The following is a 72,089-nucleotide window of genomic DNA, read 5'->3' as shown; positions in this document are numbered from 1 at the left end:
ATGGAGTAGAATCCTTCAACACATCAATACTGAAAGATTTGTCACTATAATACCTAGCTGATGTGGAGCACACAACTTTATTTTACTTCATGAAGGCGCAAAACCCCTAATTCACCTCTCAAATAGGTAAATGTAGTCTTCGGTAAGGGCTTAGTGAAGATGTCTGCTAGCTGCTCCTGACTAGAAACATGTTGTAATACAACCTCTCTATTTTGAACCTTCTCTCTCAAGAATGATACTTGAGCTCAATGTCCTTAGTTCTAGCATGCAATACCAAATTCTTGGAAATATTGATTGCACTAGTATTGTCACAAAATATACTCACCGGTTCAGATATAGGTACTTTGAAACCATCCAATACATGTTTTATCCAGATTGCCTGAGTGCGGTTCATAAATGCTGCTACATATTTTGCTTCAGCTGTAGACTGAGAAATACAGCTCTGCTTTTTACTTGTCGAGGAGACTAGTCTTCCACCAAGAAAGAACGCTCCACTGGTTGTGCTCTTCCGGTCATCCACATTACCTCCCCAATTGCATCGGTAAATACCTTGAGATTAAAAATCACCATTGTATGTATACCACAAACCATAGTCAATAGTCCCTTTCAGGTATCTAAGAATCCTCTTTACTACTACCAAGTGGGATTCTCTTGGACTCTTTTGAAAACGAGCTACCATGCCCACTGCATGAGCAATATCTAGTTTGTTGTGCACCACATAGTGCTTCTTACCGATCATTGACCAGTACTCCTTCTCATTCACCAATGTTGAATCATCTTCCTTAGTCAGTTTACAGCCGGTCACCATTGGTGTACCAACCAGTTTTCTCTCCTCCATGCCAAAGGTCTTCAATACCTCTTCGACATACTTAGACTGGGTAATCAAGATACCCTCTTTCATTTGTTGAATCTGTAAACCAATGAAGAACTTTATCTCTCCAATTAGATACATCTCAAACTCTTTCTTCATTTCAACTGCAAATGCATGGCTTATTTCATCATCTCCTCCAAAGATTATGTCATCTACAAATACTTCACAGATCAAAATCTGATCATCTTCAAATTTCAGGTAGATGTTACTATCCTCACTTGTTCTCTGAAATCCTATCTTCACAAGATGAGAGTGTAACCATTCATATCATTCCCTTGGTGCTTGTTTCAATCCATATAGGGCCTTGTGTAATCTACACACCATGTTACTATCTTCTGATAAGGCAAACCCATCTAGTTGCTCAATATACACTTCCTCTTCTAGAATTCCATTCAAGAACACAGACTTCACATCCATCTGGTATACCTTAAATCCCTTAAATGCTGCAAATGCAAGTACCATTTGGACACCTTCCAGTCTAGTCACAGGGGCAAAGATTTATCCATAGTCTTCTCCCTCTTCCTGAGCATATCCCTTGCTTACAAGTCTTGCCTTGTCCCTCACAATTGTGCCTTCTTAATTTAGCTTATTCCTGAAGACCCATTTGGTACCTATGACATTCTTGTGTTCTGGTCTGGGTACCAAGGATCATGTTGCATTCTTTTCTATCTGGTCTAGCTCCTCTTCCATTGCCTCAATCTAGTCTTGGGCTCCAATTCAGAAATCATGCAAGAGTTTTCTTTCACCTTTCTTCTTGTGAGTATCCCTGCATCTTTATCTCCTATGATCTATTTGGATCATGATGTAGTTTCACATATCTAGGAATGACTCTAGTTGGTTCTACTTGCTTCTCCTCTTCTTTTTCACTTACTTCTTCTGCAGCTTCTACCAATACAAGAACACTGAGGTCTTTACTTTTTTCTTTCTTAACCGATTCCCAGAATGCTATACCCGGTTCATCTTCCTCTTTCTTGTTGTAGGTTTCCTCGAGATCCTTAGGGGATTCATCAACCCTGACATTGATACTCTCAACAATTTTCTGAGTCCTATTATTGTAACATTTGAGAGCTTTTCTCTTAGTGGAATATCCCAGAAATATTCCTTCATCACATTTAGCATCAAACTTGCTTAGATGCTCAGCTCTCTTGATGTAACACTTACTACCAAATACTTTACAATAAATCATAGTGGGAGTCTTCCCGGTCCAATACTCATAAGGAGTTTTATCTTTACCTTTCTTGATGAGTACCCGATTCATAGTATAGATTGCAGTGCTCACCGCTTCTCTCCAAAAAGTGTGAGCAACCTTTCCTTGGATCAGCATTGTTCTGGCTACTTCAACTACAGTCCTGTTATTCCTTTATGCTATGCCATTCTGTTGTGGTGTCCTTGGGGCAGACAACTGCCTCTTGATACCACTATCTTCATAGTACTTGTTGAATTCATCAGAAGTGAATTCACCTCCTTGAACAGTTCTTAGGCATTTTATCTTTTGCAACTTTCCTTCTCTACTAATGCTCTAAAGGCTTTGAACTTTCTAAACACCTCAAACTTGTCTTTCAAGAATGTGACCCACATCATTCTTGAGAAGTCATCAGTAAGAATCATGAAATACCTATCTCCTTGAATACTTCTAGTTTTCATAGGACCACACAAATTGGTATGCACAAGATCAAGTAATTTTTCTACTAAAAAAGACTTACCTTTGAAAGTTGAGGAAGACATCTTCCCAAGTTGACATTCTCTACACAAAGAATTCTTCGGTTTGTTCAGCAAAGGAAATCCTCTTACTGCCTTGATCTTACTTGCCTTTACAATATTATCAAAATTAATATGACAAAGTCTCTTATGCCATATCCAACTATCATCAAACTTTTCCATCAGACACCAACTTATCTTGGCATTCATCTGAAACAAGTTACCTCTGGTTTTCTTACCGGTGGCAATAAGTTCACCACTCTTTCCAATTATACTGCAGACTCCACCTTTGAACTCTAGAACGAGTCCTTTATCATTTAGCTCAGCAACACTCAAAAGGTTATTCTTAAGACCTTCTACCCAGTAGACATCATCTGCACTGCTCTTTCCATTCAGTGAGATGGATCCTTTACCTTTTACCAAGCAAGGTGCATCATTGCCAAACCTGACAACACCTCCATCATATTCTTCTACAGAGAAACTTTCCTCAATCACCAGTCATGTGGTGAGAACAACCACTATCAATAATCCACTCATTAGAGTTGTCAATGTGAGAGACAAGTTCTTTCTTGTCAGACACTTCTTCCTTTACAGCTACAAACACTATGTCCTCATTCTCTTCATCCTCAGATTCTTCATCAGTAACACCTTCATCCACTGCAACAAGATAGTTTCTTCTATTTCTTCATTTATACTTTCTAAACCTCTTCGATTTATCCTTATTATCATTGTTAGGACAGTTAACAGCTATATGTCCTATCTTATTACAGGAAAAACATTTTAAAGGAAGCTTACCTCTGTATTTTCCAGTGCCTTTTGGAAGTTTCTTGGCAAGAAGAGCTTCAAACTCTATCAGAATCTCTTCATCATCCATACCTTTTCTTTGCATGGATTTATAACTGGTACTTACTTCTTTTCCTTTTTTGGTTGGTGCAATGGATGCTCTAAAAGTTGACTCGGTCTTCTAAACACTGCCATCATAGCTATTCAACTCATATGCAGTCAACTTTGCAATGATAGAGTCTAAGGATACCTTGGTTTTGTCAATAGACCTTAGTTCCTGAATAGCAGCAACTTTGATTGCATAGACCAGTAACAATGATCTCAAAACTTTACTGACAATGATGGCATCTTCAATTGTTCCACCAGTGCTCTTGATATCTCCAACAACAATCTTGATCCTTATGCCATATTGCTGAATGGTTTCCCCTTCAACCATCCTCATGTCTTCAAATTTTTCTCTAAGGCTCTCTTCCTTGGCTTGCTTGACATATTCATCACCGCCATAAATAGTTTCCAATGTGTCCCATACATCCTTAGGAGTGTCCTTATCTTGTACATCAATGAACTCAATATCAGACAAACTGCTAATAAGGGCTTCCATGACTTGCCCATTTTCTTGAATCTCTCTTTTCTAATCATCGGTTAGAGTGCCAATGGGGATTACATAGGCATTCTCAACATATCTCCAATGTTGAGCACCCAAACTCTTGATATAGATCTTTATTTTGTCCTTCCATATTTTGAAGTTATCTCTATTGAACTTAGGACCTTCCCTCTTCATCATTAAGGCAGGATCTTTTACCTCAAGCGGTTAAGCTTATATCACCGAGGACCTGGAGTTTCTCTGATACCAATTGATGAATAATGATGAACAACAAATACCCTAACTGGTACTAAGAGGGGGGTTGAATTAGTACATACAAAAACTTCTCAACAACTTATCAGGTTAAAACAATACTAACCGGTTGTCTTCATTACTGAACTTAACCATGGTAATACTGGTTAAACACAGTAAGACTTCAGACAACTTAAACCACTAAAACTGAATACTTCAAATATCACTCACAACTTGATAACTACTTCACACATATACATATGAAAGTGTTGTATCAGTTTTACCATAACCATTAGCTCTGTATGCATAATCACCTAAACAAAGAATGCTTAATCATCACATGAAAAATGCACAACTCATGACACACAGATTTTTCATGTGGAAACCCAAATGGGAAAAACCACGGTGGGGATGAATACCCACAAGCTTGTTTTGAACTCTTTTGAAGCTCGCTCTGTTAGGAGCCTAGTCTGATTAAAGACTTTACAATAAGGTTATGCTAGGAACTGATCCTATTAAAGATCACCTGGTTAAGGGATGGCTATATACCCTGTTAAAGGTTGAAACCCTGTTAAAGGTTACCTTGCTAGAGGATTTGAAGAACTCAATGAACTTGAGTCACTTGGTTAGAGGATTTACAATAAGCCTGTTAAAGCTACCCGGTCAAGGGATTTTCCTTGTGTTGAAATTGTTAGAAGACAACAGGTAAAACTCTGATATGATAACAGCACTATATGCTAAGGCAGATCCTTTCCAGTTCCTCTACTTTGCAATCATACTCTACAGTTTTCCACTTACTGGTCTAGCAATTATCTCATCACTTGGATATACACACAACTTTTGCCAATGACAAAAATATCAAAACTCATCGACCTTATAGACAGGAATTAGGTCGATAACACAAACCCTAAACCCTAATCAATTTAGGTTTACAATTACAAGCAGTCCAATCCTGACCATCCAAACATATTACATATAATGAAACAATCTCAAATAGATCACAAGTCATTCTGCATCGTCCATTCTTCACCGCACATAGAAATCAGTAACCCATCACGCTTTCTTCTCATACTGCTAAGAAGAATGTTCATTCCCAAGGAAGACATTTAATGCAGTCGATCTTCACATGCAAGATCCTCAAGGAAATCCTTCACGTGCACAAAACTGACATGGCATCTCGATCTCATCCTTATCTCTTAGCTAACTCATCATAGAATATCATCGGTTGCATCACACAAGCTAGATTGCCAAACCGAAAACCCTAAAGTTGAGACTACCAATTGGTAGTCACAAGTAGTGAAACCCTGACACCAGTTCACTACATCTCTTCATACTGGTTGACCTGTACCACTTCCAAGATTCATACTGGTGCATACCAATGTACCTTCTTGAACACATATTGACATCAATGACAACATACTTTGTCACCACTTCATCATATGCCAACAACATCCTAATTTATGATTATAAGAATTTTATTAGAAACACAAAGAAAAATGTCATGACCAATGCATTTTCATACAAATATGAAGAAGAAGTTTTTATTATTTTCTCTATCAAGTTGATACCCCCTTAAATGAAAGAGATTAGTTAAGTATGGGTAGCTCATCCAAAAAATTTAGCTATTATTTTCTAGATAGAATAAGATCCTTAGTTTGTGTTAGGATTTGCATGCCAAAGACAAGTACTTAAACATAATTACTACTTTTATGTATATCACAACTCACAACTCAAGCCTCAATCATTCATAAAACTTCATTCTTTCCTACCAAAAGTCAATCATGTTTTTAAAGAGATACAAGTGTGTCAAGAAAATTATCTTTTGGGATCAACTTAAGCATGATGTCAAAAATTTTGTGGTAAGTTGTGGTGTATGTTATCACAACAAAGGGGAGACAATCAAGCCACTAATATTTTATATCTCCTTCCTACTTAAACTTGGTGGTAACTGTATAGTATGGAAATAAGGTTTCACAAGTCTATCTATGTAAACAAGGAAAATGACCTATTTCACACACATCACATTAAAAGGGGGATGAAATAAATTGATCCAACATAAATTTTATTAGGAATATGGTTGGATTTTGATTGGAGTCCTATTTCCTTTTGTTTGAGTTGAAGATGCAATTAAAAGGATGCAAATTGAGTGCAAAGAATTAGGTTAGGAAGTGTATGCATGAACTAGCAAATTAGACTAAATACTCTAACTAATAATGGAACAAAAACTTCACAACATGTACAAAAATGGGAAAGGAATCTAATTGTACATGTGTGACTAAAATCTATTGTTGATCTTGTAGGACCAGGGCGCCCAGAACGCCTTGGTCTTATGAGGTTGAGTTTTTGTCGGAAGATCCAGATCTTGAGACTGTCTGAGTGCCACCACTCAAAACTGATGCAGAACGCCTTGGTCTTCTGAGGTTGAGTTTTTGTTAGAAGATATTGATCTTGAGACTATCTAAGTGCCACCAATAAAAACTAATGCAGAATGCCTTGGTCTTTTGTATTAACCTTTTGATGCCTTTTGAGGTCTCCTAGCTCTATCGAGTACCTGTATTTGTACACAACAAGAAATAAAAGGGGTTGCGGATAGGGATTTACATTAGGTCAAACCTTAGGTTTGGAATTGACCATATAATTAAATTGAAATTGAATTTCAATTAAATTGGAAATTTTTCCTTTTGAGGGCAGGGCTAGATTTGACATGCTTGAATGTAGATGAATATACCTCCAAATAGGTAATGCAATGTTCTTAGGATAAGTCCTCCATGTGTTGATGAAATAACGTGATAAATCATATAAAATGCATCATGAAATCATAGATAAAACATAAATGGAAGATGTCTTGATATAGTTTGTTGCTCCTTGAGTCAAATCTTCTCTTGAGGGAGAATAATTTCTCTTGAATTGTATAATAATGTTAATATAAGATAAGATCATCAAAATGAATTGAGAGGAACACCTTATATAGGGATTTCATAATTAAAATCACCTTTAGGCCAACTTAGATTTGATATATTTTCATACAAAGCAGGATTTGACTTAGATAATACAACCAAATTATCCTTCTAAAATTTGGCGAAAAAAGTGTGGGACCAGGGTGGTAGGTCACCCTAGTCTTGGCAACAATTTTTTGACTTTCGAGGATGCAAGATAACGAGGTTCTAATGTTGATTCTATCATGATGACTCAAACCATAATGTATAGATATGTAGAATGTATCTTGGAAGTTGAAATTGGGGTAGGATTAAGGATAAATTAGGATACAATGATAAAGGGCACACCTAAAATCAAGGGCCTAAATAAGAGTGTGATGATGTAATAAAGTGGAATAAGACCCATAGTATTAATTAATTTAAATCAATAAATGGAGGAAAGGGAAATACTAACATAGGCACTAGGAGAGTGTAAAATTGGACACACTAATAAAGGTGTTCAATTTACGACTCTACAATAACTATGTTATTTTGGTAATTGTTGATTATTTAAATAAGCATGTTCACTTTTGTACCATGTCCCAACATTACATAACACTACACTTTTTTTCCATAATCTTCAAACTTCTTGGTATGCCCCTCTTTATTATTAGTAATTATAATTCTACCTTCATAAGCAACTCATATGAATTATTTTAAGATTTAGTGCACTTAATGGAATTCAACCTATCATCCTTAGATTGATGGTCAAACTAAGGTAACAAATGCATAAAAAAATATCTTAGATGTTTTATATCAAATAAATATGGGTAATATACCAAGTGGTTTTCACTCAAAGAATGGTCATACAATACCACTTACCATAATGCATCCAAGATAATATTCTATGAGGATCTTTAAGATCAACCGACCTTCTTTAACCATTTATGTTCTATGTTATTCTAGGGTACAAGTGCTTGAAAACTCCACTAATGAGAGAAAGTTCCCAAGGTTCTTAGGGATAATTTGATACAAGAAAAAATAAAATTAACATAGTTCTAATAATATATTATTCAAATAAGTGTCTCAAATCCATCTTTCGAATATTTGTATGTGAATTTTTTTTTGGCCTCATATTAGAAAAATTGGCCTCTCGATTTGTCTGGGAATTATTTTCCATTTCTCAAATACTTTGGGAATTATATAAGAGGTTGTAAGGTTATACAATTGCATTATGATGTGTAAGTATCTTATGACATTGTAAGAAGGAATGTGTAAGAGCACTTAAGAAGGGAATTATATTATAATATCAGCTAGCATTATAATAGGTCAAGATGTGTCTTTGAATGAATTAAATAAGTTGAAATTGAGTACCCAAATCAAGGAATTACATATGAAAAGCTATGATAGTTGTGAGAGCATATTTTTAAAATACCTTAGAGGACCATTACCAACTTAGGTATTAAAATTTGGGACAAATATGACAATAATTTTGTCATTGTTTATCCCATGGCTTTTGAAATCTTCTCTAGGTTTATAGTTTGATTTTTTCCTATTTATTGGTGCTTGAAGGTGGAGTATTGTATGGGTTATTTACTTGATTTCTAGGTACTGTTATGTTACAAAAAATTCTCTAGTTATGCATGTTGGTGATACTCTTATCTAGAGGAATGGCCTAGATATTATATGTTAACCATTGTTACCAAATAATACAACTAGTCTTTCTTTTGTAACTTGTGGAAATATTTTTCTCCATGTAAAAATGTGTTATGGTACAACTATTATGGCATACTCTTTCAATAACTATAAAGGTTTTCTATTTTATTTTATTTTCTTTCCTTCAAGATTATTTTAAGAAGCATTTCCTGCACCTTTTTCTTCCCACAAATATTTGAAGTTGATGAACTCTCTTATTTGTGTCTTCGTCTTATAAGTAGTCATTCTTGTGCAACAAGGCTAATCATAAGTTGGGTTTAATTTTTCTTAGCTCATATTAGGTGGTGCAACACATAGGAAAGGTGACATCTAAGCTCACACTTCCCTCCTCTTCAAAGATCCACCTAGTTTTTTTTGTCTCTTGTCTTAAGTTATTCATTGAGGAAAGTACACAAGTACTATCAAAGCTTCCCACATTAGATGAGGAAGAATCCCTCTTCTAAAATTGAATGTAGTATTTGACAAGTGCACCTAGCAACTTCACACTCTTGCTATTGTAGAGGTATTAGTCCAATAGGAAGCCATGTAGTTTAAAGATGCCACATGAGAGCCAACCAACATTGTATCCAAGTTTCCTCATATCAATATTTAAGGATGATGCTTTCTTAAAGGATGTGATGTTAAGAACCCCCATTTTCATAAATGTAGTAGGTTTTAATTAGTATTAGAATGAGAAGATATGCTTTATAGTTTGGTCCTATGGTAAAATAGAATCAAAGTATTTATCCCACATACATGGGATAGTAGTAGTTGTCTTTAGAAAGATTATGTACATAGTAATGAGTTACCAAGTGTAAAGCATCCAAATTATTATAATTAAATGTTATATTGTATTGGCAGGATTGGCCCTTTGAAGCGGACCATTAAATATAAGATATAAGCATTTTATTGATCTTTTTTTTTGTGTGTATGTGTATTATCTTCATTTTATTTGCATGTTTATTGGATTGATTTTTGTCTCTTGATGTCTTGGCTCTAGGTCCATTGACAATAGAGCAATAATTGAATATGGTGGGGATGGTGGGGATGTGAAGCATCTAGATTATTATAATTAGATTTTATATTGTATTAGGAGAATTCATCCTTTGAAGAGGCATATTAAATATAAGATACACGCATCTTATTGTAATTTTTTTGTGTGTATGTGTATTATCTTTGTTTTATTTGCAAGTTTCTTGCATTGTTTTTTGTCTCTTGATGTCTTTGCTCCTCCAAATCCATTGACAATAGGGCAATGATTGAATATGGTGGGGGTGGAAGATCTAGCCAATTGATATGTTGTAGAGAATGAAAGCCTGGACCTCAAGAGTTTTAGTTAGCATCTTTTTTTTATTATTATTATGACTTGGTTGACACTAGATGATGTTTTTTTTTGTTTTTAGCATCATTATAATTTTTTGTATAACACTGAAATTACTATTCCCACTACTATTTTTTACAAATTTACCAATATTAACCAATACATACACACACACATATATGTATATCTATGTACGTATGTATATGTATATGTATATGTATATGTATATGTATATGTATATGTATATACATATACATATATGTATATGTATATGTATATGTATATCTATTCTAAAAACATGTAAATACCATAATTCAAGGCTATAGTTTACTAGAACACCAACTTCTAACATCATAATTTCATTTTACATTTAGATTTTCAATATTTTTTTTATTCTTTTCGAACTTTCCCTATGTGACTTTGATTTAATTCTTTGAGCCCAATCCATATGATTCTGAGAAATGACTTTGTATCCCTCTAACATTTTTTAAGAATATATATAATATATTTTAAATTAATAGAAACTAACACCTATTTTCATTAAAAAAATATATTGGTATCCCTTTAGAGTGAAATGTAGAACATAAAACTTAGTTGAAGCTAAATATTAAGTGAATGGTTCACCTTGTCTAAAAGGTGGAATAAAATTTATAGTATAGAAATGAGAGAAAAGGCACTACTTTTTGTCCATAAAATTTGTTAAAGTGGCCTCCCGAATATTGCATTGTGTTCATGGGTCCCACCTCTATCATTGTTCAAACGAATGCTTTAAATTGTTTTTCAATTTATTGACAAATTCCTTCCAACTTTGTCGCATGTATTGTTTTCTCTCTAAAAGTGCAGAGATATTTGGAAGACTTTACCTTTTACAATCTTTTTAATTAACCCCTCAAAGAATACATATTCCAATGCATTGAAAGATTTCTACATCTAAGTACACAAATTTTTATCTCAAATTTTATCCTCTATATGATTGGATTTTGTACTTCATTAACATAATAACATTTTTAAAAAATTTATTTGTATATCATTAGTTTATATATTTCTATATTTTATTCATTGAACTAAACATTTATAATACTCGTGAAATATGTGTTTTTTTCATAGGATATTCCAATTTAGAAAGTTGTTTGTATTGTCAAAGAAAGTTGCTTGCATTGGCCACATTATATATTTTCTTTTGCCAGAATAGAGTTAGTCAAACTTACAATTAGTTTTTGTTTTTTTCCTTGTAACATTCATTTTCTATGGCCATTTTATTCAATTAAAATGTAAATTTTTGATATTAAATTAAAGGATATACATAAAAATTAAATTATTCTAGTTTAATTTAATGATAATTATAAGAGTAAGGTTCATCTCATAGTGTGTTGGTTAAGTGGTGGTTTGTGTTGTGATCATCAAGATTCAAACTCATGTTGGGTCATTGTGATTACAAGCTTGCGCCTTCGCTGATCTAATGTGCTTGTGAGTTTGAGCCTCAACATTGTTAATTGTGGATGAGGTCCCCCATTTGTGACATCATTGGTTCATAGCTCTAGGTAGTCAAAAGTGTTTCACGTGGTGCAGGAGGGCATGTCATGTTAGCGTCACCAATCACATTAAAAGTTTACCTGATATTTTTTTTTAAATGACAATTATAAGAATAACAATTAAATAATTAAGAGTTAATTTTAAAAAAATAAAAAATAAATTGAAGGGAAATATATTTAGTTTTAGAATAATAGAGAAGAAATAATTTTGATGTCGAATAAAATTCATTTTATCTTGCCCTGAAAATTGTTTCTCTATATTATATCTCAAAATTGAAATAGTAATCAACTTTGTGAAGGATCAACTCCATAGACCGTATAGATCAATTATGTGAGGATGAATGTCTTGTAGCCTATGGATATGATATAATTGAACATGTGTGCCTACTTTTTAATTCGCTTCATTATTTCCTTTTCACTAGATGTTGGTGGCTAATGATGTTTAAAAATATCTAAGGGGAATCATTGAATCAAAAAATTTATGTTCTCCTTAATAATATCAATTTTCTAGCTATCAAAAGATCTAGGAAAATAATCTTGAGACATATAGATGTAGAATAATCGTGTGTATTTAAATTTATTTTCATTATCCAATTCAATAAGATTTAAAAATGAAAAAAAAAAAGATTTGTAAATGAATATATATAATGCATATGATTTCTCAATAAGTTTCATATAAATTTCATCTATAAGACAATGAATGAATGCACATTATATGACTTTAAATATAAGTTCATGTATTAGTGACGATTTTAAGAAATTCTCTTTAAAAAAAGATATAAAATCTTGGCAAGTCTTTCATCTTATTCAAAAAAAATATTAATTTATATTAGACAATCTTTCCTTTTCTTTTCAAAAAATATTTTAATTTTATTGGCATTTTTTTCTAATTCACTGCAAATTAGTAGAATTTTTTTATGAATACTGACAAAAAATAGAAACAAGCATTAATTACCATGATGAATCCTTCATTAAAATAATAAATTATTGGGGAAAAGTAAGAGCATAAAGGTGGTAGTGATTTACTAGTTTAAGTCTTAAGGTGTAATGCTCCTATATATAATTCCTTGATTCCTTAATATTTTAAATCATACCTTGAATATTTTAAATTGACCTTAAATTATTTTTTATCGCCATTGATTTTGTTTACACTCTAACAATTTCGGCTATATCGTAGGTCTCATGGGAATTGGAGTTCTATGGGTACATTTTGGCCCACAAAATTTAACACTAGACATTAGATTATAAATCTTCAATGGCTCAAACACAATTTTGAGCTCAAAGGGCATTAAAATTCCAAGGCTACCTTTTAACCCATGGAATATAACCCCAGCATTTACATCATTTCTAAAATCAATGGAAATGATTAAAAATTAGTGATATGACCCTAAAGTAACCAATAAATATATAATATTATTGGTGAATTAATTATATTTTCTACCATAACTTTTAAAACTAAGGTAAATCTTATTTGATTAGTTATCTAATATTGTGGAATTTTTTTAGTTTACAAGTTAAATAAAATAAATATTTTGGCAATTTAACTAGGGCTAACATAAAATTTTGTAAAAATATGGGGATTCAAGTCATCTTATAGATTGTACCATTAGCCAAATTTTGAATCCCCAATTTCAACTATTAGCCAATTGGGAAATATTCACTGCTAAAAAAATTACTGATAGTAATAAATCATGAACAAAATATACCAAGATGGATCAAGGCAAAAAATAATGAGCTAGAGTCAATCAAAATTTAAATCTAAAGTTTAAAAACTTGGGAGTCAAAAATTATAAATGTGGGATTGATCTAAGAGGAAATTGTAATATCTAGGGAATGAGTGAATGTTTGGATATGAAACATAATAATGGTCCTAATAAATATCTATTATGTGGAGATGGATAATGTGGAATCAAGTGTGGGAGAATGTATAAATGGAGATGTTTTACAACATGGAAGAAAGAGTCCAACTTTGTAAAGAGTGTCATTTATTAATATATAATTATACTAAATAATTTCATCAAAATGGGCCCAAATCTAAATGGGAATTGATACCTATATACAAATTTTACTATTATAAGTTGACCTCACTTTGTGGTGCATCTAAAGCATAGAATAGTCATGTATCTCTAAGTATTTAATCACTTACAAATATGCATGTAAATTAAATATGCATACATAAAAGGATATCAAGGTTAATACAAAGTAATGTATCTCTCTAACAAATATGCATGTAAATTAAATATGCATACATAAAAGGATATCAAGGTTAATACAAAGTAATGTATCTCTCTAGATCTCATCATGTAGGTTCATCCTTCAATGTTTATGCTTCACGAGAAAATATAGAATATATACAATGAATAGCTTATATAATATACATAAATATAAAAAAGAACTTAAATTTTACCATTTAGGGTAATGATAAGAGAGAACTTCTAAAAGATAGAATGGTAGAGATATATTTTCTACACATAAAATGGTAATGTTTCATGTGGTATGAAGGTCATAGGATGACATGGCATACAAAATATTACCATGTTGTCTGATCATGATCATTCTAGTCATGGTAATGAGCCTTTATAAGCAACCATAAATATCTACAACCTCAACATGGTAGTGGTTGTGTCAAAATGCACCCTCTCAAGTAGTTGCATCCATCAATTGCAAGGAATTGAAGGAAACAAAAAATATTATGTGAAATATAAGTGTAATCTAAGCATGTATCTCGTTTAATGTAATCAGACTAGAGGTAATATCTTTCATTTGAATAACAGTGAAAAGGCATGCTTAATTGCACATATAGATGAAAGTTGGCTATGGCATAAAAGACTATGTCATGTAAATTTTGATTGCATGGTAAAAATCAGTACTTCTAAGGCAGTTAGAGATCTACCTAAAATTGTGAAACCTCATAATACAATTTGCAAGGAATGTCAATTTGGAAAACAAGTTAGAGCTAGTTTCAAAAGTATTCCAGAAAAATCCAATAATGCTCTTGATTTAATTCACACTGATTTATGTGGTCCAGCTAGAACTAAAAGCTTACAAGGTGATAGATATTTGATGCTAATTATTGATGATTATTCTAGAATGTGTTGGGTTACTTTTCTCAGAGAAAAGTCAGAAGCACTTGGGAAGTTCAAACTATTCAAAGCAATGGTTGAAAATGAAACTGGTAAGAAAATTACATGTTTAAGATCAGATCAAGGAGGAGAATTCACATCCAGAGATTTTAATACATTCTGTGAAGTAAATGGAATCAAAAGACAATTATCAGTACCTCGGACACCACAACAGAATGGAGTTGTTGAAAGAAAAAACAGAACTATTTTGGATGCAGCAAGAAGTATGTTATCAGAAGCAAATCTACCACATGTGTACTGGAGAGAGGCAGTAAGCACTGTTGTCTATACATTCAACAAAGTTCACATCAAAGGTGAAACCAGTAAGACCCCTCATGAACTATGGTTTGGTAATACTCCTACTCTTAAGTATTTCAGAATTTTTGGAAGTAAATGTTATATTAGAAGAGATGAGTATATTGGCAAGTTTGATCCTATAAGTGATGAAGGAATATTTCTTGGTTATTCATCTAAGAGTAAAGCTTATAGATGTTTTAATAAAAGATTATAGAAAATTGTTGAGAGTACAAATGTAAAGATTGATGAACAATTCAGAGGAACTTCAAGGTATATAGACTCTGAACCGGTAACAGAAATTATGACAAATGAACCAACAGTAAATCCACCGGTATAGAATGATGATCCAGTTACTCTGGTATCATCAGAGGATTCCACAGTAATTGAAGAACAACAACAGACTAAGACACCTCGGTATGTAAGACTGAATCATTCTGAAGATCAGATAATTGGAAGCAAATTTAAAGGAGTCATGACAAGAGGAAGATTGGCAAAAGAAGAGGTATGTCTTATTTCTCAAATTGAACCATTATCTATCAATGAGGCATGTGAAGATAAATTTTGGATTAAAGCTATGGAAGAAGAATTAAGACAAATTGAGAAAAATAATACTTGGACATTAGTTCCCCGGCCTAAAAATAAAAATGTAATTGGAACCAAATGGGTATTTAGAAACAAACTCAATGAAGATGGTAAGGTTGTCAGAAATAAAGTAAGACTAGTGTGTAAGGGATATTCTCAGAAAGAAGGAGTTGATTACAATGAAACCTTTGCACCGGTAGCCAGAATTGAGGCAGTTAGATTATTCTTGGCCTTTGCAGCTCACAAGGATTACAAAGTTTATCAAATGGATATTAAATGTGCATTTTTGAATGGAAATCTTGAAGAGGAAGTCTATATTGAACAACCTGATGGATTTTCCTTGACAGATGACAATGATATGGTTTGCAGATTAAGAAAAGCTCTATATGGATTAAAACAAGCTCCAAGAGCTTGGCATGCAAGATTGGATAAGTATCTTTTAAAGATTGGTTTTACTAAAGGAAATACAGATAGCAATTTATATTACAAAGTAACTAATGATGACATCTTGATTATGGAAGTATTTGTTGATGATATAATCTTTGGAGGAGAAGATGGATTATGCAAAGAATTTTCTCTTGAAATGCAGCATGAATTTGAAATGTCTATGATTGGAGAAATAAAATTCTTTTTAGGATTGCAGATTTTACAGACTGATAAAGGCATATTTTTTAGTCTTTACAGACTGATAAAGGCATATTTTTTAGTTAATCTAAGTACTTGAAAGAACTACTTAAAAAATTTGGGATGGAGAACTCTAAACTGGTAAGCACACCTATGACTACAAATGACAAATTATCTCAAAGGGATGAATCTACAACTATTAATCCAACTAGATACAAATCTATGATAGGAGGTTTACTGTATTTGACACAAACCAGACCTGATATTATGAATGCAATATGTATAGTTTCTAGATTTCAGAGTAATCCTAGGGAAAATCATGAATCAGCAGTAAAAAGGATTTTTCGGTACTTACAAGGCACAACCAATCTTGGATTATGGTATCCTAAAGATGAAAATTTTGATTTATATGCATACACAAATGCAAATTGGGCAGGAGATGTGGATGATAGAAAAAGCACCACTGGAGGAGCATTCTTTCTTGGAAAAAGATTAGTTTCTTGGTTAAGTAAGAAATAGAGTTGTACATATTTATCAACAGCAGAATCAAAATATGTTGTAGCAGCAACAAACTGTACACAGGTACTTTGGCTTAAGCAAATGTTGAAAGACATAAAGGTAAAATGCAAGGAACCTATTACTATGTATTGTGATAACACTGCAGCAATTGATATATCTAAGAATCCAGTATTACATTCTAAAACAAAACATGTTTCTATCAAACTAAATTTTTTAAGGGAAAAAGTTGAAGAAAAGGAGATAAAATTGGTTTATGTGAATACTAAAGAACAGCTTGCAGATATTTTCACAAAACCTTTGCCTAAGGAAACTTTTGAGTATCTCATAGATGAGCTCGGAGTCTTACCTCCACCAGTAGAGACTTAGACAATTTATGATTGTCATCAACCAGCAGAATTAAATGGACAAATCTTTTATTCCGGTATTTGATGAGGAAGCTACCTCCCAAGGGGAGTAGTTGGTATATTGACTTGGTTGGTATTTTGTATGAACTTGACTTTTTGTGACTTTGGAATTAGATGTCAAAGGGGGAGAGATATATGGAAAAACATTAGGGAGAGATGTATGAAAAATGCATTATCTTTTTGAGGAGTTTGGTATAAACACATATTACTCTCAGGGGGAGAAATGGAGATTGTTGATTTTTGTACTTGGCATTTCTGTTTTGGCACTTTGATGGTTTTTCCATCTTGTGTTGCCATCAATGTCAAAGGGGGAGATTGTTGGTATTTTGGTATGGTTTTGTCATTGATGTCAACACCTGCTAAATACACCAACTTTGGAGATCCAGGAACATTCACCGCCAAACAGTTACCGGTATATGGTAACCGGCAGGATATAATGTTCACGGGTACCTGCAATGACATGGAAGACACTTGGTAATGTCGAAGACATCATGTGGACACTTTATTTTGAAGTAATAATCATTGGTATATTCTTATTTGCATATTTGCTTTTACCGGCAAATAGGTCCAGGTTATCTAGGGTTACCTGCAATGACATGGAAGACACTTGGTAATGTCGAAGACATCATGTGGAAACTTTATTTTGAAGTAATAATCATTGGTATATTCTTATTTGCATATTTGCTTTTACCGGCAAATAGGTCCAGGTTATCTAGGGTTACATCGGCAGGTTTATCTTTTCCAGATCAGCATGGCACGCTATGGAGATGATTTATTATTGTTGTAAATGCATTAAGCCGACATGTTCAATCAGTTATTGCATCGGATATTGTATTATTTGTAAAATATTTTTATTATAATATCTTGTAGAGCCGACCTACTAAAATTGGTCTTAGGGTATGGTATAAATGTAAGATCTTATTTGTAAGATCAAGTGTGGAATGCGAAAAAGATTTAAGGAAGGGTATATGCGAGATCAAGCAGGGATATACATGAAGACATCATTTGAAGATGAATCCAGCATATGAAGATGCTATTTTGTGCAGTACATTCTTATTGGATTTAACCATCCAACTGTAGTTAGTGTGACTCCCATTTGTGATTGAGCAGTGAGCTCTAGGCTGTTGGCCTTTCTGCATGTGCAGACCCCTCTTGTACACTTACTATCTGCAGTAGTATCATCTGATTGTGGGTAAGGTTTCCCACCGTGGTTTTTCCCCTTACAGGGTTTCCACGTACAAATATTGGTGTCATGTGTTGTGGATGACTTTGTGCTTATGTTTTATGTATTAATTCTTACCGATATAGCAATTATCTGTTAACATTGTTTACCGACATACTTAACTATCTTACTGGTATTAAGCATTAAGTTGGTTAATAAGATTTTGGTTTGAATTTATTTGACAACTGATTCACCCCCCCCCTCTCAGTTGTCTCTGAGACCTACACATTGATATATACAAATTTTCCCTAGTATAGGCAAATGGAGAATAGTGATCTAATCCTTAATATAAAAAAGTACTCATTTAAGTATATAAGACTCTAGGCTAAGCATATTCCCCCAATGTTGAAATCCAAGAACATGATCACACATTATTTATGTAAGGTGACAAGACCCTAGTGGTAATAGAGATCTAGATTTAGGCACATTAGGAATTGACATGTAGTCAATAAAACAAGGAATTTATAGTGTCCTAAATGTGATGATCTTAGAACATGGTTAGGTCATGTAAGCACATAATGTGACAGAGAAGGGATATTTCATGATGACTCTCAATATGATAAGATAGATCTTAGAACATGGTTAGATCATTTGAGTGCAAGAATATTAAATATGGCTATGAGGGTGTACCTCTAGTGATTAGTTGTGTTCATCATAGTATAATGAGGCACAAATAGGTAATATATGATCATGTGGAAGTGTATGTAAAGTTGACTTCTCCTAATATGGAAAATATGGAACAATAAAACTAAAAAATTATATCCAGGTTGGGTAAGATAAAAAAATTAGTGGATAATTTTCTCACACATATAGAGATCAACGATAATATCATTAAATATGCATGATGTTAACTAGATATTTTACTATTTGTCTATCGAGTGTGCATAGGCCTAAGACAATTATACCAAATCAAGAAGTAATAATGAATGGTCATATCCAGTTAGGTCAAAAGAAATTATAAAATAATCCTTATCATTAGGATTGTTAAGGTTTATGTGAGAAGCTAGGTATCACAGTTGAAAAATCTTAGTGCATGAGTTCCTTATTATATGTATTTTTTAGTAATCTTTATATACTTTTTATGCCTTGCATACACACCCCATCATAGTATTTTTGAAAAAAAAAGAGGACCACCTTTTTGTTTGTGCTCTTTTATCTTCTATTCATCTTATATTTCATATACTTATTACTATAAATGTCATTTATTTCCTCCATTAGAATTTTTTCCTACTTTTTTGGTAAAAGGTCCTTTAGTACCTTAGAACCTTGGAACCGTTAAGATCCCAAATCTCCTTATACCCCTAAAATATATTAATCTTGGGACCTTTACGATTCCAAAAATATTATTTCCCCCACATATCTTGTTCAAAAACATGTTTCCATTTAGACTATAAACCCTAAAAGGAGCTTGGAACCAAGATTCCAACTTCCAACTTCCTCCCAAAATCTGAGTCTCACCCTTTTATTAAATTTATACCTACATATTTTTAGGTATATCAAGCAACAACTTATTACTTTTTCCCTATTCCCTTTCCCACTTCTACCTTTGGAGCTCTTAGTGTTCCCTTATTATGGTTGATTAAAGTTGAGTTAAATATTTGTGGATTCTATTACATGTGTGGGGTGCTTTTACTTGATAGTCACAGTACCAAATATTTCCCTTGACATCCTCAATGACCTAATACGTCGATCCTTATTTCCTCCTTGTGTAGTTTTGGTTTATTGTTTTGTTGTCTTGGTTCCTCTAGTTTGTTTATATTTTTATTTCTATGTGTTGCAATAGATTTGATATTCTAAGAGTATATTTTATGTTTTTTTAGAGTATTTTTATTTGGTTAAGATAGGGTTTGTATTATAGTACAATATGATATATAAGAGTAAGGTGTTAGTGATTTAGAGAGGGTAATTTATTGATTTACCTAGTTTTATATTATTCAAGTTCATACTTGTGACCTCTAGGTTCATATTATATTTTTCTCTATACCCTTATGAATCTCCCTCAATTCTATATTGAACCTTGGGTTCTAGTGGGAATAAGTTTAGATGTGAGTTATAATTTCTTACTTCCCATTTTATTTGGCATCCTGATCCACACATAATCATTTCATTTGTCTCCTCACAAAAATGGACTTGAAACCTTAGGTTCTAAACCCCATCCCATCTTGATACTTGATACCCATTAGTATATTATAAAGGTTCCAATTTTCATTTCTAAACTGGCTCCCAAGCTGATCAAGGTCTTGAAATTACCCATTTTTATAATAAAAATATTTACTTCCTTAAATCATCTAGGACTTGCCTAAGAGATTTTTTGAGCTTAATTTTGATTACTTAAATACCTATCAATATTAGAAACCAATAATAGAAAAATATGCTAATATATGAAATTTAATAGGGTTCTCTATCAATATATAGGATGATAAACAAAATAAATAATCTTGATAAGATTCTTGTCACCTTGAAGTACACATTTCATGGAGTTACTATGGCCTCTAATATTTCTTTCGTTGTCCAAGACATCACAAAAAATTATCTAGGACACATTGACCTAAATAATTTTCATGAGAAAATTTTGGAGACGTTGTCACTCTTGGGTCAAGAATAATAGCCAACTCAAGTTTGGCTCATATAACTACATTTCTTTCTATGATAAAAAACCTATATTTGATTCTTTCATGCACCCGAATTTATGATAATAACATTGGGATATCAAGAGAACCGAGTGGGAACATCATTTTGAATATCTCCCTTGCACTTATTGTACATGTATTTTTCGTTCCATTTAAGGAAACTCTAACAACCATCATAGAAGGTGTTCTTTAGTAGCATATAAAAAGGATGAGGATAGTCATGTTAGGAACCTAGATAGGGTTATCTCATGAAAAAGAGAAAAAATAATAACCAAGATTCCCAAGAATCCCACAAAGTTATATTTCTAGGCAGAGATTGGTAGCATGATTACCTTATTTGATAGATAATGAGAAATCTACATTCTAAGCTATTTCACATATGAATGTAGTAGTTTGTGGATATGATCCTAAACAATAGAGAACATACTAACTAGGCAAAACTATTGATCAATAAATTTCATTAGCAAGTCACCATTGTCATAAGTACAAATAATTTCACCATGACATCTCATGTCATCTATCTTTTAGTAGACGTGGTTCATTACCTAGATTGACTATAGAGGGAACTTTGGGAGAAGGATATGAGCATAAAAGAGTGTGGGAACACTATCCCCATTAAAGTAAAAATAATCTCATAAACACTTCAAGATGGTCAATGAGGCTTTCATCTTCCTTATTTTACATAAGTTGACTAGGAATGACATAGTAAGAATCACACTTACAACAAAAACAAATTGATAGCTGGCTAGGGGCATTGGTTCATCTGATTTCCCAAACCTACATACATCAAAAAAACTGGTTTCATTAGAGCCCCTTTCTTGCTCCCTACATTTTGTAATGATAAGATTTTTTTACTTGAGTTCTCCGGGAAAATCATTGAGATACACAATAAATTCATTGAAAAGAACAAGCTAGGGGTATAATTCCTTTTTTTTACTTATTATACTTGCTGGGAAAGGTTTCAAAACCTTTCTCATATTGTTAATATTACAAAATTAAATTTTTAGTATAAAATGAAAAACATAATTTATGGGTTATAAGCTTAGTTTCTTGCCAAAAGATTTTGTGTGGTTTTTTGGCATTGTCCACAATGGTCCATGTCACATATATCTCTTTGAATACTTTAGTTTAAATAAATAAAAAGGCCTAAAATTTTCAGTAGATAAAAAGTTATAGCCCTTGAAATTTTGTGTAAGAAATGTAAAAAGGTGTTAAATGCATAAAAGAGCTATAATGGGGAGGTACAATTGTTGATCAGCCTATGATGCATATTATGACACATAATAAGGCATATTTGATCAAAAGATAATTTGGGCACCACTTTTGGATGGTTTTATCTCATAGTTTTGTAATTAACATTTGATGGTTTTAAGTTTTTTATCTCTTATATAGTAGGCAATTGAGATGGAGGTTGTGTGTAGAATTTTGTAGATATTATTTTAAACTAATAATAATTCCTCAAAATTGGTGGTACTTAGATGAAGGATTTCTCTACAAGTGCATTATAATCAATATTTAATGAATCACCGAGTTGCCTTGGAATGTAGATTTTTTCTCCCAAAATGGTTTTCTTCATGTACACTTAAGTTATGGTATTTTCTTATTTAATGTGTTTTTTCTTTCTATAATTATTAAATGATTAAAATTTTCACATTATTTATCTTAGAATAATGGTCTAGGAAGTGGTTTTTACATACCCTGCTTCTTTTTATTGGGTACTAGAGCTTGACCACTTAAATTCTAGGTTTTAGGCAGAGGGTTTTATGAGCTAATATTAATTTGAATGGGAGCTTGCACAAATAGGGTTTTAATATTATTGCAAGGACAAATAGAAAGAATATCAAGGATGGGGATGGAGAAGTTATTAGGCACAAAATTTCAGTGATCAACAATGGGTCTTACTTTTGCGGGGTCCATAGCTACTTGCAAGACTTACCTCAATCTTTCAAACTTCAAACTCTCTCAATATTTCTCAAAATGACACAATGGCAAGAGACAAATAAAGACAATGTTGGAATAGACACTGCAAAATATTTCTATTATGCTCAAAGATGATACAATGATGATAAAGGTTTTACAATATTACAACAGGCTCTAATACCGACAACAATATAACAATAGGCTCTGATACAATACAATAGTATGCTCTGATACCAACAACAATACAATAGTATGCTCTGATACCAACAACAATACAATAGTATGCTCTGATACCAATTTACTCTGGAATAACAATTTACTACGAAAATACAAGCTAGAGCTAATATTACATGAAAGCTTTATTACAACAAACAGACTTCATAACCTATGCAAGTCAGTTTCTCATAATCCCTAGATCGCATGGAAGTGCAAGGGTAGAGGATACTTCCAACTTGCTCATATTTGACTCTTCACACTTGATACCCAAAGACTAGACTCCACACCTGATATTGTAGACGTATAAAAATGACCATATTCCTAAATGAATATTTTATGTTCATTTCTCTATTTAATTAAATCCAATTTAATTAAATTACCCACATTCCTCTATTTAATTAAATAAATTACTCAATTTATTTAAATTAAATTCACTAGACTTCTTTTTACCATTTAATGAATAAATCATTTTATTCAATTAAATCCCCCTATCCACTTTTAATTAAATTCAAATTTAATTAAATAGTTATCCTAAATTAAATTTATTTAATTACAACCAAATTGAATGAAATTTATTAAATTTAATAAAAATCCTATTATCCCTCCATCCACTTGCAAAATCCTACATCTCCCACTTGCATTCTAAAAACTATTTCTAATCCCTTCTAGACTCTTCTAATCGCTTCTAATTAGCCTAACCCATCTTCTAAAATTTGTCACATCCCTAAGCAAAGGGAAGTCACTTCTCAAACCCTTAAAGTATTTGACAACCATTAAAGGCTTCAAGTCTTCAACCACTTAATTCCCCAAAGTCTTCATAACCATTAATGGTTAACTCAAACCCTCTTACATGGTTAAAGAATTTCTTTTAACTCAACCTTCATCCTACCCAAGGGTCTCATCAAGCCTTTAATGCTTTGACCATGATTATCTCTTAATCATTTGCACAAGAATTTATCCTTGGATTAACTCTTAATCCAATGGGTAAGCCTAACTTAAGCTTAACCCTTATCTCTAGATAACCATAAGGTCTTCTCAGGCATTTAATGCCTCCAACCCCTTCTCTCAACCCAACCCTATGTTGACACTTGTCACCATTTCATTGGTGCAAATTGCAAACATGGATCCCCAACTTTCAAACTCAACCCTTAATCAACTCTTTCAATCCTAACCATCCATTGCCCTGTTTTTGCTATAAATAGAGCTCTCATTCCTCCATTTTGAGAGATCAATCCAAGTTTGTAGTATCACACTTGTGCTCAAATACATTCAAGCTTTCATATATCATTTTTATGCTCATCATTTAGCCTCTCTTTTAGATAGAAATTAATCTAAATATGCATATTTAGAATACTTTCTTTATCATTTAGCTTAAATCATGAACTAATATAGTATGCTAGGATAGTTTGTTTACTAATCTTGTCATCTTATAGTTAGTTTATTGCATTTCTAGAATCATGCATAGCTTAGGATGCATTTCATTCTAATATCTATCAAAGCATCTCTCGTTCTTACATTTGTCATCCCTAATCCATTTTGCTCAGTAATCTGAGAGCAAAAACATTGGTTTGAGGGACATTGTAAGATAGAGAACCATGGGACCAACCTTGGGAAGCTGAGTGACACTTCATTACTCCATAGCTTGCACCAAGAAGTCCTGTGTGTGTGTGTGGACAAGTCTTTTGGAATATTTTCACATATTGAGTTCTATCAACCCACTTTTCCCGCATACAGATATTATTCCCAATACCACTTGATTCTAACTTCATACAACACTCGATGCCTCAAATGAGCTCACAAGGCCTCTATTTATAACATTTGGAGGCCAAGGGGTAGATGTTATTTACTGATAAAATAAAACAAAAAAGAACAAAAACAAAATTCAAGTTATGCATTAGAAAGAATATAGTATAACAAAGAGAAAATATACTATGAAATATCATTATTTAATTATTTAAAAATAAATTTAAATTATATAAAATATCAAAGTTTACAAAAACACAATATTATGTTTGATTTAATATTATAATATAATTCACATTTTTTAAAGGGTAAATATTTTTGCCTTGGAGCTATAAACCAGTGAGGTCACAAACGAGAGACCTCATCCCAATTTAAATATTCAACAATAACACCCCAATGGAGTTTGATCCTTGATGACAAGAACAAAAATACCACAAATTTAACCATCACACTATTCCAAAACTGATAAAATTCACATTCTAATTTAATATTATTAAAAATGTTTTGTATTTGTATTAGTTATATTCTTGATTATTCCTTTGATTTATAATTACCATTTATAATGGGCTTCAGCACAGAGCTCAAACAGATGGTAAGGTTATGCCAATGCTTTGGGTTCTTTCTATGTAGGTCCAAGGTTCAACTCTTGTCGGTTGGGTTTACTTAGTGGTTGGGTTGTTTGAGCCTGCTCAATGGTCCATCGAGGTATTCTTGCCTCATCTCGCCCCCTCTATATCCCAAAACTCGACAATAAGTAAGACCGAAACAAGGTGTAATTGAGTCGCTAGATTATCTCATGAAATCAAAAATAGAAAATAAAAAAATATCATTTATAACTATCCAAATATAAATTTACTATGACTCATAATCTAATAATTACTATTTTCATTTTCAATTATATTATATAAACTTATATTTTTAATCCAATTAAAAGGAATGATAAACTATGCAAAAAAATTTATATATATTTATATTCCTAATAGACTATGTATCCCTTCTCCCTTCGAGAAAGATCCTAACATATATAAACCTTTCGCCGTCATACCCACCTAGTATACCATAAGCACTATCTTTTCATAGTGATCCACCATCACTTTAACATAGATCATGTAATCCAGTGTTAAATCATGAACAAAATAGGCCATGCCTCTACAAGATAGAGTCTCTAGTGAGGTCTTATCTTCTACCCAATTAGGTTTAGGGATCCAATGAAATGTAATCCAGTGTTAAATCATGAACAAAATAGGTCATGCCTCTACAAGATAGAGCCTCTAGTGAGGTCTTATCTTCTACCCAATTAGGTTTAGGGATCCAATGTAAGATTGTTTTCAAATTTGATTGTACAACACACCATAGGGAACAAATAGGTGTTTCTATAGCCATCCTAGCTTTTTATTTTTGCACTTTAGTTGGGCTTGAATTTGTCTTCTATTGCATGTGGTCATATGTAAAACCACCGCCACACCACCCAAATTTATCACTTTATTCTTGCTTTGTTGACTATACAATCACTTTGTTGAAATTATGGGAATGAATAAAGTCATGTGAAAGAGAATGGTGAATTAAATTTGTTTTTTTCAAGCTCATCAGAATAAAAACTCTTTTAAAAATTAAATATAAATACAAGTATTTATGTCGCATGTACTATAGACAATTAGTCCTTGGAATGAAAATGAAATGTACAAATATAATGATGAGGTGTCCATTATAACAAACGGGAAATACATATGGTCCCCCACGTGACATGGCTGGCCCACCTCTCTTCTTTTGACCACGTCATGATATTGTCGGTGACAGGTGGCATTTCCCCATACCGTTTACCGTGGTCCAACATCAATAATACAATCGCCTAAAGTACTAAGGTTTTTTCCCCTAGAAGAATTTTTGGTTAATGAATTTTTTTTTTACTTTGGGGGGTCCATTAAACCATGGGGACTATACCTAACCTAGTGTGGGAGTTTTTAATTTATTTATATTTGGTCATTTAACTACTTGGGTTTCCCCTAGGAGTAGAAAAACAAGGTTGTTTAGAGTATGTCAATCTTTTACAAGTGTTGTTTTATCAATGGGGGACAAGTCAAGATAAGGCAAGGAGTGACAAAGTGACAATTATCATCATCTGCAAATTGGAAGAGGATGGGTCAAGGTTGAGACTGTGATTGATTGGGAGTAGTCCAGAGCAATTATGGGTATAGTTTTGGGCCACCATTTGGACCTTAGTACAACTTGCATGGACTTTGGACTTGATTGCATGTGGTTACCCTAAGTGGAGGAGTGAAATAAGGCTTTACTTGTAACAAACATCACTTTAACATGGGGCATTTTTGTTGTCACTGTAATGGGCTAATGATAGTTTGAATCTTTTTAAATTTTTATTTTTGGCTTTATCTTCTTTTTTTATATATATTTTATGTGTGTGAAGACAATGTTAAAATCATACTGATTATTTTTTGTTTTTATTAGTGTATTATGTACTATCACTAAAATGACAAATTATTTATTATGCACATAATTGAAATTTGACTATCCTCTATAACCATCAAATAATTTATGTGTGTGAAAACATTGTTAAAATAATAGTGATTAGTTTTTGTTTTTATTAGTGTATTATAATCATATGTACTATTAAAAATAATTTTATAAAATGTATGTCACTTAAAAAGTATTTGATGGTTATAGAGGTTTGTCAACTTTTAATTATGTCTACAATAAATATTTTCTATTTTAATGATCTTTTTATTATGTGTATTAATGATAATCATAAGGCGAAGAAAATTAATTAGCATAGAAGCCTCATTTGATGGTCATAAATGATTGTCGAATTTGATGCATGTCGACCATGAGTGGTGATTAGACTAATGACATTTTTTCGTACATTAATGATAAGTATAAGATTATCTAATTCAATTAATATATGTTAGTAAGGAAGAAACGATGAATGTAATAATTATTTAATGCTTCTCGGCTTTAATAGATTCAATGGGTGTACACATTTTCAAATACAAATATTGTTTTCAAACATTAAGTAGTCATTATGTTTCAATTCAAATATCTCTAGATCATACATATGACATGAAAAAGTCGAACTAGACTATAGGATCCAACAATATTCTTCTTAATTTGAAATTATGTATGATTTATGTGCTCCTATATGCTGGTGATTACAAATATATTTGCAATTACTTATGTTATTATATAAAGCATTCATGTTAAATAGAATGTGTCGTGTCAATCTTTCATTTAGAAGAGGTAGTATGTGCTTAGACTAAGCTTGACAAAATTATTGAAGGATAAGTACACTTTAATATCTTGAATCTTATACTTTTTTTTAAATGTACATAATTAAATTAAAATTTACTAAGAATGTGTATAGTGCATTCAATTAATTTTAACAATACAAACATTATATTATTACAATATGTTGCATCTTGTGATACTTTCTAAAACTTCATAAATTTTGAAGAAAAAAATAGTGCATTTTCTAAACAACTCACTATGCTATTTTTCTAACCACCAATTGTAACTTGTATGTTCTTCTAAAAATATGGGAGTTATAGGTAGTCATGAAATTGTTTTTGGACTTTTTTTATTTTTAGAATATGCACATTAATAAATATATTATGGTTGAGAAAATAATTACATGAGTGATGAAATCTAAAATTATTATAAAAAGAATATACTATTATGTATCCTACATATATAGTATTTTTCCACAACAATTGCAAACACTAAGACAAAAGTGTGTCTCAAATGACATAATGAAATCAAACAAATTAAAAATATATCACTAAATTAAAATATATATATATATATACTGTCTTTCCATATTTGAGGTGAATAGCTCCTTATTAAAGCAATTGTGCATACAACCATTTACAACTAAGAAAAAGGTAACTAGTGTTGATTTAACATAGGTTTGTGCATCAAATCATTAACAAGATTGCTTTCTCTATAACTCTTGTGCAACCACATACACTCTAGTTCAATGCATAGTTGTCTTTCACATAAATACAAATCCAATGGTATTTGCTTCATACCCAATCAAGGAAGCATCAACCTTCTAATTTATCCATCTTCAAACTTTGACGTTATTTCAATACAGGTCCCAATAGCATCCTCAAAGCATATTTAGCTCTTTAAAATTGTGATTTGCATATTCTTCACGCATCCACATTATTGTAGTTTCATAAATTACACCTAGTGCATTTATGACACTTTCACATTATGCTCAATGCATTTATTACAAAGCTCACGATCTGAAGTTCATCATTCTGACATCATGAATTTCAAGGATGAAGCAATGTGAATCCCTCATAAACCCCATCTGAAATCATTTTGGGATGGACACAAGTGTGGTGCATAGACGTCCCAAAAGAATCAAATTCAAAATGGCATATTTTGCATCAGGCTTTTGTTGACGTATGTCCCCTTGCTTGGGTGCATCCAAAATGGTCACTCGTGCTCGTCCTAAGTATCAAAACTCCATTATTTGTCATTCACTCTCTCTAGATCCTCATTTCTTTGACACACTTAAGCTTTTGGCTCTCTTCTCACTATGACGAAGCTCTATTGGAATTTACATTGAAAGCACTATAACACTTTGGATATAACTCTTCTTCTTCTTCTCTCTTATCTTATTTATCTCAACTCTTGCAATATTGCATGATCATAGTCATTACATCTTTTCATGCATCTATCATCTAGTTTCATGTTTATCAATTTATCTTTACTATCTCTTGTAATAGGGATTTTCCTCCATTCAGAAAGGTATGTTTCTATTACATAATTAATTTATCTTTCATCCAATCTATCTATCTGGTTGCCCGTGGAGGTGGAAACACCGAAATGGGGGTTTGAGTGAGGAAAACCCCTATACAACCCCAACATTTTCCCCCTATCTGAGTGTATGTAGGTGACGAATAGGTTCTGAGCGTGTAGTTGAGTTCGATGACACATTTTTTTATTATTTGTACTTTGGGTGTACAAGCGACAATACGACATGCAAACTTCCCCGCGACATGTTAGCATCCCAAATCTAAGACCTTGACAAATTGGTGGTAACATTTGTATTTTGTTAATAATTGATTATATGCAATTTGAATACCTTTTATCATTTTATATGTTTATGCTATTTGATAATTTGTATAGTAACATAATATTCTTTATATTCTCTTATTGATCCCCTGGCTCACCAAAATGCCAGTAAAGTGAGGTAGCGAAGGTAGATTTGTTCCTTGAGACCTTGTTATCTTGAGGGTAGCAAATCTCCTCCTCTACATTTTGGTGAACCTGATGTGAAGTTTTCCTTATGTCAAATATTTTCCTCCAAAGATTTAATGCATTCAAAATGTATATTCTAAAGATGATTTGGACATGTTGGATGATGCCTTGGATGATTTCCTAAGAGTATCATCCAATGATCATGAAGACTCTAAGACAGATTCATCTTTAGACTCTCCTTTGTCAAAGGATGTTTTTTGTGAATGTCATTTTTGTCTCTACAATTGCATGAATACCTAAGAGACCATCCATTAATGCGACCATAGCAATCCTTCTCCTAAGAAGGTTAAGTCTATTGGTGGAAGGTCATTCAATGATGATTCCCCTGATATGTATACTAAATTTGTTCAATCCAAAAATATTCTTGTAATGTTGTTTCACATACATATAATACAAGGAAGAACAAGCAAAATCTTTATCAACCTAAGGTTTCTTTACCACCTTTTCAACAAGAATATAAGCCTATAGCCAAGTAACCTATTGATTACGATCTTATTGAGCTACAACTTCTACTCACTCCTGCTAAGATCTCACTATGAGATTTGCTTCAAACTACTCTGATATATTAAGGTATGCTATAGGAAGCTTTGCAAAATCTTTTATTGCCTTCATCTATCGTTAGATGTAAATGCCTTGATGGATCATATTCATGTGAATACATTGAATATTACGTTCTATCCACATGACATCCCACCTCTAGAAGTGAGAAATCTTGTACATTTGTTGATGATAATTGTGTATGCTAATGGTATTGGTATTAGGCGGACCCTCATTGACACAGGTTCAATTCTCAACATTTGTAGTTTAGACCTGTAGTGCCCCTCCTAGACTCACATTTTAATTTATGCTTCGATGGATTGGTTTAGACTCATGGCTAATGTTTTGATGATATTTGGTCGACACTTATGATCTTACCTAGACTCTAGATGCTTATTGATGATGAAAGATATTTGATTTTACTCATGATGTTTGATGATCCAAATTATTGATGATACTAGACATACTATATGACATGTGGTAATAGATGATTTCTATGGATGTTGGTACTCAGGATCACTGTGATGGATAGATTTATATGATTAATGGATTTTAAATGCGTTCATTATTCTTATGAGATTTGTGATGTAATGTTAGTACTAACTCCTATTTGTGATCATGGGTTAATGTGATGCTTTGATGTTATATTGTGTGATTGTCTTCGTGAAACGGATGATACGGTATCACTCATTGCGAGCATGATATGGTGTTGTGATTCTCTTTTCACTTGTATGTTTATCATGGTGTACATATATTGTATATGTATCATGTTGTGCTTTAGTGGTGGATGTAGGAATTGCAAGTATCGGAAATCAACTCCACTTGGCTTCACAGGTTTGAGCATGTCCTATCTCAATGCAAAGTTGTTGGAGATGGCATAGTTTCCCTCACATACTCTAGGCTTAGGATGTATGCCTTATCACTTGCACCACGACATAAGTTGGTGTTTGAGTCTTGAGTCGTCATTGTTCGATCCTTTTTCAATTTGCGTGAGGAGATGTGACTATGTGCTTGTATTAATATTAATATTTAGTAATGTTCTAATTATTAAAGTATTAATGTTATAATCGATTGTTTATTGATTAATTATTTTTTATTATTTACTTGGTTAAATGTTTATTTGAGATTTATTTATTTGTTTATTGTTGTTAAATTTAATTTATAGATTATTTGGTATTTATTTAATTAAGGATTGAATTATTGATTTATTGATTATTCAATTATTATTTATTGTTTCATCACGATTTATTATTTATTTAATTTTATATTTACTTAGCCTTTATTTATTTATTTTATTTAGTAATTGAGCTTTATTTATAATGGTTTTATTCATTTGATTATCATCTATTTGGTATTTAATTATTAGTTGCTTATTGAGTTTATAACAATGAGATTATTAAATATTATGTCCTTGATGTTATAAAGTTATTTGATTTAATTATATTTCCTACCTACCCTTTCACCCTACTGGATGTTTTTATAAAAGTAGGTAAATAATATTAGTAATAATATTTACCTTGTAATCTTGCATAGTAGGTATGAAATATAGTTTTATGGAATAGTTTAATTGGCCGACGATTTGCTATAGTTTTGAATGAAATTTTTATTTATTTGGTCATGTGTGCATTATGTCGAGCTAGCTTTTTTGTGGATTTTCTTCTGCACATTGTTTCCTTGGTTGGAGATTGTTGGTTTGCTGGATTTTGGCTTAGATTGGCTTCGTATATTGCTCTTCTTCAACTTCATTTTCCATTACTTTGATTTTCCAAGTTGGAGGATCTTTCCTTTGAAAGTTTTCTTAATTTCTTGTCGAAAATGATTGTCTGCACCGTGTTTGTTCTCTATTGGTGTATTGGAAAATTGTCTATTGATCATCAAGTAGGGATGATAGTATTTTAGTACATATAAGTGAATAAAGTTAATTGGATTGATTTGGGAATCTCTATTTGGTTGTTTTGAGTTCCCTGTGTGTGCATTATCAGGTAGATTTTGGAAATTCTTGTGGTGTGTGTTTTTGTGTTTAATCAGATCCTTTTTGGATATTGTCTCTATTGGGATTTAGTGGCATTTACATGTTTCATCAGGACCATTTTATGTCCTTGTATGTCAGTTGCATTGTACAAAGTAGGAGTTGTATGTATGCTTTGTATATGCATTGTATTCATTGTTTAATTTGGGAATTTTAGTATATTGGAGCTATTGAAGCTTGGTCATGATTTTACTTTAGTTTCTGATTCTTCCATGTTGTGCATGAAAGCCTATTGTTCTTTGTGATCTTTCTGTGTAATTTGTGTGTGGCTGTGAATGTGAAATGGAGACATTTCCACTAAACTTGATTGAATCTCTAATATTTGTGTGTTTATTGACTTCAATTTTTTCTTCCAACATTTTTGGAGGTTTCCTTAGTCGATTGACGAGTCCTTATGCAAATCTGGGTAGTTTTAGTGTCTAATATAACTCTTTTTCCTTCATTTTTTCCTTAATCAAATGCATTATTTCAGTCACATGTGCTATACTGTGAGGCATATACACTAGTTCATGAATCATATGCACTAATTCTTAAGTCAAATGCGCTAATCTACATTCCATATGTACTATTATGCATTTTGAATGCAGTATTCTACTTGTAAAATATAGTTTTCATGGTTTCTAGGTTATGGGTTTTGTCAATCCGGTTATGCAGGTTTCCCAAATTATTTGTGAGTTTTATTTGAGATTATTTGAGCTTCCTATGATGTCTTTCTGATGGTTTCACATGTATTTATGCTCTAGTAAATGGATTAGGTGCCTTACCATTAAGGGTTGTTACATGTGATTTTTGCTCCAACAAGAGGGAGATTACCCTTGTTGTTGAGGGATGCTTTTTGATAGCTCTAGTGGGATTTATTGCCTCATGGTAGAGGATTAAATATGATTTGATGGTCTTTTGGTTTCATTTTTTTTGCTTGAGGCATTGTTGTATTGATTCTTGTGGAGGCTCTTGCTTGTGTATGGGTGTAAGTTTAATGTTATGTATCAAATTTGTTCTTAGTATTGTTGTGGTTGTGTATATGTTTTTGTGAGCCTTTACATTGTGGTTTTGTTTTGTATGTCTGCCTTGAGGTTATGGTCCATGGATGGGAGAGTCAGATCTTGCATGTATAGGACCTAGGTTGTGAGCAATAGATCTCTAAGAGGGGGTCTAGACCTATGGTTCCACATGAAGAGTTTCTTTTGTAAATGCAAGTGATAACCTTAATAAATTGATTAGTGGGTTTTGGTAATTAGGATTCATTTAATCAAGATAAGAAATTGGTTTGTGTATATGCCCCAATGGAGAATCCAAGGGAGGTGGTTTTGGGATGAGCTTGGGAAGACCATTGGAATGATGTACCGATCTCTCTTGATTGGCTCCAAGAATGAGACGGTTTCCACATGATTCTAGTATGTGATGACGATATTTCCCTACATGAGTCCATAGTCCTTATGCCTTATTTGTTGATCTTTCCTCTAAAAGAGTTTTAAGTTTATTGAAGTTGTGGATCAGGATGCAATTGCAGCTAGTCATATGAGAGATGTTTTGAGATCTCCTCCTCCTACTTTTGATCGTTCTAGTAGTGGCATGGAGGCAGAGACTTGGCTTCTTAACTTGGGTAGGCATTTTTCTATGCATCCATATAGAAATAACACCAAGGCTAGGTGTGCGAACATGCATCTTTATGATTTTTCTTCGACGTGGTGGCATACTAAGGAGAAGAAGTTGCGATTGGATATTGTGACAATTTCTTAGGAGTTGTTCCTTCAATGATTTTGTGTCTGATTCTTATCAGATCATTAGAGGTAGAGAAAGGCAAATGAGTTTCATGATTTGAGGTAGCATGACATGATAGTTGAGGAGTACGAGCATAAGCTATTTGAACTTAAGCAGTACGTTGGGATAGCTGATGATGAGCCTATGTCGATTCAACATTTTGTCAGAGGACTTAGTGATTGCATCAATTGAGGGGTTTGAATTCTCGAGCCTAAGACTTTGGAGATAGCAGTGGAGAAAACATGGATAGTCGAGGAGAACCTAACTTTTTCTTTAGGTGGTGCACCAGGTGTGCAGATGGTTAGTGCTCAAGATACAGGAGCAATTGTGAGGGGTGCTTAGTCACAAGGTTCATAATTTTCTAGGAGTCATCCTTCAACTTTCAGGAGTAGACGGTGGTCTTGGAAGAAGTATTCTCATAGTTAGGGTTTTTCTTGTGGTGCTAGATCTCAGTAGGATAGATATCATGGTAAGTAGCGTGATAGGTGATCATCTCCCTCTAATCCAACACATATTTTTCAGAAAATGAGTTGAGGGAGTGCTTAGCAGTCCAGTGCACCTCCAGTAGCACAAGAATTTAGTAGATGGAGTTCCTTCACTTGTGGATAGTAGGGTCATTATGTTGCTTAGCATCCTTAGAGATTCCCACAAATGTCAGGCTAGAGACCAGCAACTTCTGATCCTAGATTTGGTGATGTAGGTAGATCTCATCGTGTGTTTATGATGGTTGATAACCGTCAAGCCAAGCACCAGGCTACAGTTGTTGAGACTACATGTGAGATAGGTGGAATCTCTTGCTCAATATTATTTGATTTTGGAGCTTCTTATTCTTTCATGTATCCTTTAGTAGTAGAGCGATGCAAGCTTGATGTGGCAAAGCAAGGTGCTAGGTGGCAGGTTGAGCTGGCTATGGGGTCCAAGGTAGTAGTTGATTCCTTTGTGCATGGTTGTATGTTATATTTGGGAGTTTGTACCACCTTAGTGGATCTTCGTGTTCTCTCCTTGGGTTCTTATGGTGTTTTGATAGGCATGGATTAGCTTGTGTCTCATCAGGCTAGTATTGATTTTCATGGAAAGAGGATGCAGTGTTTAGATGATAGTAGGAAGAATATGGAGATAGTGGGCATGCAATGAACTATCTCACTTCTCATGATTTCCGCTATGCAGTTGAAGCAATGTGTGTGGCAGGGTTTTTAGTTATTTGTAGTGAGGGTGAACGACTTAGATGAGACAGAGGATTGTGATGATCTCTTTTGTCATTCCCATCCTTTGAGAGTTTTTAGATGTCTTCAATAGTGAGATTCTAGGTATGTCGCCAAAGTGTGATATTGATTTTTGGATAGATTTGGTTCTAGGAGAAGGGCCTATATCTAAGGCTCCTTATTGGATGAGTACTCGAGAGTTGAGCGAGTTGATATTATAGTTGGAGGATTTATTGGCTAAGGGATTCTTTCGCCCCTTGTCTCTTTATGGAGTGTGCCAATGTTGTTTGTGAAGAAGAAATATGGATCTCATAGGTTGTGTATTGATTACAGACATCTTAATAAGGTGACGGTGAAGAACCGATATCCTTTATCGAGGATTGATGACTTATTTGATCAAATTAAGGATGTAAATATCTTCTCCAAGATAGATCTTATGTTGAGGATTCACAAGGCGGATATTCATCGTACAACATTCTGCACTATATATGGACACTATGTGTTCACAATGGTACCTTTTGGTCCCACTAATGCTCCATCCGTTTTTATGAGCTTGATGAATAGATTTTTCAGACTATATCTCAACAAGTTTGTGCTTGTATTCTTGGATGACATATTGGTTTTCTTGAGATCAGTGGAGGAGCATGAGGAGCACATGAGGCAGGTTTTGTAGTGCCTTCAGGATAATTAGTTGTATGCCAATATGGAAAAGTGCAAGTTCTTCCAGACAAAGGCGAGATATCTTGGCCATGTCATTTCAGGAGAGGGTATCATAGTAGATCCCTCTAAGATTCAAGCTATAGTGGATTGGCCAGCACCCACTAATGTGGGCGAGGTTCGCAGTTTCATGGGCCTTGCAGGATATTATCGCATATTTGTTCCAGATTTCTCGAGGATTATTCACCCTATCACTTCTCTTTAGAGGAAAGGGAAGAAGTTTGTGTGGTCACATCAGTGAGATGAATTTTCTAATCTTTAAGCAGCGTCTAACTAGTGCACCTATTCTAGCAGTGTCAGATCCTTTGCATGATTTTGTGGTGTGCACATATGCATCCTCCGAGGGTCTTGGAGCATTTTTGATGCAGAATGGGAGAGCGATAGCTTATGAGTCGCATAAGCTTAAATATCATGAGTTAAATTACCCTAAACACTATTTAGAGCTAGCGGTAGTGGTGCATGTTTTGGTTCATTGGAGACATTTCCTTCTTGGGCATTGGTTTGAGTTGCATAGTGATCACTGCAGTTTGCAGTACATTTTCATGCAACCAAACTTGAATGCTAGGTAGGAGCGTTGGATGGAGTTATTGTGTGAGTATGATTTTGAGGTGAGATACATTTAGGATAAGGAGAATTTAATAGCAGATGCCTTGAGTCGAAGGAGACATGAGGTTTTAGTGGTGACTCTCAATATAGATTTGAGGTGTAGGATACTTAGTGCCCTTCCTTCAGATAGTTGGTACTAGGAGGTTAGAGAAAATATTTCATCAAGGAGAAATTTGGATGATAGATATGCAGGTAACTCTTTGGAGTCTAATGGTCTTCGAAGTTAGGGTGTATATATGCTCCACCTTCAGATGTTCTGTGAGAATTGATTTTATCATAGGCACATCATGCACCTTATTTGGCACATCTAGGTGTCAAGAAGATACACGCTGATTTGTGACAACTGTATCATTGGGCAGGTATGAGGAGAGAAATATCAGATTATGTGTCATATGTTTCTTTAAGTGTCAATGTGTGAAGGTAAAGCACCAGTATCCAGTAGGTGTGTTGCAATCAAATCTAGTTCCAGAGTAGAAATGGGACATTATATCTATGGATTTTATCATCGATTTGCATATGTCTTCACGTTGTCATGATGCTATCATGGTCACCATTGATAGGTTGACCAAGGTGGCACATTTATTGCTGATCAAATCATCATACAGAGTAGTGATAGTGGCTCATATTTTCATGGAGATTATAATGAGGTTGCATTGTATTCCTCGACCGATTACATCGGATCGTGATCTAGTGTTCACTTCTACATTATGGGCTTTCCTTCAGCATGGTTTAGGAGCACAACTAAACTTCAGTTTGGAATATCATCCCAAGACATATGGTCATATAGAGAGGGTTAATTAGGTCTTGGAGCACATGTTGCAAATGTATGTCATGGATCAATAGTCTAGATGGGAGGATTACATTCATTTGGTGGAGTTTACATATAACAACAACTATCATAGTTTGATTGGCATGTCTCCTTTTCAGACATTGTATGGTAGACCGTGTCAGATGCCCTTGAGTTGGGATAGATTGGAGGACAGAGTACTCATTGGATCAGAGATATTGTAGGACATGGAGCAGTAGGTGAGGCTTATTAGAGAGCATTTGACAATGGTACAAGATAGACAGAAGAAATACATAGATGCCCATCATGTGGACAAACGATTTTCAATTGGAGATAAGGTGTTTTTGAGAGTGCTTTCGCAAAAGAGTCTTATCCGTTATGGAAAAGTCTCTAAGTTGGTGCCTTGTTTTGTAGGATCTTTTGAGATTTTGGAGTGGATTGGTCATGTAATGTATCACCTTGCCTTGTCACCCAGTTTGTCTCGTATCCATGATGTGTTTCATGTTTTTGTATTCAGATCTTATCATCCTAATATATCACATGTTTTGGATCAGCATTCATTGTTGGTCGCGAATGACCAGATTTCTTTGGAGCCTATGCGCATTCTTCAACGTTGAGAGCCGACCCTTGGGGGTTGAGATAGAGTAGTAAAGGATCCAATGGGACCCGAGTGATGATACTTCAGTGAAATGGGAGGATGTTGCATGGATGAGAGAGCTTTACCCCTATTTGTTCTCAGGCTTCCAGGAGTAATCCTAGGAAGAGGGGGGAGGATGTAGTGTCCCTCCTAGACTCACATTTTGATTTCTGCTTTGATGGACTGGTTTAAACTCATGGTTGATGTTTTGACAATATTTGGTTGACACTTATGATCTTCCCTTGACTATAGATTCTTATTTATGATGATGGATATTTGATTTTACTCATGATGTTTGATGATCTATATGATTAATGATACTAGACATACTATATGGCATGTGGTAATGGATGATTTTTATGGATGTTGGTACTCGGGATCACTGTGATGGGTAGATTTATATGATTCATGGATTTTAAATGTATTCATTAATCTTTTGAGATTTGTGATGTAATGTTAGTACTAACTCCTATTTGGGATCATGGATTTATGTGATGTTTTGATGTTAAATTATGTGATTGTCGTCGTCAAAGGGATGATACCTTATCACTCATTATGAACATGATATGGTGTTGTGATTCTCTTTTCACTTATTTGTTTATTATGGTGTATATATATTGTATATGTATCATGTTGTGCTTTAGTGGTGGATGTATAATTGCAGGTACTAGACATCGACTCCACTAGGTTTCATAGGTTTGAGTGTGTCCTATCAATGGAAAGTTGTCGGAGATGGCATAGTTTCCCTCATACACTCTAGTCTTAGGATGTATGCCTTGTCAGTTGCACCATCATGTAAGTTGGTGTTTGAGTCTTGAGTCATCATTTCTCGATCCTTTGTTAGTTTTCTTGATGAGATGTGACTATTTGCCTGTATTAATATTAATATTTAGTAATGTTCTAATTATTAAAATGTTAATATTATAGTTGATTGTTTATTGATTGTCAATCTAGTTATGGGGGTTTCCTAGAGACTTTGTGAGTTTTATTTGAGATTCTTTGAGCTTCATATGATGTATTTTTTATGGTTTTATGTGTATTTATGCTCTGGTAAGTGGATTGGGTATCTTACCATTGAGGGTTGTTATATGCAATATTTTTCTCCAACAAGAGGGAGATTACGCCTACTGTTGAGGGATATTTTTTTATAGCTCCAGTGTGATGTATTGCCTCACTGTAGAGGATTAAATATGATTTTATGGTCTTTCGGTTTCATGTTTTATGCTTGAGGCATTGTTGTATTGATTCTTGTGGAGGCTCTTGCTTGTTTATGGGTGTAAGTTTAATGTTATGTATCAGATTTATTCTCAATATTGTTATGGTTGTCTATATGTTTTTGTGAGTCTTCATGTTCTGGTTTTGTTTTGTACATGTTCACCTTGCGGTTATGGTCCATGTATGGGAGAGTGTGCCCTTTCATGTATAGGACCTAGGTTGTGAGCAATAGATCTCTAGGAGGGGGTCTAGACCTGTGGTTCCACATGAAGAGTTTCTTTTGTAAATACAAGTGATAACCTTAATAAATTTATTAGCGGGTTTGGGTAATTAGGATTCACTTAATCAAGATAAGAAATTGGTTTATGTATGTCCCAATGGAGAATCCCGGGGAGGTGGTTTTGGGATGATCTTGGGAAGTCTATTGGAATAGTATACCAATCTCTCTTGATTGGTTCCAAGAATGAGATGGTTTGAACATGAGTCTAGCATGTAATGATACTCTTTCCCTACATTAGTCCATATTCCTTATGCCTTATTTGTTGATATTTCCTCTAAAAGAGTTTTAAGTTTATTGCTTTATGATTTATCCATGCATCATGATTTTATCTTGATTATTGGTTTTATCTTGTGGATGTCATGTTGATTCCCTCACTGGTTAGGTGTCATCCTAGGTCTTGAGTGTGATTTGGAACCTCAAGTCATCTTCTAGCACAGGGGGTGGTTTCTAATTGGTTCCACATGGTCAGGTGGTTTGATTCCTTCTTCCATTGGGATGTTCTTCTTCGGATGATAGCATGTGTGGATGTGGATTCCATGTTTATTTTCAAGTGGATGATCTATGGAGCTGATTTATATGTATTTGAGATATCTTTGTATCTTATTGAATATGTATAAGAACGTAAAAGACTATGTATCTTTGTATCACTCTTCATGATGCATAGTTTGTATTAGGTATGATCTTGTAATGAGGAGAAGATGTAAACATTGTATGTATGAGATTCTATGATGAAATAGTGAAAGGATTGTGTTTATGTATTATTTATATAATTGAGTTCATGAGATGAATAGGTTATGTGTAATCGTAATTTGGATCATATTGTTACGATTAATTCTTGTTGTTGTAATCTCTTGTTAGGCATGTGATGTGATATCTAAATGAGATGTATCATGGTATGTATAGGAAAGGGAATATGGAATCATGTGTTCTTTTCTAATGTGAAAGGAAGGGTATAGGAACATTTGGTTTTGTGTTTTAAAAAGAACCTAGAATCTGGAGGTTGATGGGTAAAGTGGTAGTAAGTGGTTATGTTGTTAAGTAGGGACGTTGAGATACCCTAGGGAAGGTTAATGAATGAATGTGTGTAATAATTGTTATATGTTATGTTATCTTTATTTTTGCTTATGTTATATGACACTATGATCATGTTTATGACATCTTATGCATTCTTGTAGATAGTAAATGTTGCACTTGATATGAATATGGTAGTTGTTCATAGTTGCATATGTTGTTTAGTAGATGTTTAAAAAAAAATTATCTCCATTTGTAGTTAATTTATGTTTATTTCTCTAGGGTATTTTGGCAGGAATTACAAGACCTATTATCAAATATTAAAGTTGATCCAAATACCCTTGTGACATCTTCTTTATTTTTTCAAGGTTTTGATAGTGCAGGTAAGACTGCTCTTGGTAAGATTATCTTGCCCTCAAAAGTTGGACTTGTTACCATTTTAACCCTAGTGCATGTTATGTCAAGCCTTGTATCTTATAATATCCATCTAAGTAGACCCTGGCTTCATTATTTAGGATTTTTCTCATCTACCCTTCGTGGTTTTATTAATTTCATTACAAATAACTAGGTGGTTATGATCAAGGTTGATCCTGACGTTATGTATCTATGTCAAATGGTATAACTTGGTCAAACCTTGATTAAACCTTCCTTTCAAAACTATGTTCCATCATTATCTTCCACAGTGATAACTTTCATTTATGTTGTGTCCCCTAAAAAGGAGATCTAGGAGAAGGAAGAAGTCCCTAAAAAAGAATCACCTAAGAAGCAAGATCCTCCTAAAGAGGATCCTCCCAGAGTTGATATTTCAAGATCACAATGCCTTTAGTCTATTTCTATTGAATTTCCTGAAATCCACTTAGTCATCTTCTCTATCTAATGTGAATGCATGTTTGGGTGATGATTGGGGTTCCTTGGATTTTACTAATTCTTATGTGGGTTAATACAAAGTCAATCTTGTCCACCTAAAGTTTCCTAAAATCTCATTCACCTCAGCTACAAAACATGACTAAGCGTCAATAAAGTTGGGTGATACTTATCATGTTGATCACCTTTTCTACACCAACCTGTCAACCTTTATAGAGCTACATGGCATCTATGGTTTGATGTATAACCTAGTTTCTAATCTTGGTTACAATTGTAGATGTTGTTGATCTAATGAGAAAGGTATTTGAGTTCCCTTGGAGCCCAAACTCCGTCATCATAATATTGGACTCAGATACTGACCTACATCCCACAAATCAAAACCATGATTGAACATTAACATGATTTATGCAGAGCCTCTTCCTCTTAAGCTTGAACATCCCAAGTATATTGATACTGCTATGTCATCTAATTAAATTCCTTTAGACCTTTTCTCTCTAGGGGAGGCACTAAAATAGTTCTTAGGTGCTTATTATGGCTTACCTTCCTATCACCATAAGTGTCATTTTCCATATTGTTTGAATGATCTGGCATTCTTTGGATAATCTATTAAGAGTGTAACTAGGGAGGACTCCTTATCTCATGATGAGGAAAACATAATTTCATCTCATCTTGAAGATCGTAGTGCTCTTCTCAAAGGAGACACTACCAATGTTATCATGGATGCCAAGGCTCCCAATAAAGTGATTAAAATTGGGAAATGCCTTTCTCTAAGAGAATTGAAGTCACATTCATATCTCCTACACCAATTTATAAATGTGTTCACTAGGTCATATGAGGATATGTCTGGTATTGTTGAATCCTTTGTGGTTCATAATATTGTGCTATGTCATAACGGTAAGCTGATATAACAAAATATTTGAAAGATAAATCCCAAGGTTGCCTTATTAGTTAAGATTGAGATAGAAAAGATTTTAAAATCTATTTTTATCCATCCTATTGACCATTCACCTTGAATTTCAAATATTTTCCCAGCTGGTAAGCCTAATGGTAGTATTTGAATATGTATAAATTTTTGCAATCTTAACAAGGCTTCTCTTAAAGATGATTTTTTGCTTTTAAATATCAATATGATTGTAGACTGGATTGTAGGCCATTCTTTACTCTCTTTCATGGATGGTTTCTTGATTTATAATTAGATCTGTATTAATTTGGAAGATCAATATAAGACATTCTTCACAACCCTCGAGGTACTTTTTGTTATGTATTCATGTCGTTTGGGTTGAAAAATGCAAGAACAACCTATTAGCACAATATGACTTATATTCCATGATTTCATTCATAAGATCCTAAAAGATTATGTTGATGACATCTTAGTAAAGTCCATAAATTGTCAAAGATCATGTCAAGAATATTTGGCTTATCTTTGAAATACTTTGATTGTATAAAATGAGACTTAACCCTCTTAAGTGTGTTTTTGGCATTGACGCCAGCAAACTTTTAGAGTTTAATGGTTCTCATAATGGAATTGAAATTGATACAAATAAGATAAATGTCATTGTTAACAAGCCATCACCAAAGAACATATCACAACTTTGTAGTTTATAGGGAAAGATTCGAATTATTCATATATTTGTTTCTGAATTGGCCAATTGTACACCTACGTTCATACGATTGTTGAAGAAAGATGTGCATTTCAAGTGGAGTGATGAATTCCAAAAGTCCTTTGATTTTATCAAATATTACCTAGCTAATCCTCTTGTTCTCATGTCATCTATACAAGATAGACCCTTTATCTTGTATATCTTCACCTCAACTAATGGTTTGGTATCCTTGTTGGCCCATTATGATGATGATGGTAGGGAAAGAGTGGCTTATTATATCAGTTGTGTTCTTGTCGATTATGAAACCCAATACTTTGTTATGGAAAAATAGGGTTTGGCTCTTGATTTCATAATGAAAAAGCTAAGACACTACCTCCTTCATGTAGAGACTCGTGTGATAGTTAAAAATGATAATCTTAAGAATCTATTTTCTAAATCTGATCTCTTTAGGAGATTAACAAATTGGGTAATGTTTCTCTGTGAATTTGATCCTATATTTTTAATGCATGAATATATTAAAGGTCAAGTCATTGTCAATCAACTGATCAAGGATCCTTCACCTAAATAATTTCCCACCCTATATTTTTTTCTTGACGAAAACTTGTTCATGATTAGCCACAAGCCTATATGGGATATGTATTTTGACATATCAAAGTATCAAACTACTTTAGGAGTAGGTGTAGTGTTGATCTCACCTGAAGGTAAACCAATTCCCCTATCCTTTTGATTAGATTTTCATTGTAATAATAACATCATGGAATTTGAAGTCCTTATTATTGGCTTGCATGTCTTGATTGTATCAAAGATACACATGTCGACATTCATGGAGATTCTGAACTTATTGTTAATCAAATCATGGGAGCATATCGGGATAAGCAGTCTAAGTTTTCTCAGTATAGAGATCTTTCTCTAGCCCTTCTTAGACATTTCTCCTCTTATACTATAAAAAATATACTTAGGAGGGAAAATAGTCACACGGATGCAATGGCAAGCACAACCTCCCTTGTACGCTCTGATTATAGTATGGATGAGTATCACTTTGTGGTACAATTCCTTCATTCTCTTGTGGTTTTTTATCAACCTAGACCTCATAGTCTTGCATGTGCTCACATAGATTTGGGTGAATGGTTTTCTCACATTTATAATTATCTAAACTCTGGAAGTTTTCTTGAGGATTCTAACAAGAATACATTTTTTAGGATCCGAAAAAATTTGGCTTGTTATATCATTCTCTCCAACACTCTCTATCATAGGTCTTATAATAGTCTTCTACTCCAATGTTTGTCTAAAGAAGTGATCCCCATTGTTCTCCAAGAAGCCCATTCAAGTTTTGGAGGCAGTCACTTTGGTGGTAAATCCTTTTGTCCATAAACTAACTCATATAGGATACTATTGGTAAAAAATGGAGCAAGATTCCTATGCATTTGCCAAGAAGTGTTCACAATGTCAACAACATAGTAATCATATTCGGTATCTCACACAAGAACTCCAAGCTCAAGCTTCTTCTTGTTTGTTTCAAACTTGGGGGTTGGATATTATTGGCAAGATATTTCCTCCTTCTAAAGGACATGATCTATATTTTTCTCCTCAATAATAACATTTCTCATTTTGGATTGACTTTCTTCCACTATTGTTTCCAGTAATGGTACATCCTTTAAGAACAAAAAAGTGAAGCAATTTCTTAAGAAATTTCATATTCAGCATCAGTTCTCTACACCTTATTATTCTCAATCCAATGCTCAAGTTGAAGCATCAAATAAGACCATTAAGTAGATCCTACAAATGACAGTTAACAAGCATGGTAAATACTAGCATACTCAACTAGTATATGCATTATGGGCCTATTGCACAACTACTCGTATAGCTACTAGAACAACACCCTATAACCTTGTGTATGGTGTTGATGCTATCATGCCTCTAGAGTTGGAAATCCCCTCCTTGGGAATTTCCCTTAAGGGGCTTATTGATGATGACTCTTATCGTGCTCTTTGTCTCAAGTAGCTTGAATTGCTTGATGAGAACCGATTAAAGGCCCTCCAACATCTTCAATCCTATCAAAAGTCTTTATCTAAGCAATATAGCCAAAATGTCCTTTCTCGCACTTTTCAAAGTAGGTATCTCATTCTCTATGAAAATCAAACAAATGTGAATACCTCACCAAACCAAAAAGGGAAGTTCAGTCCTAATTGGTTAGGTCCTTGCACAGTTACCTTTGTCAATGGTTTTGGTGCTTACAGTCTATTTGAAATTAATGGTATACTACTTAAAGAACCTATAAATGCCCCATACTTAGTTCTATACTATGCATAGAAGTTTTATGTGACATGGGCACAATACTTAGCTTTCTAAGACCATCCTACTATAGTGTTTCTTCATCGACACATCTATTTATGTTATGTATTATGATGGGTCCATGTGTGTTTAATTTCCTTAATCGGGTGTTAGACATATGTATGAATTCTATTTCTATGCATCTATCTACATTACTGCATCATATCATATCATCATGGTATTTAATCCAACATGTGTATAGCATATGTATAATTAAATCATAATGACATATAACCTAATCATACATCATGTGAACATACATAACATACATGAAATAAAAATCATATATCCATAAAGACACAAGTGATGGCCAAATCAAAATCTCATATATATATATCAATGTACATGTGTCACATCGCTATCAAAAACACATGACGTCGATATACATGTCTATGAATACATCAATGTATATATCTCAAAATAATGTTATACATCATCTATATCTCTATCAAAAATGTATCTAGATCACAAATATCAACTCATGATCTTCTAGGGGCATGAGTCCCCCACTAGTGTTGGGAGATCCTAATCTCAGGGTGATCATCCACATACGAAGGCTGATTGAAATTTGATCATTGAGGTTCTTCTAGTCTACAACCCTCTTAGCACACCTCCCATCTCGATGATGGTCTCCCTCTAAGATGCCACCTACTCTCTATAGGCATTCAGCTCCCTCATGAGATCTTGCACTCAAGGGTGATTGAGATCACCAATAGCCCCACTACATGAAATGTCCACCTACCTTTAGAGATCATGGATCTTTCTTTCCAGTTCCTCACATTCCCTCTTGGCACTCTTAGTACACATCAGAACAAGGCCCCTCTCTTGGAGAATGGTGTAGAGCTCGGCAATAGTCTGGTCCATCTACCTCATCATAGTGTTGAGTTGACCCGCCTGTTCCATCACTTCAACCCGAGCCTCCTTATATGTTATCTAGAGTCATGTTATAGGCTTGAATAGTTGAACATGTCTCCCGACTAACTAGTGAAGCTTGTAGGCATTAAGTATTGGCCATTGTAGCTAAAAATTTGGAACAGTGTATGTGAGTGCTTGATAAATGAAAATCAACCACTATATGACTCCATTTACAATCAAAAAAGGGATCAATATCAATATCATCATAAAGAATATCTCTTCTATATCAATAAACAACTCTACAGCATGCATAAAATCACAAGTCATACTTGGATCACCCCTCTGCTAGTCGGGATCTACCAAAAGCACCTTGTTGTTGGATGCCATGGGATCCTTGGTTTCTCTTAAAGATAGCCTCTTCATGTGTTTTAGTTATGTTGGGGTCCCTATAGGTAGAAAGTGAGGCCTCGAGACTACTGGTAGGTTGGTTTTCATAAGACTAGCTATGTGTTGTTGCCACCTAGGACTCTCTCCCTCTCCTCCTATCAACTCCTATTCTCGCTTCTCCTCCTCATATCCTCCTAAAGGTCCTCCATCCCCTACTGGTGCATCCTCTTGGAAAATGAGCTTAGGACCCTCAGCACTCCATCAATTAACAAAGCCAATGACGTCTATTTCCAACTAAGGAGGGGTGTCATAACCATCACTCTTGGGGGGTCTATCCTAAGCATCTCCTACTATCAGTTGTGGAAGGTCATGTGGTCATGTAGAACTCCTCCCTAATTAGATATATGATGGAATAGGAGGGATAGTTTTCACCTACCCAAATTTATGTATGCATCGTCGCTAATAGTAGACAACGATGATGTAGGGATATTGACCAACAAAAAGTTTATCACATTGCATCCTAGGCAGCTGCATTTGATTTGCCACCCATCCCACCATCTCTCGGTATGGCTTCCAGATAACATCTTCAATCCTTAGGTGATCGATGGTGACCCTCCAGTACATCAAGTCTTTCGTCCTCCACTTGCACCATCATATTGGATATGTGTGAGCTAGAGGCATGTCTACAGGATCAGGAAGGGCAAGTCTATTGTTCTGATATAGGCAATATTCTCAAACATCTAGACCTAGACTAATATACACACTGTGATGTGGTACTCGTGATAAACATACCTGCTCTAGTCATAATATAGGTTCATGAGCATGTTGTTCCCCCATGCAAATATTGTACCATCCTCCACCATCTCTCCAATGCATGAAATGAGGCTTTCTAGAAGGTGGGAGTCATGTTTGTCTATGGCTACCCTAAGTGCCACCATTGTAATCATGATCCACTAGATCAATGAGATTCATCTCTAGCCCTGCTCAAATGCACGTAGGTATATGAGGTCAATCACATCAATGACCTGACCCATGCACCAATATTGACCACTCATAACTCTCACATCAATTGTATTGATAGAGCTACCCACCGACCTCATATGGGAAAGCATTGGGCCTTGTATACACCCAGTAATGTGGCAGTCATCTCCCCCATTGAGAGATGGAAAGACATGGTGTTCATGTCTCACCTCTCTATCAATTCTCCCAGCATGGGTGCATAAAACCTGAGTGCTAGCATTAGATATATCCATCATAATCCAACATGTCACAGATGCCTATAGTCAACCATTGTCAAATATTTTGTGTGATCATGCAACAAGCTTAGTAAATGTTTTCTCCTATGCTCATGAACCTTTGAAATCACCCGCATTAGTAATATAACCATTAGTTTTTCATTCTACAACAACCATGTAATGCCTACCAAAATACCCTAGAGAAATATACTAACTAACATGCTAATAGAGACAAAAAAAATTTAAAACATATGCTAATACATCATATTAAACTACCATCACTCAAAAACATCTTTACATCTACAAGATTACATAAACTATCATTAACATTTGCATAGCATAGCATCATAATTATGCAAGTGGAATACAATACAACATCTACCATTCCCTGAAGTACTTCAATGTCATCATGTAAATAACTCTAACACATCAACATCTACGATACCATTTAACATTCTTTACATTCATTTCCTAATCAATCCCTTTCCTTCTTAACATATGAATCGTTATTCAATAAATGCATATCCTATCATATCCCCATTATCTATTTGATTTATTTAAAACACCAAACCAAATTTTCCTAATCCCTTTCCAAACCATTTAACTGATGGTATGATGAAATAATAAGGATCTGGTCAACTACTGAGAGGGGGGGTGAATTAGTAGATAGAAAAACTGATAAACTTTTACCTAACTCAGAAACAACCTCTCAACGTAAACTTTAAAATGACAAGTTAAACCACTGTCAAAATAAATCGGTTGATTGTTACAATAGATTAACAGTAAACAACTTGAAACTCACAAATGACCAAATACATTTTTTGACATAAGTAAAACCTTATTTCTGATTTTTGCCCGTTAACATAACTTATCAAAGTGGATTAAGTAGTTAAGCAATTCAACTATAGAAAACATAACCACAAAAACATTCACCACTTGACACAATATTTTTGACATGGAAACCCAAATGGGAAAAACCACGGTGAAATGAGACTCAAAAGATAACTATCTGAACTCTCATAAAGTTCTTCCTATTAGGAGCCAAGCCTGTTAAAGCTTTTACAAAAGTCATGTTAAGAATAGATCCTATTAGGGACCACATGGTTAAAAGATTGACTATAATGCCCTATCAGAAGCAATACCCTATGAGGAGTAACCTTAGTAGAGGATTTGAAATCCAAGCTAATGGATCACCTAGTTAGAGGATTTGAATAACACTAAGCTTGTTAGTGTTGGCATTGTGTTGTCATTGATGTCAACCGGTATGGGATTACTACTGGTATGAGAGGAACATGCTATGTGCAACATTGTCAAGAAGGAGTACAAAGCAGGATGAGATATCTTTGATATCTCTGTGTGTTGCAGGACACCGGTAAGGTTATCGGTATAGTATATCACCAGTAAGGAAAGGATGTCAATTGTTACATTATGTGTTGACATGAAAAAGTCAGATCAACCAAGTGAGTGGTTGACAACCGGCAAGATGATAACTAGGGAACTAGCAGGATGGGCAAGGTGCTTGAGTGGTTGTTTTGCGATGAAGAGACAGAATACTACCAAAATAACATCAACACGAGAGGAGAAGGATGAGAAGGTCATCAGTGTGTTGTAAGGTTGCAGAATAGAAATACTCCCACCAAATGAAGATGCAGTCATCATGAGATGTCACATGAGTGCACTGCAGGATGTAGGTTACAAAGACTCACTCTCATCAGAATATGCATTGGACTATCTGAGAAGGTATGTTGAGATGCCGGTACAGATGATGGGTGATGAGTTTGTCACTTTGACAAACCAGTTGTGACATGGTTTGAACTGATCGAGGAGAAGAAAAGGCTGGGTAGATGCAGTCAGAAGAAAAGGTTGGATAGAAGATGGAGTTAGTTGAAGGTTGATGACATGGTGTCATCAAGAGGGTTTTACCAGTATGAATGAGTACTGGTAATATGGACAAGGTGCAGATGCAAATAACTCCACATCTAATGAAGTTGTTCATAATGCAAGTTAGCAAGTGTGCTAATTAATTGAGTAGTCCACCGGAAGAGAAACAGAGTGCAAGACAAATGACAGACTGGGCTAAGGGTTTGACCGGTAGGGTTAGCAAACTGGCAGATAAGAGGAACTGGTAGAGTGTTTGGTCGGGGAACCTATCTGAACCGACATGATGATCCAAGCTGGCAGTTGTTCGACATGGATGCCACATGGAGTCAAGGTGGTGAAGTTGCATGCAGCTATAGAAGGAATGTACACTGACAAGGTAGCTGTTGAGTTGGTCGGCATTAATGGTAGATCCCAAAAGTCATGGGACATGTTGCAAAACTGTTGTAGGTGTTTGCGGCTCAAGGTATGGAAGACAACTATGAGCCAGCTAAGAGTGATTGAGGAGATCAAGACAGATGAAAGAAATAGCAGGACCAATCTTAGTGTTTGGCCAAGAGACCAGCCAATGGGGCAAAAAGAATATTGCTAGAGATGGAATGCGTGATCAAGAAGGCACATCAATGGCAGAGTCATACAATTGGTTGTCTGGAAGATTAGATTGGATAAGAGGGTAAGTGCACCAAGTTGTGGTACCAAAAAGGTGTCACTTCTTACTTTTTCATAAAAATCCGTCACTGGCGTGAAAAGGTCGTCCAAACCTATGGGTTGGATGCCCAAGGCAAATCCAACCGAAAGGGTTGGTATTCTCCCAAGCAAACCATTTGGTGAGCACCAAATATGGCACTTGCCCTATTTGGCACTCGCCAAATGCAAAATTTTGAATTTTCACATTTGGCGCATGCCAAATTTAGCACTCGCCAAATGCAAAATTTGAATTTTCACATTTGGCGCACACCAAATTTGGCGCTCACCAAATGTGAAAAGTCATTTTTTTGTATTTGGTGAGCACTAAATTTGGCGCACACCAAATGTTCTGCATTGTCCAATGTGAAGGTTTTGTGAGAGTGTAGATTTTTCAATCTTGTGAGTATCACTCCACTGGCAGGAGATTCTTCATCTAACTAAAAAATAATCCTTCGGGGGTATGGCAACAAATTGAAAACATGCTAATTAACCCTTGGTTGATGGTGAGAAGTTGAATTACTTCTTTACTGGCAGATGAGTTAAGTTTTGACTTAATCGGCAGGCATTAAATGTGGTAGTTGAAGGCAATAACATTATAAAGCAAGTGTTTGGTTCTTTTTTCATTCACCGAGCATTCAAATCTCCAGAGAGCGCAAAAATCCCAAGCGAAGGCATCCATAGCAAAAAGTAAAGCAATTCATCCAAGCAAATCATCCTAAAGGAAGATTAAGGTATTTATAACTATGGCTTCTTCATCTGCACCTGAATTCATTGCAAACCCTACAGTGATTGAAGTTATTAAGCACCCTAGAACCGTGTTCAAACTTATTCCCAAAATTGTGAAGAAAGATGATACCCTAGGAGCATTCTCAAAAATACCTAAGGGAGTAGTTTATGCAGAGGATCCTAGAATGTATATACATTGTCATATTGAGGAACTAGGAGCTGAAGAAATAATGAACATGTATAGGACTATAATTTGTGATGAACAAGGAAATGTTAAACCGAAACACAAGATTGTGGAAACCCTAGGCTTTGTGGAAATTCTTAGTATTTTTGATTTCCCTAAGGATGTGATAAGAATAGTCTTGAGCAGAGTTCATGGAGAGTTAGTTCTTTTGGTTGGATTCCATCCATAAGATTACTAAAGAGGTAGTTAGGGCAGTGACAGGCTTACCTTCCACCAGTAGCAAGCTTGATAGAACTTAGAAGGTTTCAAATGACACTGTGATGACCCTAACTGGCACAACTTTTGATAAAAGATCCCTGAGAGTCAATGATGTGAAAGATATAAATGTTAGATTTGTCAGTATGATTCTTGGTTATAAGGCTACACATGCAAACAGACTAAACTCGGTCTCTAGCTTATGTATTAAAAGTGCATATGACATGGTGAATAACAATGCTAGGATTGATGTATGTAAGTGGCTAAAAGATGAACTGATAGACAATTTGAAGAAAATTAAAGGTGATAAGAAAGGAACTTTCAGATTTGGCAACCTGCTTGTATGTTTAATGTTGTACATTACCAAGCAAGTTCCTGGTATTGGTAGGTGTAGCGTCGTAAAATTGCGACACTTGCAATTTCGACTGCATTTGGGTCTTCACGATGGCAGCGCAACGTTGAACCTGAATGGAGACCCCAAAACATATTTACAACATCAAAAACTGCATATTTCTGCACCTTGGCCTGATCCTCCTTGCACCCTACTATCCCGGGAGGTGGGACCATGGCGCCCAGCGCCCTGGTCCCTGGCCCTATTTTGGGCCCGGTCTCTCGTTGGGCATCGGGTCTTTAAGTTTTCAATTCAGAAAATAATGTTCCTATGTCGGCCTAAGGTCGAAAAAATCAGTCTCCTAACCCCTAATTGACAAGTATATAAACTACATTTCCCCTCCCAGAAAAGAGGAGGAAAAACATATGTGTGCAAGAGGCGGAAGCGATAGACAAACATTCAAACATTCAAGCATTCAAGCATTCCTTCAAGCAATTGAGCATTCTAGGTCTCCATTCAAGGCTAGGTGTTGCATTCAAGGCAAGGATTCAACCATTGAAGAGGAGATCACCTACAACATACAACATACAACATCATTACACCTTCGCATGTAAGAATACAAACATTCTTACAACAAGGTATCAGTACTTGTTTACATTACAAACATTTACATTTGCAGCATTCTCATTTTTTGGTTAATTCCAAAACCGGGGTTTGACCTAAAGGCAAACCCCTAATCCCTAATCCCCCAATCATCCTCTCTTTTCTGTGTGTAGGTTGTAGGTATGCGGCTATAATTGAAGATCTGGAATCCTTGTGCAGAGACGAACAGATCCCCCTTCGTTTCGCGGATTTTTCGGAGGACCGTGTGCACTCTGGGCGCCATCGTCCCGTCAACTTTCACTCAAATTTGTAGGACAGCATCGTCTCGACATTTTACTGCTAATTTCAGGTCCATAGCTTCATCCCGTGTCCCTATCTCCATCTATAAGCGAATATTTCTTACTTTACATGCACTCCTAGTTCAATCCTTCTATCTACATCCTTTACAAAAGAGGGTATCCTTGCTGTCTCAACCCTTGAAACTCATTTAGAATTCAATCTTGCATTGTGTGGGATTGGATCTTGTGAGTTTCAACCCCTCTTTTGAATGTAAAGTCTCTCCTAAGTGAAAATCGTCAACCCTAGTAACATCCTTTTGGAGTGGGGGAACACCTGGGGTTTGATTTTCCACTTTACAGTAGGAAAGACTTTGGTTTTGATATCCCGGTAGAAAAAAAACTTATAGATATACTGAACAACATGGGAGATGATAGAGAGAAAAATATAAATGAACACTTTCAAACCTTGAAAGCAAAGATGAAGATAAGAATAAGGCTATCTCAAGCAACTGTTGATAAGTATCAAAAAGAGATATGCTTTGTGATCAAGAAAGATGAAATCTAGATGGAAGCAGTTATTCTTGGGACTATTTGGGTTACAGAGATCGGATATGAGGCAGATGACAACATAGTTGAAACTTATGCAAAATCCCTCTTAGAATCCCCTAAGGAACCGGCAGAGAAAGTATTTGGCAATGCTGAAACAATTGAAAGTGGCATTCAATCTCAGAAAAGAGTTAAGAAAACTGAGCAGATAGTTAGGAGAGGTTCAAGGCAGGAAAAATCAATAAAAGAAGATGTATTGAGAAAAACTAGTATTAAGGAGAGTGAATTGGAAGGACTACAACCGGAGACACATCTCTCACCGGTTGCTACTTCCTCGGACAATGAGATACCTATTGAGTTCAAAAGGGTAGAAAGAAAAAGAAAACCCTCACCGGTATCCTCACCTACACCCAGAAGGACAAGACAAAAGCAACAGGCAGTTAGGCCTTCAGCTAAGAAATTGACACCAAAGAAAAGAAAAGAAAGACAGGTTATTCCACCATTTGACAAACTTCTGAATGAAATAACTGAGGATGGGAATTTAAAAAACATCAGTAAGTTATATAACACACTATCAAATGATGAAAAGGAGAGCATAAAGAATAGTGTAATCTTACACTTAGACATCTATAAGAAATTTCTGATGAAAATTGTGGATGAGATACCCAATGATTTGTATAGAAGATTAGAAGCTAGAAGGGTAGCCATTGTGGAATTGGACAAAAAAGATAAAAATAGAAAAGCTACTTGCAGTTCACCCAGTGAACTCCACACAAGAAATTGATGAGCTGATCAGTGAAGCAAACCGGACAGTATTTTCAACTGGTCACTGGCATGTTGCACTAATGGCAGGCAGAGTAAATGAAATAACAAAAGAGACTGCAGATCAGTGGGATATATTTTTTGTTGAAAAAGAGAAACAAGAAGAGCTAAAAAGACCAAAGAATATCAGAGTCTACAAAAAAGAAAAGGATAAGGGGAAAGGTAAGGTAGGTGGACCTCCAAGCCTAAAGATAACCGATAACTTACCCCCACCTCTTTCTGATACTCCACCGGTACAAACTATTGACACACAACCGACAACAGAGAGTATGGATACTCCACATGAGGATACAAGTCCTGATTCTGAGGTGTTGTACACAATGAACATTGACACATAGGAAGTCAATATTGTTGTGGATAAGGAAACAATTGACAAGAGGGATGTGGCAACAGAGTCACCGACAGGAAATATTGGAATTGAAAACATTGGAATTGGGGAACAACAGCAAACTGAAGGATCAAATGAGCCCCTGGACACCACAAAGGAAGAGACTATAGGTGTGCATACTGATGCATCTACTGAGCCACCATCAACTACTGAAACTAAAAAACCTACTGAGTCACCGGCAATAGAAAGCACATAGGTAAACAAAGAAAAACTGACAGTGGACACTATAGTGAAATATTCAGAGTCACAAACAGAGACACCATCAGGAGAGAACATTGAGAAATGGGTAGAGCAACAGTCTCCTTCACAGACAGTACCACCGGCTACATCTGACAAGCCTAAGCCTTTGGTAGCTGAAATGCAAACACAAACAGATCCTCTAGAAAAAAGAGGAAAGCAAAGCTATCACAACCACCGATGGATTACAAATTGTAAAGACAGTTGGACAGTCATCTGGTACATCTATGACTGAATTCAAGCCAACCAATGTAACTGAGGTAATCTTAGATTCAATAAAGAAAATAATAGAGTGTAATGTACAGGCATATAAGGCCATAGATGACACTTTACCAATTTTGAAGATGATAGCTCCAAAGTGTATTATAGAGAATAAATATTCCTTGAGCCAATTAGACACATTGTCTAAGTACATTACCGGCAATCTAATAACACTGGATCAAATAAATGAAGACACCTTCAAAGAGAAAATGAATAAGGAGAAGGACAAATTCTTTGAGGAGACAGTAAAGAATAATAAGGAATGAATAGAAACCTTATTACCGGTATTAGGTAAAACAATTTTGGACTTCAAGAAATTGTATAGAGACGCATGTAAAACAGACATTTTGACTAAAGTCATAGATAAAGAGATCGGCATAGCCCAGAAGGAAATAAATGATATCGCTGACAACTTGATAGGTTCATCAGACTCAATATCAGCAATTGAACAGGAAATTGCAAGATTTGAAGAGAAAATAGAAAAGCTTGAGAAAGACAAGGATAGGATAAAGTTTAAGGCAAAAGAACTTAAGTGCAGACTAAGTCCTAAACTAGATATGCTCATCTCTTTGAGAAAAGAGATTTTTGAGGCTCTTGTTCCAAGACTTAAGACACTGGAAGACCAAATGCACTCTCTCATCGGTACAATTCAGAGAACTGAAGCAGCACTGAAAGACAGTGAAAGATTTTACAACAGTCTAAATGTTGCTTTAACAGAAATTTATCAAATTGTAATAAATAGATTACAAGGAAATAGGCAGGAATCACACTCCATTGAAATTGAATGACACCCTTTGTCATTGATGCCAAAGGGGGAGTAGTGGAGATGAGAAAAATGATCAGCAAAGACATCATCAGCTTAGGGGGAGCACACATTTTGGTAACACAGTTTTGACAGTTTGGCAAGATTTGCACACAATTTGGTAACATAGTTTTGATAGTTTTGGCAAATTCTTTTGAACAACATTTTTGGACACTTTTTGGATTTTTCTTATGAGTGTTGCCATCAATGCCAAAGGGGGAGATTGTTGGAAAATGCACACTCCAATGATAAATTGTAGGTGATTGAAGGTATTGTCATTGATGGCAACCTTACAATCATATGATACTGGCAGGCACCGGCACCGGCAGACTCTACACCGGCATACGTTCACCGGCACTGAAAAGATTGATTACCGACACCCTGGCCGATGGGATTTTATTTATTGCAAAATGTAATTAATTGTAATATCTTTTTGTAAGCCAACAAGGCAAGTTGTAATATGACTCATATAAGTATGAGTTCATGTAAATCATTTTTAGATGCGGATATGGTTAGATTATTGATGTGAATATTAAGGCAGAGTTTGGTATAAGGTTTTGGAAGTTGTAGAGCTTAAACCGGTACTGGATCTGGCATAGAAGATGCCCTTTTGTAGCAGTACATGACATTGTATTTTCATAATCCACTTTTGTAAGTCAATGAGACTTCTCTTTTTGTATGTAAGCAGTGAGCTTTAGGCAGTTGACCTTCATGCATGTGCAAGCCCCTATTGTAATAGTAATATTCTCTTATTGGCTAGTAAGTGAATATTGTGGGTCACAAATCCCACCGAGGTTTTTCCCACACCGGGTTTCCTCATTAAAAATATTGTGTTATGGTGTGTTTTTCATGTTGTGCTTATTGTTCTTATTTACTACATTAATTTTAGTTTATCGGCACACGGCTTTGGAATGCTTTTCATTTAATAAGTTAAGAAAATCACCTCACCGGTTAGATACTGATTCACCCCCCCTCTCGGTATCTTTGGGAATCCTAATAGTCCTAAGGGGACATAGAACACCATATGACCCCTTAGGACACCATATGGTGTTTTTAGGGGTCATATGGTGTCTTGAGAGCTCATATAGTGTCCCGAGGGGTCGTAGAACACCATATGACCCCTTAGGACACCATATGTTGTCATTAGGGGTCATAGAACATTATATGACTCCTTAGGACACCATATGTTGTTGTTAGTGAATATATGGTGTTGTATGGGGTCATATGGTCTCTTAAGGGGTCATAGAACACCATATGACCCCTTAGGAAACCATATGACCCCTTAGGACACCATATGATGATGTTAGGGGTCATAGAACACCATATGACCCTATAGGACACCATCTGACCCCTTAGGACACTATTTGGTGTTGTTAGGGGTCATATGGTGTCCTAAGGGTTATAGAACACCATATGACCTCATGGGACACCATATAACCTCTAACAACACCATATGACCCCTTAGGACACCATGTGGTGTCATTAGGGGTCATATGGTGTCATGTGAGGTCATGTGGTGTTCTAAGGGGTCATAGAACACCATATGACCCCTTAGGACATCATATGACCCTTAGGAAACCATATGACCCCTTTGGACACCATATGGTGTAGTTAGGGGTCATATGGTGTTCTAAGGGGTCATAAAACACCATATGACTCTCTCATATATATTCCTTACTCTCTTATTGTCTCTCTCCATTCTCAAGGTCATCATCTCTCTCTCTATTCTTAAGGGGTCATATGGTGTCATATGACCCCTTTGGACACAATATGACCCCTTAGGACACCATATGGTGTCATTATGGGTCTTATGGTGTCTGAAGTGGTCATTAGGTGTCTTATGACCCCTTAGGACACCATATGACCCCTTAGGTGTTGTTAGGGGTCATATTGTGTCCTAAGGGGTTATATGGTGTCCTATGAACCCCTAGGACACCATATGACCCCTTAGTTGTTTTTAGGGATCATATTGTGTCCTAAGCAGCCATAGGGTGTCCTATGACCACTTAGGACACCATATGGCATCTTTATGGGTCATATGGTGTTCTAAGGAGTCATATGGTGTCAAATGAAGGATACCATATGGTGTCCTTTATGGGTCGTATGGTGTGCTAAGGGGTCATCTGGTGTTGTATGACCCCTTAGGACACTGTATTGTGTTTTTATGGGGTATATGGTGTTTTAAGGGGTCATATGGTGTCCTATGACCCCCTAAGGGGTGATTAGAGGTCATATTGTGTCCTATGACCCTTTAGGACACCATATGACCCATTAGGATACAATATGGTGTCGTTATGAGTCGTATGGTGTCTTGAGGGGTAATATGGTGTCTGATGGCTCCTTAGGGCACCATATGACCCCTTAGCATACAATATGGTATTTTTATGGGTCATATGATTTCCTAAGGGGTCATATGTTGTAGGACACCATATGAGCCCTCATATGGTGTCCTATTACCCCTTAGGACACCATATGGTGTCATTATGGGTCTTATGGTGTGCTAAAGGGTCATATGGTGTTATATGACCCATTAGGACACTATATGACCCCTTGGAATGCCATATGGTGTCATTATAGGTTGTATAGTGTGCTAAGGGGCCATATGGTGTCATATAACCCCCTAAGGGGTTGTTAGGGGTCACATTGTATCCTATGACCCCTTAGGACACCATATGACCCCTTAGGACACCATATGACCCCTTAGGACACCATATGACCCCGTACGACACAATATGGTGTTGTTATGCATCGTATTGTGTCCTAGGGGATCATATGGTGCCCTATGACCCCTTAGGTGTCATTAGGGATCATATTGTGTAATAATGGCTCATATAGTATCCTATGACCCCTTAGGACACCATATGGTGTCGTTATGGGTTGTATGGTGTCCTAAGGGGTCATATGGTGTCCTATGACCCCTTAGGACACCATATAGTGTCATTCTGGGTTATATGGTGTCCTAAGGGGTCATATAGTGTTCTATGACCCCTTAGGACACCTTATAACCCCTTATATGTCGTTAGGGTTCATATTGTGTCCTATGACCCCTTAGGACACCATATGACCCCTTAGGTGTCGTTAGGGGTCATATTGTGTTCTAAAGGGTCATATGGTGTCCTATGACCCCTTAGGACACCATATGACCCCTTAGCACACCATACAGTGTCAATATGGTCCATATGGTGTCCTCAGGGGTCATCTAGTGTCCTATAACAACTTAGGACACCATATGGTGTTTTTATGGGTCGTATGGTGTCCTAAGGGGTCATGTGTTGTCCTATGACACCTTAAGACACCACATGGTATCGTTATGGGTTGTATGGTGTCCTAAGAGGTCATATGGTGTCCTATGGCCCCTTAGGACACCATATGACCCCTTAGATGTCGTTAAGGGTCATATTATGTCCTAAGGGGTCATATGGTCTCATATAATTCCTTAGGAAACCATATGACCCCTTAGGTGTCATTAGGGATCATATTGTATCCTAAGGGGTCATATGGTGTCCTATGAGCATTTAGGACACCATATGACCCCTGAGGACATCATATGGTGTTGTTATGGGTTGTATTGTGTCCTAAGGTGTCATATGGTGTGCCCTTAGGGCACCATATGACTCCTTAGGTGTTGTAAGGGGTCATATTATGTCCTCAGGGGTCATATGGTGTCTTGTGACCCCTTAGGACACCACTTGGTGTTGTTGTGGGTCATATGTTAAAGAGGAAGGGGAGAGAGATGGAGAGGAGAGAGAGAACTATAGAGGGGACATATAGATAGGCAAGAGACCTAGATTTCGAGAGAGGAGTGAGATAGATAGAGGGGGATAAAGAGAGGTGGGTAACGAGACCTATATGCAAAGGTAGATAGGTGGAGAGGAAGGGAGGGAGAAACCTAGAGAGGGGAGAGAGGGTGGGTTGGAGAGTTAATGAACTAGACAATGAAGAGAGAGAATAAGAGAGGAAGAGAGATAATGACAGAGTGGGGGAAGGATATATAAATGGAGAGGGGAAGAAAGGAAGGGAGAGAGAAGAGAAGAGATAGAAGAACAAAGAGATGAGTAAGACGGATGGATGAGGAGGTATAAATGGAGGGAGTGAGAGACATAGAGAATGAGGAGATGGATCTAGGTTTGGAGAGAGAGAAGAGAGGGAGAATGTTCATAAATAGATAGGGGAAAGGGAAAGGGAGAGAAAGGTGGACATAGAGGGAGATAACTAGAGGGTGGACAAATAGATAAGTGAGAAACCTAGAAGGGGAGAGAGAGGTGGGTAATAATATAGGGACGGAGAGGTAGTGAGGTGAATAGGGAGGGAAGGAGAGCCCTAGATATGGGGAGAGAGAGGATATAAGGGATCGGTAGTGAACAAGAGAAATGAGTGGGAGGGGAGAGAAATAATAAGAGAGTGAGAGAGAAGAGAGAGGAAGGGAGTCAAGGATATGAATTAGGGTACAAGGAAGGGATGAAAGGTGGAGAGGGTGGGATATACCTAGAGAGGGGAGAGAGAAGTGAGAGAGACACGAGAGGGAGAGAGATAGGTGTAGAGTTTAAGGAAGACAAAGACAATAAGATATGGATCTAAAGAGTGCTAATAGGAGAATGTTAATTACTGAAATTTGACTAAGTATGAAAGTCAATATGATCCTCTAAAAAAAAGAATCTACATTATAACTCCTATAGAGTTGAAACCACTCTCAAACATCCTACCAATATATACATGAAATATAACTTAAAGTGACTTATAATTAAATATTATATTTCATGTATATATTCTCCTCTCATGATGGGTATAACATGTGCCCAAGTTGAAAAATTTGCATCACATAACCTTCAAATTAGACAATGCAGGACATTTGGCGCGTGCTAAATTTGGCACTCACCAAATGAAAAATTTGACTTTTCTCATTGGCGCATGCCAAATTTGGCATGCGCCAAATGGGAAAAGTCAATTTTTTTTCATTTGGCGAGTGCCAAATAGGGCGAGCACCATATTTGGCACTTGCCAAATGGTCTGCATTGGGAACTACCAACCCTTTGGGTTGGATTGTACTTGGGCATCCAACCCAAAGGGTTGGACGACCATTTTAGGCCTAAGACGTGTTTTTAATAGAGGATTAAAAAAATTTCACATATTCTTGGTCGTGCTCTCCATCAGGTTTGCAAGTGTTTCAATAAAACTGAAAAAAAAAATACCATAGAGACCTTGATCTCTCTCTTAGCTATCCCAGCATGTCATTCTTTTCACATTTTGATTTCATTAAGGCTTTCATCTATAATTTCTTTTGTTAGTGTGTTCATTTTTGGTCAAAAACCAACATGCACTATTTTGGGTATAGTTTTTTACACGTTCATCAGATTTTGAAGAAACTTACATTTTTTAGAAACTAGACTCCATTATACACAATTTTAAAAAAAAATTGATTTTTTATTAGTTATCAATGATTTTAGGGGGGGGCACGCTCAAATTTCTATTTTCAAAGATGTGTCCACTTCAAAAATTAGTAAAAAATCATATACTCATTAAAAAATTAGCTAAAAAATCTGGCATAAGCTACAAGGTGTTAGCTAATTTCTCACCAAAGCGATTTTAAAAATTCAAAAAAAAAGTTAACATTTTAGGGGGGCCACAACAGACGCTATGTTATGTTTTTAGCATAAAAACAAGACCACTTTTTGTGGCCCCCCTTTTTGAAGCCCTTAATCTCCACCATTTTCAAAAAAAAATAGTAGTTTAGAAAGTAGACTCGAAGCACTCTGACTCTTGTTCTTGTTGCATCTTCAAATTTGGAGTCTAACTATCTTCAATTTGTCATTGAAGTTCAAACTTTGTTGATTTCAAAAAAAAAAAAAAAAGTGGCATCTTAAGACCCTCTTTTGGTACCACATACCCAGGATCTGATTGGATTTGGCTTGCCTCGATGGTGATGAGGAAACCCTAACTGCTTAGAATTTGAATTATCTTTTGGCGAGAAACTCAGGCTATAAAGACATTGTTAACCATTGTTGAATAGAAGAAGGAAGTGCTATTGCAAAGTGATTAAGGGTTACTTCTGCATGTTAAAGAAAATTAGCAACGTGCTCAACAAGTATATGAGAAAAGAGGGAGAGTGAAGAGTAGAATCGGTAGTGTCCATACCGGCAGAGCAGAAGTGAAGGAAGCTATAGAGAAGGCAAATATAGAACCAACAGAGTGTAGTGCCAGTGAAGAGCTGAGAGTGAGGAAGAGATTTAGCAGAGAAGAAGAAGAGGAGAGGTCTACTAGTAGAGTCTACCGACAGTGGATGAGAGTAGTACAGGAGTGAGTCGGTGTAGTAGAGAAGGTATCTCATCGACAGAGAAAGGTATATGGAATGGTTGCAAGATTCACTTGTAACAAAACAGCCACTTTTGTAATTGAAGTTATCTTTATGGTCACTGAGTTGTAGCTCGGTGTTGGGGTTGTAGCCCATAAAAAAGGTAGGGTTTGGTGTCGTAAACATTGTAATAGTTTTTCATTGTGAGATTGGATTGGAGCAGTAGACTCCAGCAGCATTGCTCACCAAGGTTTTTCCCATCTTGGGTTTTCCTCGTATATGTTGGTGTTATGTGTTGTCCTTTTGTGTGCTTGCATTTGAGTTGGTCTCCCTACTAACTGGTAAGTTTTCTCAGAGTTAGATCTCATAACCAGTATGCTCACTTAGGTTGGTTTAAGAGAAAATTTTGATAACCACTGATCCATCCCCCCGCTCTCAGTCGTGCATTATGTCTAACAATTGGTATCAGATCCTGGGTTCCCAATTAGATGAGATTTCTCCTGCTTGGGTAGATTATGATCTAAGGACACATTGGTTTGTTTAGTATCAATCCGTGCTCTTGTATTTGATGGTTCAAACTTTTCTATTTGGAGTTGTAGAATGGAAGTCTTCCTATCCTCTCTAGGGTTTGATGTATGGATGTCAGTAGTTGATGGTCTCCCTAGAAATGTCAATCTTCCTACCAGACCTGTAGAAGAAAGAAGAAACCAGTGCATTGAAGAAGCCATGAAGGCTATATTCAATGGACTCACCTGTGATGTATCCTCACAGGTGGACAGATGCAAAACAACAAAAAGCTTATGGGAAAGATAGAATAATCTCTATGGAAATGAGCCCTCTACTGCAAAACCAACATGTGAAGGAAAAATGAGAAATATATCTCATATTTATGAGGATAATGAAGATAGATCTGCTAGCAGCAGGAGGAGCGATGAAGAAGGAACCCACCTCTTCATGGCTCAAGAATCTGAAGACGAGGAGCACACATATGAAAGTGCTAGGGAAAATACATCCCACCATAAAGATATGTTTGGCAGTGATGATGAAGGGGAAGAAGAGGATGAAGCATAATTTGATCTTGAAGGAGAGCTTGTAAATGCACTTGAAGAACTTAGCAGAGTTAGAAGGTAATACAAGCTATTCAAGAATGATGCTATAGTAGAGAAGAACCGGCTGATAAAATGCCTTAAAGAATCTGAGAAATGCTTCTCAGAGTTGAAGTCTCAGTCAGAGAACACAAAGGAGTGTCATTGTGAAGATCTAGCCTCTCAGCTAGAAATAAAAGATAAAGAACATCAGAAGCTTCTTGGAGAAATGAAAGTTCTCCAAAATGACCTTGAGAAATGTAAGGATGAGCTCAAGGTGAGAATCAAGGTTGATGGCAGCAGTGATGCCTTGGACAAAATGTTGAAAAAGCAAAAGCATGCCAAGGACACTAAAGGATCATGATGTGGTACCGATGAATGCTCCACTAGCAAGAATGTTCCCCACAATGACATTTTGTTTATCTCCTGAAATGGAGAAAATAAAGGCCAGACCTTCCCAGTTAGAAATGCTCCACAAAAGAAGGTTGACCTGACCACAACTGGTGAGGACTTGTGGACAAGAGTGAAGACCAGTGTTGCAAGAAGGAAGAATCATGCAGATCCCAAAGGTAAGGGGAAGATGGGAGAAGACAGCCTCACCAAAAGTAGGAAGATGAGGAAGCAACAAAGAAGACCCTCTACCGGCAGAGGAAAAGGAAATGCTACCACCCACAGGGCGAAGCAAGAGTGGGAAAAGAAGAGACTAGATGGAAGAGCTGCACAAAATGGACAACCAAGGATCCATTCTCAAAGATGCAGATGTGGAGATGTTGAACCGGTAATATTTCCTCATGCATGGCAGAATAAATTTGTAAATCATATGCCATCCTTTACCGGTTACTGTTTTGCATGTAATGCTCATGGCCATAGGGAAGAGAAATGTAAAAAGAGATCTAGAAATAATAATATAAGATCTCATAGACATCATGCATATAAGAAAAATGTATCTAAGAGTAGATACATGCATTTCCCCTCTCCCAATCATGCAAATGTTGTTTGTCATTACTGCAATGGTTTTGGCCATAGAGTATTTGAATGCAGGAAGAGGAACAGATAGTCACATGGAAACCGGTATAATAACTATTCTCTACAGAAAAATGGATACAGAAAAATCCACATCGATATCTATGAATAACTTGAAAAATCGCAAATCAAACCAAGTTATATCAACACTTATATTGAACAAACTATCAAAACATGACAGCAAACACAGAAACAAAATATTTTACACCTATCATAGCCAAACTGACCTTATCCCATCAATTTTCCTCACTCATAACTCATCTTTTCTCACAAAACTGACCGCATGGGCTAACTAAATTTGGCTACGTGCTAGATTGACTTGATGCGCTAACCTATTTTCTCCACGCGCTAACCTATCCTACGGTTGCGCTACCTATCTAACCCTATGTGCTAGGTCTAACCTATGCGCTACTTACCCCTACCCATGTGACTCCCTATCTACCCAATGCGCTAGGTTTACCTGATGCGCTACCTATTTCAGTTTCTGCGCTACCTTGTGTCCCAAATGCGCTAATGTGCAGTTATGCGCTAACCTAGCAAACCTAAGTGCTAACCTATAAAACCTATGTGCTACGAAATGTTTCGTATGCACTGATCGATGACCTAGATGCGCTAAAATGTTAAACCCGCGTGCAAAATTTCAAAAAAGTACCCAAAACAACAAAATAAAAAATCAAACAGGGGTCAAAAAGGTTGACTTACCTGTGGTCCATATGTGGCAGGCCTTCGATACCTCTGAACATGCTCAAATCGATGCGTAGAATATGGAATAGGCATTTTGTCTTCTCTCCAAAAGTCTCTTTCTCTGAAGTCAACAAGCACAAATGAGACAAAACAATGCACTTTTCCCCTTTTATAGGGTGAAATAAAATTAGGGTTAGGGGATTGAGAATGTAATTCGCTCGTGGTCTTCCTCATGCCCTTGCACACATCAATTATCGGGAGATGAATCAATTTAAGCATTCCACATAGCCAAAATTTTGCCAAACAAACACAATTATCAAATCACATCAAATTTTTCCAAATTTTTGATTCATCTCCCGAGGGGGCATTATCAACATCAATTATCAAAATTAGGGCATGGCATATCTCAAAATGACATAAAAATTTTTATTTGATCATAAATCACGATAACACATCATTTTCTTTGAATTAACATGTGCACACACGTCACTTCAAAGAGGGGCAAAATGTAGACGTATAAAAATGACCATATTCCTAAATGAATATTTTATGTTCATTTCTCTATTTAATTAAATCACCCACATTCCTCTATTTTTATTTAAATTAAATTCACTAGGCCTCCTTTTACATTTAATGAATAAATCATTTTATTCATTTGAATCCCTTCTATCCACTTTTAATTAAATTCAAAATTTAATTAAATAGTTTACCCTAAATTGAATAAATCTAATTTATTTGATTTCCCCAAATTGCAAACAAATTGAATTAAATTCATTTTATTCAATTAAAACCTATTATCCCTTCATCCATTTGCAAAATCCTACATCTCCCACTTGCTTCCTAAACCCTATTCCTAACCCCTTCTAGACTCTTCTAATCACTTCTAAATTAACCTAACCCATTTCCTAAACTTTGTCACATCCCTAAGCAAAGGGAAGTCACTTCTCAAACCCTCAAAGTCTTTGAAAACCCTTAAAGGCTTTAACCACTTAACTTTGAAATTCTCCCAAACCATTAATGGTTAACTCAACCCTCTAGCATGGTTAAAGAAATTCCCTAAACTCAACCTCCATGTAACCCAAGGGTCTCATCAAGCATTTATTGCTTTGACCATGGTTATCCTTAATCTTTTGCACAAGATTTTATCCTTTGGGTAAAACCTTTATCCAATGGGTAATCTTAACTTAACCATAACCCATACCCCTAAGATAACCATGAGGTCTTCTCAAGCATTTAATGCTTCCTACCTCTCTTCTCAACCCAGTCTTATGTTGACATTTGTCACCATTTCATTGGTGACAATTGCAAACTTGGATTCCCAACTTTAAAACTCAACCCTTGATTAACTCTTTCAATCCTGACCATCCATTGCCCTATTTTTGCTATAAATAGAGCTCTCGTTCCTCCATTTTCATCATCCAAGTCTTTAGCATCACACTTATACTAAAATCCATCCAAGCTTTAATATATCATTTGTGCTCATTATTTAGCCTCTCTTTTCAATAGGAATTAATCTAAATATGCATGTTTAGAGTATTTTCCTTATCATTTAGCTTAATCATAGACTAATATAGCATGCTAGGATAGTCTTGTTACTATTCTTGTCATCTTATAACTAGTTTATTGCATTTATAGGATCATGTATAACTTAGGATGCATTTCATCTTAAAATCAACCAAAGCATCCCTCGTTCTTGCATTTGTCATCCCTAAACCACTTTGCTCAGTGATCTGAGAGCAAAGACATTGGTTTGAGGGACCTTGTGAGATAGAGAACCATGGAACCAACCTTAGGAAGTTGAGCCATACTTCATGACTCCATAGCTTGCACCAAGAAGTCCTGTGGGTGTGTGAGCAAGGCTCCTTAGACTCCATTTTTCCACATATTGAGTTCTATCGACCCGCTTTTCCCACATACATTTCTGGCACCCACCGTGGAGCCCGACCCCATATATCAATTCGGTTTTTGAATTTAACCACTTTTGTAGGTCCACGGGAAACAAGAATCAGCGTGTGGGAAACATTTCCTAGTGCATCCGGTTAACAGTATAGCGCATCCCATTTTCTATTCAGCACGTGGGGTTCATCATCTAGCGCGTGACATCCTTAGTTTAGCGCATAGTCCTCACTAACATTTTTCTTGTAGGTCTCGGTGCATCAGAAATACAGAACAACACATCAGAAATATAGAACAGCGTATTAGGGAAATAGGGTAGCGCATCACAGCCATCTTGTAGCGTGTACAGTCTGTTCTGTAGCGCATCACAGATAGATAACAGAGAGCTGATTTGTAACAAAAATTAAAATTTAGACTTGTAGAAGTCCATGGAATTCATCTTTTTGCTAACTCACTGACTAGTTTTTTTGCAGGTTACTAACATTTTGATTGCAGGTTTTAAATCTATTTAGGCTAGAAAAAAAAGTAGTTTAAATTTTTACTAACTTTTTAAGTTAGGCAAAATTCAAATTTCTTTTTTTCCTTGTTTAAGTAAAACTGAACTCACTTTCATTTTAGGCAAGTAAAACGAACAACAATCAAAAAAAAAAAAAATTCTTTTCTAGGAGAAAATTTATCAATTTGGGCTCTAAAAAGAACAATACAAATTTTCATTTTGCAAAAGGCCTAAAAAGAATTTCACCATCCTTTGATGCATAAAAGGATCCACCTTTAAATTTGGGCAAAGTAAAGAATCACACCAAGTCACAAAAGTCAGTTACAATCAAAGAGGGAAGTTATTCCCCTTTTGTCGATTTTCTTTTGTTGACCAAATCGAAAGTTTGCTTTGTTGACCAGGTTCTTTTCCTAGATTAAATAATCACTAATTTGAGGAAATAAAATAAACACCATGTTTTTATAGAGCAACATCTCCATATAGATCTTAGAAAATCACTGAATTGACATAATAAAAAGAACAACTTGATTGCTTTGTCTCGAAAGTAGAAGGTATATGCTCTCCCCTTAACTGGGTGATCAAAAAACCAGACTACTCTTATGCTTTCATAATTTCAAGTAAATAAAACCCTTTAGCAGGCCTGCCTTGCCGAGGGGTTGAAATCAACTCTTAAAGCCATTTATGGCCGGTGTGAAGGGAACGACCTAAGTGGGAAACGGCTTTGACGCCAAGTGTTTCAACCTACTATAATCAAAAGTGGAAAGTGACGAAAGTCCTTTTCAATGGTTGCGTGCAGTGATTAGCCTTCCCCCAGTATCCTTGAGATACGTAAAGCCTTTGTTCTAAAGGTTGGGAAGCCTCCTGAGGGAGTTTATCACTGACGGCTGAACAGGAAGCCTGATTATGAACCTTAGAAATAGCAACATTGAGCCAAGTCAGTAACCAGACATTCGTAATATCATAGTGCAAGGGTGGGGAAGAATCCGCCCCCAAGATCGCTCACCATATATCTCCCAAGATAACTACTCAATTGTGAAGCAATTCACTTTGAGTTAATTTCTGGCAAAAGGCAAAAAAATGGGCACCCTCTAGGGGGTGACACAGTTGTTTGAGCTAACGGAGTATCGAGACCAGTGGGCTATGGTATTACTTATAACCTTTGAATAAAGAGTCTTTTTGAAGTGTATTTATTGTAACCAAACCTGTTAAAACATTGGGGATTTGAACACATCCTCATAGAATATACACTTACTATTTAGATTAGGCAAAATGGTTATGTATTTTGTGTTGTGTTTGCATTTGTTACTTCAGAAAATCATCCATCAAAATTGAAAACCTAAGGCAAAACACCAAAATCACAGAAAACAATCAAAACAGGGCAGTTTAGAGCGTAAGAGCAACTTCTTAGCGCTTCGAAACCATCCTTTAGCGCATCAAAGCCTATCTTTAGCGCGTAAAGTATTTATAGTAGAGCTTCATCGAAATCTAGACACAGTCAGAAATAGTTAGCGCGTCCGGAAAACAACCTAGCGCGTTGAAGCATCAGCTTAGCACGTAGGAGTCAAAAATCAGCGCATCAGGTTTATCAGTTAGCGCATGAAAGACCCATATTAGCGCATGATCTTTTAAACAAAATAGAAAACAAATTTTAACAGTCTCAACTAGTTAGTGCATAATCGGGGGCAGCTTAGGGCATGTGGTCTTTTCCTTAGCACGTAAAGAAGTTTCTGTAGCGCATTCGGTCTCTGTTTTAGCCCATGACCAAACCCAGAAAAATAGTGGGCAAAACAGTGGAAAATTTAGAAAATTTAGAAAACATATTTGAAAGCATCCTGTCATCAGCTTCATCTTCATTAAACCAGAGTATCAAAAACAAAGCGTTAAAAACTATTTTTTAAGCAAATTTCATGTCAAAAATAAAAGTTGTCCAGAATCCAAAACTGATCGCACGATAAAACACATCTATCCTATCAAAATCGGGAAACATCATCGCAAGTGACGAATAGGTCCTTTATTATCTCATAGATTATATCTCAAAACACTTGTTCAAAATCTCATGTTGCAAATCAAGTTTCCATATCGGGAGACTTTATCCATATCATTTGGCACGCTTTGTCATAAAGGGGCATCTAAACCTTCACTTTGATAAAGTAAAACTTGAGTTTTCAGAACAAGATCAAATAAATCCAAAACAAATCAAAGGAAACCATTGAATCACTTATGCATGACTAATCCTCATATTCTGAGAAGAAAGAATATTTATCGTAACACCACGTTGAAGAAACAACAACCAAGTTTTTCCAAATTTGTCAAAAGAAATAAATTTTTATACATCAATCGTCAGCTCTTCAAATCTCATCGAACATTCTTTCATCATGTTAAACTTTATATCCAGAACAAATCCAAAGAATTTGACAAAGAGCCTTTGAAGACTAGGGCATATTGTCAGAAATCCGCATTCAGTCAAATCATAAACCATGGAGGAAAGATCAATCCAGCATTCTTTCCCGACGAGTGCATCACTTACAACACACCCTAATTTGAACCACCAACCCTAGAGCAACATATCGAAGAAGATTTTGTCTCCTTTGTCATAGAAAGCTTCTACTAAAATGACTATCACTCGCTCTCAACAAAACAAACAGAGCAAGGCACAAGTAGAATCCAATATGAATCGGAGGTTATCAAATCCTTTCGAAGGTCCACATCTAGAGGATACTAAAATTTCTGAAGAACTTCTTCAGGAATGCCAAGAAAGTGCTTCATTCCAAAAATTTGTGGAAAGACTCATGGAAATTGACAAGGAAAAATACTTTCTCATGCTCACAAGCATAGGGGATAAACTCCCTGAAGACTTTGACACAGACATGTTTATAACAAGATCTCAACATTACGAATATCAAGAACGACAACGAGAAGGGGAAGCACGTGACCCTGAACAAGATATTCCTGAACAAAACATACCAAAACAACATACACTAGGGCAAAACATCCCTGAACAACATATCCCTGAGCAAAACATATCGTTCCATACACCATTTCAACCCAGGATTAATGCAAGCGAAGAACTTTTCCCTCGGCAAAACAATGCACCTTTGGTTGCCCTTACTCAGCAAATGCAAATGTTACAAAGACAGATGCAAGACATGCAACAAGGGACAACAGTACGGTATTCACTAAATGAAATTTGTCCTTATCCATTTGATAGAAGGTTGCACATGATCCCTTTTCCTCCGAATGCAGACGTGCCTAAATTTGACAAGTACGATGGAAAAAGCGATCCCCATGATCATGTCAAAGAATTATGTACCATGAGTCTTGAATTTTCTCATGATGACACCTATTTGATGAGGTTGTTCCCAAGAAGCTTGGGAGGACAAACAATGGAATGGTTATCCAAAATCACACCTCCTATCAGATCATTTGATGAATTGGTCAACAAATTCATAACACAATATTCCTATAACATTCAACATGCTATAACCATGCTAGACGTCTGCAACACCAAATAGAAAAACAATGAAACATTCATGGTATTCCTCCAACGTTGGCGACGTATGGTTTCACGATATCCTCGAGATATTCCTGAAAAAGAGAAAATGGAAATTTTCATCGATAACTTGAATGGTGAGATGAGTTACAGGCTCAAACTCTAATGCATATCGTCTTTCGCTAAACTGATTGAAAACGGCATTCAAGTGGAAGAAGCATGTGTCAAGAAGGGAACGCTCAAATTCTTCAAAGAAAGAACAAGTTCATCAAACTACAATAACCAAAACAACAACTTAGACAAATTTAGATTCTGGACTTGAAACAAAAATGAAGGCGGCAATGAATCACATGATCCAAAATCTAAACAGCCAGTGCTCGCATTATCTGGAAATCCTCAAGCTACAAAGAATCCAAAAGGTTCTAACTCAGATGCTAACACATACACATCGAATACCAATCAAAGTCAACCCAATGCAAACAACACCGATGATACTCAAAATAAAACCACAAATCGAGGACCTGATAATAATTCGCGAGACGGCACCAACAATTTCCAAAAACGTGTCTTCACACCACTAGGACAATCACTGGAGTTAGCATTCAGAGAACTCCTGGCAAACAAGATTATCTCTTTGCCCGCAATCAGCAACTATGAACCCCAAATCAAACCACCTTGGTGGAATGACTCACACTTTTGTGATTTTCATCGCAACAAAGGTCATTGAATGAACGATTGCATGAGATTGAAAAACATTGTTCAAGACATGATTGATAGAGGTGATTTTACAGTGGATGGTCTCAAAACAAATGGTGACCATGGAGCCTTTAAAAATCCTCTTCCAAACTACAACAAAGATGGAGC

Source organism: Cryptomeria japonica, chromosome 4 (assembly GCF_030272615.1).
Source record: "Cryptomeria japonica chromosome 4, Sugi_1.0, whole genome shotgun sequence".
Classification (NCBI taxonomy): Eukaryota; Viridiplantae; Streptophyta; class Pinopsida; order Cupressales; family Cupressaceae; genus Cryptomeria; species Cryptomeria japonica.
The sequence above is the reverse complement of the archived record's forward strand: the minus strand, read 5'-3'. Positions refer to the sequence as shown.